The sequence below is a fragment of the Cricetulus griseus genome, chromosome 7 (assembly GCF_003668045.3).
Source record: "Cricetulus griseus strain 17A/GY chromosome 7, alternate assembly CriGri-PICRH-1.0, whole genome shotgun sequence".
Taxonomy (NCBI): Eukaryota; Metazoa; Chordata; class Mammalia; order Rodentia; family Cricetidae; genus Cricetulus; species Cricetulus griseus.
Window position 1 is genome coordinate 85,186,512 of NC_048600.1, and position 72,089 is coordinate 85,258,600.

A 72,089-nucleotide genomic window follows, 5' to 3' on the forward strand; every position below is an offset into this window, starting at 1 on the left:
ACTTAAGTCCAAATGGATCAAAGATCTCAACATAAATTCATCCACACTGAACCTCCTAGAAGAGAAGGTAGGTGTTACCCTCAAACAAATTGGTATAGGAGACTACTTTCTGAACATAACACCAGTAGTACAAACATTGAGATGGACAATTAATAAATGGGACCTCTTGAAACTGAGAAGCTTCTGTAAGGCAAAGGACACAGTCAGCAAGACAAAGCATCAGCCCACAGAATGGGAAAAGATATTCACCAACCCCACATCTGACAGAGGGCTGATCACCAAAATATACAATGAACTCAAGAAGCTAGCAACCAAAACACCAAACAATGCAATTAAAAAAATGGAGTGCCGAACTAAATAGAGAATTCTCAATAGAGGAATCTAAAATGGCTGAAAGACGCTTGAGAAACTGCTCAACATCCTTAGCCATCAAGGAAATGCAGCTCAAAACAACTTTGAGATACCATCTTACTCCTGCCAGAATGGCTAAAATCAATAACACCAATGACAGTCTATGCTGGAGAGGATGTGGAGAAAGAGGAACACTCCTCCATTGTTGGTGAGAGTGCAAACTTGTACAACCACTTTGGAAACTAATAAGGCTGTTTCTCAGGAAAATGAGAATCAGTCTACCTCAAGATCCAGGAATTCCTCTCTTGGGCATATCACCAAAGAATGCACATTCATACAATAAGGACAGATGTTCAACTATGTTCATCGCAGCATTATTTGTAATAGCCAGAACCTGGAAGCAACCTAGATGCCCTTCATCTGAATAATGGATAGAGAAAATGTGGTACATTTACACAATGGAGTACTACTCAGCAGAAAAAAACAATGAAATCTTGAAATTCGCAGGCAAATGGATGGAACTAGAAGAATCCACCCTAAGTGAGGTAACCAGTCAAAAAGATAAACATGGTATGTACTCACTCATCTATGAATTTTAGACATACAGCAAAAGATTACCAGTCTACAATCCACACTGCCAGAGGACCTAGGAAACAAGAGGGACCCCAGGAGAAGATTGCATAGTACCTGGAAGAAGGGGAGGGAGACAAGAACCCCTGAGCCAAGTGGGAGCATGGGGATGGGGTTTGGGGGAGGAGGTGGGAAGGAAAGAAGGGGCGGGTGGAGTAGAACAAGAGGTCTGAGACAGGGGAGGAATAGAGGAGGGCAAGAAAGGAGATGCCTTGATAGAGGGAGACTGTACAGGTATGGAGATAGGTCTGGCACAGGGGGAATGTTAGGGGATACACAGGGATGACCCCTACTAAGAATCCAGGCAGTGGTGGAGAAGATGTTATTGATGCCCTTCCCCTATAATGAGATTGTTGTCTACCTTGGTAACCATTCCTAGAGCCTTCATCCCATAGCTGTTTGAAGCAGAAACAGGCACCCACAGCTAAGCACTGAACCATAGTACTGGAATCCAGTTGTGGAGAGGGAGGAGGGATGAGTAAAGGAGCCAAGACAGTGTTGTAGAAAGCCACAGAAACAGTTGACCTGACCTACTGAGAGCATGAGACCCTAGTCATAAAGCTGGGGAAATAGCATTGGACCAAACCAAGCCCCCTGAATGTGGGTACTAGATAGAAGGCCAAGACAGTCTATGGGACCTGTGGACAAGACCTTTAAGTCTTTGAAGAAAGAAATTGAAGAAGACATCAGAAAGACATGGAAAGATCTCCTATGTTCATGGATAGATAGGATTAACATAGTAAAAACGTCAATCTTCCCAAAAGCAATCTACAGATTCAGTGCAATTCCCCATCAAAATCCCAACTCAATTCTTCACAGACCTCAAAAGAAGAATACTCGACTTCTTATGGAAAAAAAAAACCCAGGATAGCTAAAACAATCCTGTACAATGAAGGAACATCTGGAAGCATCACCATCCCTGACTTCAATCTATACTATATAGAGAACTATAGTAATGAAAACAGTTTGGTATTGACGTAAAGACAGACAGGTGGATCAATGAAATTGAATCAAAGACCCTGACATAAACCCACACACCTACGAACACCTGATTTTTGACAAAGAAGCCAGAATTTTATAATAGGGAAAAAAAAAGCATCTTCAACAAATGGTGCTGGCATAACTGGATATCAATAGGCAGAAGAATGCAAATAGATCCATATCTATTGCCCTATACAAAATGAAGTCCAAGGAGATCAAAGACCTCAACATAAACCCAGGTACTCTGAACCTGATAGAAGTCACCTTGAATGCATTGGCACAGGAAACTACTTCCTGAATATAACACCAGTAGACAGACACTGAGTGACAAATAATAAATGCTTCCTTCTGAAACTGAAACACTTCTGTAAGGCAAAGTACACTCTCAGTAAGACAAAACTGCAGTCTATGGAATGAGCAAAGATCTTCACCAATCCTACATCTGACAGAGGGCTGAGCTCCAAAATATATATAAAGAACTCAAGAAACTAGACATCCAAGTACTTAATAATCAAATTAAAAATGGGGTACAGATCTAAACAGAGAATTCTCAAAAGAAGAATCTCAAATAGCTGGAATACACTTAAAGAATTGTTGAGCATCCTTATCATGAGAGAAATGCAAATTAAAATGACTCTGAGATATCATCTGACACCTGTCAGAATGACTAAGATCAAAAACACTGATTAGGAAACAAGGAAGAGCCTAAGAAAGACATACATACCCCCCAAAAACAAAGGGGGAAAAGGACAAGATCTCCTGAGCAAATTGGGGGCTTGGGGGAGGGGAGGAAGGGAGGAGAAAGAGAAGGGGAGAAGGGAAGTGGAGAGAACATGAGGAGTCAGGAAGGCTGAACAGAGGAGAGCAAGGAAAGAGATACCTTAATAGAGAGAGCCATTATGAGCTTAAGTACAACTAGGGAAATTTCCAGGAATCTACAAGAATGACCCCAACTAAGAATCTACGCAGCAGTGGAGAGGCTACCTTAAATGCCCTTCCCCTATAATGAGATTGATGACTACCCTAAAAATCATCACAGAGCCTTCATCCAGTAGCTGATGGAAGCAGAAGCAGATATTCACAGCTAAGCACTGAGTCAAATTCCTAGAATCCAGTTGCAGAGAGGGAGGAGTGATGAGCAAAGGGGTTAAGACCATGCTGGAAAACCCACAGAAACTGCTGACCTGAGCAAGTGAGAGCTCATGGACTCCAGACTGACAGCTGGGGAACCTGCATAAGACCAAACCAGGCCTGGTGAAAGTGGGAGTCAGTTGGGGGGCTTGGGCAGTCTATGGGGCTACTGGCAGTGGAACCAGTATTTATCCCTAGTGCATGAATGGACTTTGGGAGCCCATTCCCTATGGAGGGATACTCTCTCAGCCCAGATACATGGAGGAGGGCCTAGGTCCTGCCCCAAATGATGTGACAGACTTTGATGATCCCCATGGGAGGCCTCACCCTCCCTGAGGAGTGGATGGGGGTGGGATGGTGAGATGGTAGAGGGAATGGGAGGGCAGGAGGGAGAGGGAACTGGTATTGGTATGTGAAGTAAGATTGCTTTTAATTTAATTAAAAAATAAAAACACTGATTACAACTTATATTGGAGAATATGTGGAGTAAGGGGAACACTCCTCCACTGATGGTGGGAGTGCAAACTTGTATAACCACTTTGGAAATCAATATGACAATTTCTCAGAATGATGGGTGTCAATCTATCTCAAAACCTAGCTATACCAATCTTGGGCATATACCCAAAGGATGCTTGATCATACCACAAGGACACTGGCTCAGCTGTGTTCATAGCAGCATTATTTGTAACAGCCATAGCCTGGGAGGAACCTAGATGCACTCAACTGAAGAATGTACAAGAAAAATGCGGTACCTTTGCACAATGGATTACTAGTCAGCAGTAGTAAACAAACAACAGTGACCTCATGAAATTTGCAGACAAATGGATGGAATTTGAAAAAATCATCCCGAGTGAAGTAATTCAGACCCAGAAAGACAAGCATGGTATGTACTCACTCATAAGTGGATATTTAAAGTACAGGATAACAAATTTACACTCCACATCCCCAGAGATGCTAGGTAACAAAGATGGCTCAAAGAGGGATACATGGTTTTCCTTGGGAAGGGGAAATAGAAGTGATCTCCTGGGTAAACTGGGGTGGGAGGGTAATGGGAACTTGAGGGAGCAGGTTGGGCAGGCTACCAACAGAAGGCAGGTTGGTCTGTAAAATAAATAAAAATATTAATTAAATAAAATGTTTTAAAAAGGGAAAAAAGAAACTGTTATCTTCATCAATTTGATGAGAACACTCAGAATGAAGTGAAATCTCTCCTCTTCATGGGTGATCTCATTGACAATACCTCCCAACACTCTCCTTTCCGTTTTTTGCTCCACCTCTGTGTCATCTATCCTGGTCTCAGGGCCAGGCATCTGTAGTCTGAACCACTGCAATGTCTTCCAAGAGGTTCCTCCATTTGTGTGCTGCTATACTGCAGCCAGTTTTCCACTTAGTAGCTATTCTTAAAGTATGAGTCCAGCCAGACGGTGATGGTGGACAACCTTAATCCCAGTGCTCAGGGAGGCAGAGGCAGGTGGATCTCTGAGAGTTCACAGCCAGCTGGTCTACAGAGTGAGTTCCAGGATAGCTGTAGCTATACAGAGAACCCTGTCTTGAAAAACAAACCAAAAAGCAAAAACAAACAAAAAAACTGAATCGAATTTAGATTTTCTCTGCTGAAGGCCTTTAATGTCTTTCCATTTATTTACAACTAGAGACAAAGTACCACTCTTTACATGGTCTAAAGGACTTTGCTGTGGCCCCTGGCCTCTTCTAATCTTCTTGCACCACTCTCTGCTCACAGCCTGGTGGCCAGTGGCTCTCAAACCCGGTGTATTTAAACATCATCTGGGTAGTGTATTAACACATATTCCATTGAAAGAAGTTAGCACCACCTGAGTGACTCTTCTGATTCAACAACTATGGAGTGAGCCCAATAAGCTGCATTTATAGGGTGCTTCTGGGTAATTCTTCCTCTGTGGATTCATGAGAAGCACTATTGCACACACTGGGTTTCTTGTTCCTCAGAGGAGCTGAACTCCCTCTTACATCACAGCCTCTACCTCTACCTGAAATGAATGTTCATCTCTAAGTTTTGTCATGCTGGGTATTGGGAGCCCAGAAGTATGTTGCAGTTCTGTTTATATTGATCTAGTTCTAAGACTGGGGACTAATTTGGTAAGGTGGGGAGATGAAGTTGTCGAGATTGTTTACTTTTGAAAATCTGTTAATTTCAAAGGATTTCTTGTTATAATTTGTTATCCTCAGGTGGTGGATTGAAAGAGAATGGCCCCCAAGAAGCTTATATATTTGAATGCTTTATCCCCAGTTGCTGAAACTGTTTTGGGAATTAGCAGCTGTGGCCTTGTTGAAGTAGGTGTGCCACTGTGTGGGGGCTTTGAAGTTTCAAGAGCCCATGACATTTCCCAGTTAGCTCTCTCTCTCTCTCTCTCTCTCTCTCTCTCTCTCTCTCTCTCTCTCTCTCTCTCATGTTTCTGTATCAAATGTAAGCTTTCAGCTACTGCCCTAGTTCACACCTGTCTGCTGCCATGCTTCCCATCATGATGGCCATGGTCTCTAACTTTCTGTAGCTGTATTAAAGTATTTTTTAATAAGTTACCTTGACCATGGTGTCTTATAATGGCAATATAAAAGTAAGTAAAACACCCTATCTTTGTTCATGCCCCAGTTTTCAGGGACTTGGGGCTTCCTGCCATATTGCTGTTTATTGTTTGGTTGATACATAGATTTCATTAGGGATATTTGAATCATGTAAATAAATAAAACTCAGACACTTGCACCGGAGATAAGAAGCATCATTACAATTTGTAGAGTGAAATACAAGATGACTCAAACTCAGAAACACCCAATTAAATCAGTCACGTAAAGACCCCCTGCTTTCTAAGAGGCTCTATGAGCATGGGCTACTAACTACACTGTGTCCCCAACAGGAGGACCCTTATCAAATGTAGGAGTGCCATCTAGTGGTAGAAAGGCAGGATAGAAAAGACAAAAACAAATCAAAACAAAACAAAACAAAACAGAAAATTAATGTAATGTTTTCCTAGTTTCTACTTTATTGATTTCAGTCCTCAGTTTGATTATTTCCTGGAGTCTACTCCTCCATGGCGACTTTTCTTCTTCTTGTTCTAGAGCTTTCAGTTGCGCTGTTAATTCTCTAGTGTGACTATTCTCCAGTTTCTTCATGTGGGCACTTGGTGCTATGAACTTTCCTCTAAGCACTGCTTTCAAAGTGTCCCATAAGTTGGGGTATGTTGTGTCTTCATTTTCATTAAATTCTAGGAAGTCTTTAATTTCTTTCTTTACTTCTTCCTTGACCCAGGAATGGTGCAATTGGGCATTATTCAATTTCCATGAGTTTGTAGGTTTTCTGCAATTTGTGTTGTTGTTGAATTCTTTTTTTGCAGATTTTTTTATTTGAATTAGAAACAAGATTCTTGTACATGACAATCCCAGTTCCCTCTCCCTCCCATCCTCCCCTTCCCGCCCCCAACTAAAACCCTACCTATCACATATCCTTTCTGCTCCCCCTGGTTGGTGAAGCCTTCCATAGGGTGTCATCAGAGTCTATCGTATCCTTTGGGATAGGGCCTAGGCTCACCCCCTTGTGTTTTGGCTCAGAGAATATTCTTCTATGTGGAATGGGCTTCCAAAGTCCACACCTATGCTAGGGATAAGTACTGAACTACTACAGGAGGTCCTGTAGATTTCTGAGGTTTCCTCACTGAAACCCATGTTGTTGTTGAATTATAACTTTAAAGCATGGTGGTCTGATAAGATACAGGGGGTTATTCCAATTTTTTGTATATGTGTAGGTTTGCTACATTGCCAAGTATGTGGTCAATTTTAGAGAAGGTTCCATGTGGCACTGAAAGAAGGTATATTCTTTTGTGTTCAGATGGAATGTTCTATAGATGTCTGTTAAACCCAATTGGGTCATAATTTCTGTTAGTTCTTTTGTTTCTTTGTTAAGTTTCTGTCTGGAGGTCCTGTCTAATGGTGAGAGCATGGTGTTGAAATTTCCTACTATAAGTGTGTGAGGTTTTATGTGTGATTTGCCTTTGTATTTGGGGCATAGATGTTCAGGACTGAGACTTCATCTTGAAGGACTTTTCCTGTGATGAGTATGAAATGCCCTTCTTCATCTCTTTTGATTGATTTTAGTTTGAAGTCTACTTTGTTAGATATTAGGATTGCTACACCAGATTGTTTTTTGTGTCCATCTGATTGGAAAGATAGTATGCTGGGATATTCTCCAGTAAGCCAAAGACCACATGGAAATACTTAGATGAACAGAAATGTGTTAATAATTAAGAGAGAGTTAGCCAGTAAGCAGTCTAAGCCATCAGCCAAACAGTTTATAATTAATATAAGCCTCTCTGTGTTTTTTTTGGGCCTAAATAGCCCCAGGATCAAGCAGGAAAGGAACTCCATCTACAGAGAAGAAAGGGTTTATTTGCTTTCACTTCCACATTTTATTTCATCACTGAAGGACATGAACTCAAGCAGGGGAGGAACCTGAGGCAGGAGCTGATGCAGAGGCCATGGAAGAGTGCTACTTACTGGTTGTTCTCCATAGTTTGCTCAGCCTTCTTTCTTATGAAACACAGGGCACCAGCCCGGGGATGGCTCTACACACAATGGGCTGGGTCCTTCTACATCAATTGTGCCTGTAGCACAATCTTATGGAGACATTTTTCTCAATCGATGTTCCTTCCTCTCTGATGAGTATAGCTTGTGTCAGTGGACTTAAAACCAGCCAGCACATGCATGATTCTTACTTAAGAAGTTCACACCTATACATGGAAGCATATTATCCTTTCACCAGGTGCCTCTTTTGCATTGGCCTCCTATTTAAATCTAATCAAACTCTGATTCACACTGACTCATCTTAAAGCTGTTTTCTGAGAAGCAGTCAAGAATCTTGATTTCACCTGAACTGGCTTCTGAAAAGAACTCACTGGGTTGTTGCAGGTAGCTATGTCTCCAGCTCTGATCCTACAACTACAGATGGTAGGAAATTTGCTTTAATAGATTCATGTCTAAGAACACATTTATGGCTGGGTATGGGCATTCCTGTAATCCCATCACTTGGGAAGCAGAGACAGGAAGGTTAGTAGTTCAAGTCTAGCTTGGGCTACCTAGTGAGTTCTAGGCCTACATTTGGAACACAGTGAGAGTTTATCTCAAAAATCCCAAGACCTGAGGGTGAATGCATCTTAGAGATAAGAGTGCCATGACCAAAGTTCTGAGTGATTCTACATATTATCTGTTTCTGTCTCTGTCTCTCTGTCTCTTTGTCTGTCTCTCTGTCTCTCTGTCTCTCTGTCTCTGTCTCTCTCTCTGTCTCTGTCTCTCTCTCTTCTCCTCACTGCTTCCTTCTTGGTGGTGTTCACACCAGTGACTCCCTTTGTCTCTGAATGATTTGTTTTCCTGAAACCTCTTAATTAACCATCTCAAGTGTTGGTTTTAGTTGTCTGTCATTGCTGGGGAGGACCTGCACCAGTTATACATCCCATATCAGAGGGTAAGCAATGAGGATTTAGAAAAGGCACTAAGACTTTTTGGCCATATTACAGAAAAAGGTTTATAAAGAGTGATACCATGGCTAAGTACCTATTAAGTCCATCATTAAATTTACTCTCATCAGTTCTATAGGTTATAGTTAGCTTATTAAAATACTAAGCAATATTAGTTAGGAGTGGCACTTACTGGAATTTTGACTGGAAACAGTTGAAAAATCTGCAGGAAAAATGAAGAAGAAAGCACTAAGAGTTAAGCACATCTAATATGTATAATAGATTTGCATCAGTAAACAAAATCATCTGTTCTTTTGGCATTGATCAAAAACAATTGATGAAAACCAGTTCTTCTGTAATTTGCATCAGATTAATCAGAAAGTTGTATTTAAGAGTATTGCTATTCTTGAGAAGTTGTGGTACCTGATACTGCCCCCCCATTCACATATAACAATGGGGATCTAACTCATCCATGGATATTTATTTGCCACCTGTTTGTTATGATACAGATATTTAAACTTGTTATTCATTTATGGTTTGCATATATAATATTAATAAATCATTTGCATGTGTGCACATAGTAGACTCTTCAAAAGAGTACTTGCTAGAATTCTTTTAATTCAAATCAAGGAAAATTACCACTTGTTAGAAAGTACATGATTTTGTAATTATAAAGTATTTGTAGTAACAAATTGTAAAAGCAAGTAGTGCTATTATGGAAGTTCCATGTGTATTTTTTCCTTTTGTTCTTAGATATTTAATCTCCTATCAAAGCTCCATGCCAATGTCAACTAGAGGCATAACCAGCAGAATATACGTTTAGGAATAAAATGGGATTTAATAGATTTATTTTTAGAATTGGCTTACATATTGGAGGCTGAGACTTGCAGGATGAAGAGCCAGAAAAATCAGTTGTTCAGTGTGAGAAGCTGGAAGATCCAGAACAGAATGCTATGATGCAGTCCTGTCTGAGGTTGAAGTCCTGGAAGCTCTCTGGAGAGTCACTGGTGTGATGCACATAGAAGAGCTGAAGAAGCTGGACTCTGAGATCTGTGGACAATGGCAATAGTAATAGCAAAAGATACACCCACTCAAGGACTATGATTGCAAGCGGTTTCCTAGGATACACTCAAAAAGTGTCTCTCCCAATCAGACTGCTGACTTACATGCCAGTGATTTCTGGAAACACCCTCCCAGACACATCTCAAATGTACCTTAGTAATACCTTACTCATATTTCTCTCCAATCATGTAGCAATTGAGCTTTGTTAGACATGAAAGGAAAAAAATCTGAATGGAGTACTGTTTTACTATAGATACTCATAGATAATGCATTTCAGACAATCAGATATTTGATAACTAGTCACTCACAGCAGAGAAAGCTGGAATATGAGGGCTATTCAGCACCTCATAGAACAAAGTGACATCCTTACATTTATAGATTTTAGGGCAGAGGATTATCTGAGATTAGAAAGGAACTCTGAATTTAGCAAATTAGTACAGAATAGTATATAGTGCCTTAACTAGGAATGTTCATCCTATCCTTCACCTCACCCTGGGATGCTGCATGCTAGAAACCTAGCATCTTAGAGAAACAGTGCTTGGTTGATCCCTCTAGCTTTTTGAGGAATCTTCACACTGATGACACTAGTAGCTGCACTCCCACCAGCAGTGAATAAGTGTTCCTTTCTTGTCCTTTCATGGTTCATCTTTTGGGAATTCTCTGCTTAGTTCCAGGCTTTATTTTTAGAATTGTGTTGTTTGTGTTCATGATGTCTAATTTTGGGGTATTTTTTTGTGGGTTTTAGAAGGGTTTATTTTTAGTTCATTATATAAGGGGGTGATGGTTGTTGTCTTGGGGATTGCCAAGTTCATTGGCTAGCATGAATTGAGTATCTGGGAAGATATTAGACCAAGTCTTGAGGATAGCAAAAGTTATCACTTTATTCCTTTAGGATGGGAAAGGCTGGCATGGAAGCCTACCCACAGTGACACATCCCTTCCAACAAGGACACACCACCTAGTCATTTCTCAATACTGTTCCACTGACTGGAAGAAGCTCCCCTTTCCTTGATAATTTATTAATTTGAATCCTCTCTCTCCTTCTTTTGGTTAATTTGTCTGGAAGTTTGTTAGACCCGCTGTTCCTTTTAAAGAACCAACTTCATTGCATTGCTTTTAAAATTATTTTCTAATCAATTCATTTCAGCCCTGATTTATATTATCTGTTCCATCTACTTTTCTTGGGCATTATCCATTCCTATTTTCCCAAGGCCCTCAGATTCAACACTAAGTTATGAATTCTGAATTTATTTTTATTTTAAAATTTTAATATACTTACGCCATTATTCCCCCTTCCTTTTCTTTCTCCAATTGCCTTTGTTGTTTCATTATTTCAATCCCTCCAGTCTTAGTTAGGTTTTTGTTGCTGTGATAAACCACCATGAATAAATACAATTGGGAGGAAAGGATTTATTTCTTCTTAGAACTCTAAAGTCACATTCCATCACTGAGAAAAGTCAGGGCAGGAACCTGGAGACAGGAATTGAAGCAGAGGACATGGAAGAACACTGCTTCCTGGCTTGCTTTCTTACACCATCCAATACACCTGGCTAGGGAGTAGCACCATTTACAATGATCTTGGCCCTCCCCATCAACCAGTAATTAATAAAATGCCATATAGACTTGCCTACAGGCCAATCTTACAGAGAAATTTTCTTAATTAAGATTCACTCTTAACAGATTCATCTAGATTTGTGTCAGACAAAACAAAAAACTAACCATCACACCTTCCATGTCCTCCATTCCACCTCCTTTCAAATGAATATCCTCTTTTTCTTTGATTATTATTGTTTTTCTTTGGTGTAATTTTTTGAGACTAGGTATGTATCCCTGGCTGTCCTAGAACTCACTATGTAGACCAGGCTAGTCTGAGCTCTCAAGGATCTACCTCTCTGCCTCCCAAGTGCTGGGATTAAAGGTGTTCTCATATCAGCAACTTAACAGCACACCTGAAATCTCCAGAACAAAAAGAAGTAATCACACCCAAGAGGACTAGATGACAAGAAATAATCAAGCTGAGGACTGAAATCAATGGAATAGAAACAAATAGAACAATGTAAAGAATCAATGAAATGAAGAGTTGGTTCTTTGAGAAAGTCAAGATAGAGAAATCCTTGTCCAAACTAACTAAAAATCAGAGAGTCTATTCAAATATAATAAAAGCAGAGGCATAACAACGGACACTGATGAAATTCAGAGAATCCTAAGGACATACTTTAAAAGACTGTGCTCTATCAAATTGGAAAATATAAATGTAATAGATAATTTTCTTGATAGGTACCATTTACCAAAGTTAAAATCAAGGTTGGGTAAACAGTTTAAACAGACCCAAGACCTCCTAGTGAAATAGAAACAGTCATTGGAAGTCTCCCTACCAAAAAAGCCCAGGGACAGATGATTTTAGCACAGAATTACACCAGGCTTACAAAAAAGTTAAACCCAGCACTCTTCAAATTACCCCACAAAATAAGAACAGAAGGACCATTTCCAGATTCAATTTATGAGGCCACAGTCACCAAGTTATCCACACAAGGATTCAACAAAGAAAGAATTACAGACCAATTTCCCTAATGAACATTGATGCAAAAATAATCAAATACTTGCAAACTGAATCCAAGATCACATCTAAAAGGACATCCACCACAATCAAGTAAGCTTCATTCCAGAAATGTTAGGATGGTTCAACATATAAAAATCAATAATTGTAATCCACCACATAAACAAAATGAAAGAACAAATCCACATGATCATTTCATTAGATGTTGAAAAGCCTTTGACAAAATTTAACACCCCTTCATGATAAAAGTACTGGAGAGATCAGAGCTATAAGGGACATATCTAAACATAATAAAGGCAATTTACAGTGAGCATGGAGCCAACATGAACTTAAATGGAGAGAAATTCAAACCAATTATACTAAAATCTGGAACAAGACAAGGCTATCTACTTTCTCCATATCTATTCAATACAGTACTTGAAGTTTTAATTAGAGCAATAAAACTACTGAAGGAGACCAAGCAGATACAAATTGGAAAGGAAGAAGTCAAAAGTATCATTATTTGCTGATGATATATACAAGTGACCCTAAAATATATACTAGAGAACTCCTACAGCTGGTAAACACTTTCAGAAAAATGGCTGGATGCAAGATTAACTAAAAAAAAAACTACAGTATCCCTCCCATATATAAATGACAGACAGACTGATGAAGAAATCAGTGAAGCAACACCATTCACAATAGACTCAGATAACTTGGGGTAACTCCAACCAAGCAAGTGAAAGACTTGTATGATAAAAACTTCTAGTCTTTGAAGAAAGAAATTGAAGATGATATCAGAAGATGGAAAGATCTCCCATGCTCATGGATTGGTAAAATTAACATAGTAAAAATGGCCATCCTACCAAAAGCAATATACAGATTCAACACAATCCCCATCAAAATTCCAACGCAATTCTTTACAGACCTTAAAAGTTCAATACTCTACTTCATATGGAAAATAAAAACCCAGGATAACTAAAACAATCCTGAACAATTAAAAAACTGCTGGAAGTATCACCATCCCCGATTTCAAGTTGTTCTACAGAGCTATGGTAATAAAAACTGCATGGAATTGGCATAAAAACAGACAGGCTAATCAATGGAATCAAATTGAAGACCCCCAACATAAATTCACACACCTATAGACACCTGTTCTTTTTTTATAAAGAAATACACACTGAAAAAAGTGAAAGCTTCAACAAAGGGTGTCAGTCAAACTAGATGTAAGCATGTAGAAGAATACAAATAGATCTATGTTTCACCCTGCACAAAACTCAAGTCCAAGAGGCTCAAAGATCTCAACATAAAACCAGACACACTGAGCCTTATAGAAGAGAAAGTGGGAAATAGCCTTGAATGCATTGGCACAGGAGACAACTTTCTGAATAGAACATCTGTAATCAGACACTAAAATCAACAATTAATAAATGGGACCTCTTGAAAATGAAAAACTTCTGTAAAGTAAAGGACACCATAAAGAGGAAAAAAGAGGCAGCCTATGGAATGGGAAAAGATTTTTTTTTTTACCAATTCCACATCAGAAAGAGGTCTAATATTCAAAATATATAAAAAGCTCAAGAAACTAGATATTAAAAAACAAATAATCTGCTGGGCATTGGTGGCACATGCCTTTAATCCCAGCACTTGTGAGGCAGAGGCAGGCAGATCTCTGTGAGTTCAAGGCCAGCCTGGTCTCCAGAGCAAGTGCCAGGATAGGCTCCAAACCCTGTCTCAAAAAACCAAAAAAAAAATAATTTAAAATTGGGTACAGATCTAAACAGATAGAGGAATCTCAAATGACTGAGAAACACTTAAAGAAGTGTTCAACATCCTTAGTCATCAGGACAATGCAAATCAAAAATACTTTGAGATTCCATCTTATACCTGTCAGAATGGCTAAGATAAATCACCCAAGTGACAGCTCATGCTGGTGAGTATGTGGAGTAATGGGAACACTCCTCCATTGTAGGGGACACCCTAACCACACCTGCTCGGGGCTGATTACAGGTGTGCCTGGCCACACCTAACTCCTCACCTTTTTAATAATAAATAAAGGTGGGGATATAAGGGGGGAAATGACCACTGTTCTGTTTTCAACAAAATGGTTTTCAATTTTGTTATTTGTTTTTTTTTTTGTATTACCTTACCAAAACAAAATACCAATTTCGAGTCAGTTATGGAAATTAGGATATTTATTAGGGAGTACCCTACTTACTCAGAACAGCCCAGCCAGCTGACAGGGAGCAAGGTAAGTAGAACAAGTCGAAGAAGAAGGGGTAGAAGTGGCTCCCATATGCGTGCCTCTCACTCTTAAACCTCCCTCACATCATCCTGAGCACGCCCTATCAGGTGTGGCCAGGCACACCTGTAACCAGCCCCAAGCAGGCATGGTTAGGTTGTCCCCTACATTCCATTGCTGGTGAATGTGCAAACTTATAAAGCCACTTTGGAAATCAATATGGCAGCTCCTCAGAAAATTGGGAGTAGATTACCTCAAGACCAAGTTATGCCATTCTTGGGCATATGCCCTAAGGATGCTCCACCATACCACAAGGACACTTGTTCAACCATGTTCATTTCAGCTTTATTTATAATAGCTAGAAACTAGAAACAATCTAGATGTCCCTCAACTGAAGAATGGATAAAGAAATTGTGGTACATTTATACAGTGGAGTATTACTCATGGGTTAAAATAAAATGGAATCATGAATTTGCAGGCAAATGGAAGCAACTAGAAAAAAATCGTCATGAATGAGGTAACCCAGACTCAGAAAGACAAATATGGTATATATTCACTTATGTGTGGGCATTAGCTCTTAAGTAAATGATAATCAAGTTACAACTTACCCATTGATAGGTAGGTAGAGAGGAGGGCTATGGGGGGGCATGGGTATCCCTTGGAAGGGGAAATAGATTCTGAGGGTAGACTGTGATGGGTGGAGATAGGAGGGGGTGGTGATGGGGTCAGGTGTGGTGGAGCAATGGAGGGAGAGAGTGCTGGGAGAGAGAGCTGCAATTGCAGGGCATTTGGGGGAGGGGTGAAAACCTATTGTAGTGAAAACTTCCTGGAATCTTTGAGGGGACTCAGGTTACTCTACTAATAATAGAGGAGGATGTGGAATCTGAACTGACCATCTTTTGTAGCCAGGGAAGGCTTCCAGTTGACTTGTTGGCAGAAGAGATCCCTAAAAACCCAGGCTAATGGTAGAACAGAAGGATACCTTTTGTAAACTGGCATTGGTGCTCTATGCTGAGGACAACCTTTGCTCATCTCATTGAGTGTAGGGAGGTCGAGATGCTGTGGGCTTGAAGTCTTCACCTCTATGTTCTCATCTCTTTGGCACAGGAAGGTAGTCTGCAGCCTATCGAAAAAGAAATATGGACACCAACCCAGACACAAAACCCTCCACTTAGAATTTGTCCTGCCTTCAAGATGTGCTGGGGCAAAGGTGGTTCAGAACTTGTGGAAGTAACCAACCGAGGTGTTGTTTAACTCGAGGCCCATTCCACTAGAGAGAACCATGCGTGACACTGCCTGGATAGCCAGAAACCAGAGACTGGATAACTCAGAGACCTAGGGTAGAGCCCAACATGACTGGTCAAGAAAGAAAGTGAAGGTGGAGTTTCTGTCCCACCTGATCCAGCAGCCCCTTAGTCCCAGAAAAAAAACACTTAAGCTTATATTAATTATAAACTGTTAGGCTGCTGGCTCAGGCTTATTATTGGCTTGCTCTCTCTAAATTATTATTAACCCATTTCTTTCTCTCTCTCTCTCTCTCTCTCTCTCTCTCTCTCTCTCTCCCTCCTTCCCTTCCTCCCTCCCTCCCTCCCTCCTTTCCTTCCTTCCTTCCTTCCTTCCTTCCTTCTTTCCTTCCTTCCTTCCTTCCTTTTTGGTTTTGTTTTTCGAGACAGGGTTTCTCTTTATTGCTTTGGAGCCTGTCCTGGAACTTGCGCTGTAGACCTGGCTGGCCTCGAACTCACAGAGATCTGCCTGCCTCTGCCTCTCGAGTGCTGAGATTAAAGGTGTGTGCCACCAACACCCAGCTTATTAACCCATTTTTTTAAACTGTCTAGTGCCAAGAGGCTGTGGCTTACCCATATCACTCCGGCATGTTATTCCTTTGGCAGCTACATGGTATCTCTCTTGTGACTCCCTCTTTTCATTCCTCTTCCTAGACTTCTAGTCTGCTAGCCCCACCTATATATCCTGCCTGCCCATTGGCCAAAACAACTTTATTATCAACCAATAAGGGAAACATATATTCACAGTCTACAGAGGGACATCCCCCATAAAGAAAGAAAGAATGAATGAAGGAAAGAGACAGAGAGAGACAGAGAGGTCTCTATCAAGTCTCTCTGCTTGGAGATTGGGGAACCCCAAAGAAGGGGAAAGAAAGATTGTGGGAGTCAGATGGAAAGAGGACACAAGAATAACATGGCCAACCAAATTAACTAAGTAGGGCTCACATGGGTTTGCAGAGACTGAAATGGCAAGCATGGGGCCTACATGGGTCTGTATTAGGTCTTCTGCATATAGACTGCTAGCTGTTGATTTTGTGGGACTCCTAACAATGGGAATAGGTATATCTTTGACTCTTTTGCCTACTTTTGAGACTCTTTCCCTTCTATTGAGTTGCCTTGTCCAGCCTCCATATGAGGGCTTTTGCCTTGCCTTATTGTGTCTTGTTTTTGTCCTGTTTGGCTGTGGTCTCCTGGAGGTCTGCTATTTTATAAAGAGGAAACAGAGAGATAGTAGATCTGGAGGAGAGGGGAGGAGTGGGAAATAGGAGGAGTAGAGGGAGGGGAAACTGGTTAAGATGTATTGTATAAGAGAAGAATTTATTTTTAATAAATAAAATCTAAAAAAGCTGAGTTTGTGTGTATGCATGCACATGTGTGTGTGATATGAAGAACAAATATATAATCAATAGATCTTAAATCTTTCTTCCATGATTTCTCCATATTCCTGATAGCTGACAAAGGCAATTTCAGGTTTATATAAACTCATTTTTTTATAACTGACTTCCTAACAAAGAATTGGAATTTAAATAGCACTCAGCATTTAATAAAAAGTCAAAGAGAAGTAAGTTCAATTGTACAATTATGAAATCTTTTTTCTTTGAAAACTGATGTCAATGAGAGTTTTTGAAACCTTAACACTGAGTGATCTGCAATGTTTGCAGCATGTTTTCAATTGCTTTAACAATATTTGCTTTCCTTTTTACCTGGAAATAGACAAACTCTGTTTATTAGACTAATCCCTCAAATAGCATACTCATCATGTTGTCCTTTTTCATTGCTCTACCTGCTTTTGGATTGGAACCAGGATGGCCTGCAGACATATCAACTCAAACAGAGCCTTCACATTTCTGTTGTTTAGTTTCTTGAATGCTTGAGGTTTGTAAGTGCACCCTGGCTATATTTGACTTTTCACACTCCTGACAGTTTAAGTGGTTGTGTGGAATAGTCACCATTAGCTGGTCTAAACAAAAGGCTGCTCTTGCACAGTCATGTTCACTGAGGCAAACTTCTGTAAGTTCTTCTTCAACAAATTATTTCAGATACTCATTTAGCATTTAAATGGCCTCCACATTTTTTCTCTTAGACTTTCCGAATGGCAATCTTATGCTTTCTGGTGGCATTGTTAATTGGATCTTCTTGCTAAACGTGAGCACACAGTTGTATAGTATCATCATCTCTTTCCATAGTTTCTGATATCATGTCTGGTAATCATTTGAGTCTGTGACTGCTAGGAAACTATCTTCTTAATTTACCAAAAGATAAAACAAAGCTAAACCGTCCCAACCACAGTCCAGGACTGGCACCATTTCCTGCTCATATATGATCTACTTATTACTCCAAGCTTAGAAATGCTAAATTATTCCACAACTACAAAATTTGTTCATTATTTCATGAGTTTTCTTTTCTCCATGTTCTCATTTTATCTCACATTTCTTTCTAAAATCACATTATAATACTCTGTGACCTTCACTGTCTTCCTGGTGTTTTGGAGACTGGCTTCTTGAGTTCTTTGTAAATTTTGGATATCAGTCCAGTGTCGGATGTAGGGTTGGTGAATATATTTTCCCAATCAGTGGGCTGCCATTTTGTCTTGTTGACTGTGTCCTTTGCCTTACAGAAGCTTCTCAGTTTCAGGAGGTCCCATTTATTAATTGTTGATCTCAGTGTCTGTGCTACTGGTGTTCTGTTCAAGAAGTGGTCTCCTGTACCTGATGGGGGAAGTATTTCTGTGTATGTTTATCTTTTTGATTGTTAAATAAAGTTCTGTTTGGCCAATGAAACAGCAAGTTAGCCGGGACTAGGAGTCAAAGAGGATTCTGGGAAATGTAGTAGAGAAGTGGTGATCCAGGCTAGAAGTGACATAGCAAGGAGACTCATATAGAGCAGGGAGAAACAGGAAGGGTCCCTTTCCCCTTCGCCTCCTCCAGCAGCAGGATGTGAGCCACCGGCAAGAGAGGGCACCAGCAAAAGGCATCCTCTACAAGATAAGTCTTATCAAATATATAGGTTTATGATAATTAAGACTGTGCTAACAGATGAGGAATCCTAGTCATTGGCCAAGCAGCATTTGAACCTAATACAAGTCTCTCTGTGCATTAATTTGGGCCCTAACTCGGGCCGGCAGCTGGCACAGAGCACACATGTGGTGGTGGGGCTCGGGCAGCTTTGGTGGAAAGATTTATCATAACATGCACCAATTCATTGAAGGGTATTTCCTACTTTCTCTTCTAATAAGTTCAGTATGGCTGGGTTTATGTTGAGGTCTTTGATCCATTTGGACTAAAGTTTTGTGCATGGCAATACACATGGATCTATCTGCAGTCTTCTACATGCCAACATCCAGTTATGCCAGCACTATTTGTTGAAGATGCTTTCTTTAATCCATTGTATAGCTTTAGCTTCTTTGCCAAAAATCAGGTGTTTATAGATGTGTGGGTTAATATCAGGGTTTTCAACTCGATTCCATTGGTCTACCTTTCTATTTTTGTGCCTATACCAAGCTGTTATCAGGACTATAGCTCTATAATACAGTTTGAAATCAGGGATGGTGATGCCTCCAGAATTTCTGTTATTGTACAGGGTTGTTTTGGCTATCCTGGGTCTTAGACAAACCTCTAGCCAAACTAACCAAAAGGCAGAGAGAGAGAGCATGCTAATTAACAAAATCAGAAACAAAAAGGGGGATATAACAACGGACACTGAGGAAATTCATAGAATCTTCAGGTCATACTTTGAAAACCTATACTCCACAAAATTTGAAAATCTAAAGGAAATGGACAGTTTTCTGGATAAATATCACTTACCAAAATTAAACCAAGATCAGATAAACAGTTTAAATCGACCTATAACCCCTAATGAAATAGAAGCAGTCATCAAAAGCCTCCCAACCAAAAAAAGCCCAGGGCCAGATGGCTTCACTGCAGAATTCTACCAGAAATTCAAACAAGAACTAATTCCAGTACTCCTCAAACTGTTCTGCACAATACAAGCAGATGGGATATTGCCAAACTATTTCTACGAGGCTACAATCACTTTGATACCCAAGCCACACAAAGATATGACTAAAAAAGAGAACTACAGACCGATATCCCTCATGAACACTGATGCTAAAATACTCAATAAAATATTGGCCAACCGAATACAAGAACATATCAGAAAAATCATCCATCATGATCAAGTAGGCTTCATCCCAGGGATGCAAGGATGGTTCAACATATGAAAATCCATCAATGTAATCCACCATATAAACAAACTGAAAAAGAAAAACCACATGATCATCTCACTAGATGCTGAAAAAGCCTTTGACAAAATCCAACATCCCTTCATGATAAAGATCTTTGAGAGAATAGGAATAACAGGAACATATCTAAACATGATAAATGCAATATAAACCAAACCAATAGCCAACATCAAACTAAATGGAGAGAAACTCAAAGCATTTCCTCTAAAATCAGGAACAAGACAAGGCTCTCCACTCTCTCCATATCTCTTCAATATTGTACTTGAAGTTCTAGCTAGAACAATAAGACAAAAAAAGGGGATCAAAGGGATACAAAGTGGAAAGGAAGAAGTCAAACTTTCACTATTTGCAGATGACATGATAGTCTACATTAGTGACCCGAAAAACTCTACCAGGGAACTCCTACGGCTGATAAACACCTTCAGCAAGGTAGCAGGATACAAAATTAACTCAAAAAAATCAGTAGCCCTACTATACACAGATGATAAATCCAATGAGAAAGAAATCAGGGAAACATCACCTTTCACAATATCCACAAGCAACATAAAATATCTTGGGGTAACACTAACCAAAAAAGTGAAAGACCTGTACAATAAGAACTTTGAGACTTTAAAGAAAGAAATTAAAGAAGATACCAGAAAATGGAAAGATCTCCCATGCTCTTGGATAGGTAGAATTAACATAGTAAAAATGGCAATCCTGCCAAAAGCAATCTACAGATTCAATGCAATCCCCATCAAAATCCCAACACAGTTTTTCACAGACATTGAAAGAACTCAACTTTATATGGGAAAATAAACAACCAAGGATAGCCAAAACAACTCTTTACAATAAAGGATCTTCTGGAGGCATCACCATCCCTGACTTCAAGCTCTACTATAGAGCCATAGTTCTGAAAACAGCTTGGTATTTGGCACAAAAATAGACAGATAGACCAATGGAATCGAATTGAAAACCCTGATACTAACCCACATGCCTACGAACACCTTATTTTTGACAAAGGTGCTAAATCTATACAATGGAAAAAAGATAACATCTTCAACAAATGGTGCTGGTACAATTGGATTCAGACATGCAGAAAATTGCAGATAGATCCATACCTGTCATCATGCACAATACTTAAGTGCAAATGGATAAAAGCTCTCACCATAAATCCAACCACATTGAATCTTCTAGAAGAGAAAGTGGGAATTACCCTTGAACAAATTGGCACAGGAGACAGCTTCCTGAACATTATGCCAGTAGCACAAACATTGAGGTCTACAATTAATAAATGGGACCTCCTGAAATTGAGAAGCTTCTGCAAGGCAAAGGAAACAGTCAGTAGGACAAAATGACCACCCACAGAATGGTCCCACAGATCCCACATCTGACAGAGGACTAATTTCCAAAATATATAATGAGCTCAAGAAGCTAGCCACCAAAACACCAAACAATGAAATTAAAAAGTGGGGTGCAGAACTAAATAGAGAATTCTCAACAGAGGAATCTGAAATGGCTGAAAGACACTTAAGAAAGTGCTCAAAATCCTTGGCCATCAGAGAAATGCAACTCAAAACAACTCTGAGATACCACCTCACACCTGTCAGAATGGCTAAAATCAAAAATACCAATGACAATCTATGCTGGAGAAGATGTGGAGAAAAAGGAATGCTCCTCCATTGCTGGTTACGATAAATCTTTCTGCCAAAAGCTGCCTGAGCCCCACTGCCACGTGTGAGCTTTACCCCAGCTGCCCACCCGAGTTAGGCCCAAATGAATACACAGAAACTTGTATCAATGCTGCTTGGCCAATGACTAGGATTCCTCATCTTCTAGCTCAGTCTTAACTATCATAAATCTATGTATGTTATAAGACTTATCTTTTCCGATGCCTTATTGGTATCCCTCCTTGCCAGTGGATCACATCGTGGCGCTAGAGCAGGAGCTGAGGGGAAAAGCTTCCGGTTTCTCCTTCTTTAAATCTGAGTCTCCTTGCTATATCACTTCCTGCCTGGATCATCACTTATCTACTACATTTCTCAGAATCCTCTTTGACTCATAGCCCTGCCTAACTTGCCGTTTCATTGGCCAAACAGTATTTTATTTAACAATCAATAAGATAAACATACACAGAAGTACTTCCCCCATCATCTCTTTTCTGTCTAAAATAAAAGGATAACTTATCTTTTATAATAACTGAAGAAAACTATAGCCATAACTATCTGTCATCAACTCTATCAAAGACCACAGAAGGATAATATATAAACTCTAGAATTGACAGAGACATCCGCTACCTGGACAGTCACCCAAAGTTCCTCTGTAACGTTGGGGCATCCATCTTCAGCCCATAGGCCACAGTGTGTCTGGCACACTTCTCCATTTTAACAGGAACCCTTCTGTACTTTGACTTCAATCAAGTACAGGATTTCAAGTGAGATCTTCTATCAAGAGAATCCCATCTAACATGGACTGGATACAATCCATTCAAAACTTTTACTACACTAACATTTTCTTCCTACAGGACGCCACATGACTATCATCGTCCCATTTCAGCAGGAAGTAACTTGGATGCTACGTCCCCTTTCCCCATTGTTGTCACTTAGGATAGTGTATATACCTAGTTAGGGATAGCTTCCTATTGTTTATGGTTGGGATTGGAAGGAGGTGTTCAGGCTTGGACACCTCTTTCAGATGACTTTAGGGTTTAGTTAAAATAATTAGGATGTGACATAAGCAGATTGTTGTATCTTCTTATATTACCTTTATGATTGTTAATTTTGGATAGTTTACACTGTTAAGTTTTAATCCTCTTTTAGACTAAAAGGGGAATTGTAGGGGAAGCTGTAGCCACGCCTACTTAGGGGTTGGCTACAGGTGTGCCTGACCATGCTTACGAGGGTGTGGTCAGGATGACGTGTAGAGGACACTTTCAGGGGACTGGGTTCTCGATTTCGGTTTCACTTTTGTATTTGCTGGACAGACTGCTGCCGCACCGGCTGGCTAGGTTGCTCTGTAAGTAAGGCTTTTCCCTATTAAATACCCTTATATTTCTACCTGACTCCGTATTGGCAATTTCCCACTATACCGGTGGGAGTGCGAACTTGTAAGACCACTCTGGAAATCAGTATGGTGGTTGCTCAGAAAAATGGGAATCAGTCTACCTCAAGATCCAGCCATTCCTCTCTTGGGTATATACCCAAATACTGCATGTTCATACAACAAGGACATATGTTCAACCATGTTCATAGCAGCATTGTTTGTAAGAGCCAGAACCTGGAAGCAACCTAGAGGCCCCTCACCTGAAGAATGGATAGAGAAAATGTGGTACATTTACACAATGGAGTACTACTCGGCACAAAGAAGCAACGGAATCTTGAAATTTGCAGGCAAGTGGATGGAACTAGAAGAAACCATCCTGAGTGAGGTAACCCAGTCACAAAAAGACAAACATGGTATGTACTCACTGATATATGAATTTTAGACATAGAGCAAAGGATTACCAGCCTATAATCCTCTTCACCAAAGAAACTAGGAAACATGAAGGACTCTAAGGGATAAATGGACCCCAGGAATGGGAAGTGGCATGAACTCCTGAGCTAATTGGGAGCATGAGGGTAGGGGAGAGGGAGCTGCCACAATAAGAGTAAGAGAAGAGGAGTAGAGGAGAGGAAATGGAGGAGCAGAAATATTGAGTTGGGGGAAGAATAGAGGAGAGAGAGCAGGATGAGAGATACCATATCAGAGGGAGCCACTATAGGTCCGAGAAGAGATCTGGAACCAGGGAGATCTCCAGAGACCTACAAGGATGGCATGATCTGACAATCCAGGCAATGGTGGAGAGGATAACCTAAAAGTCCTTCCCCTAAAATGAGATTGATGACTACTCTTTATGCCATCCTAGAGCCCTCATCCAGTGGCTGATGGAAGCAGAGACAGACATCCACAGATATACACTGAGCTGAAATCTGGAATTTAGTTGAAGAGAGGGAGGAATGAAGAACAAAGGGATCTGCACCAGGTTGGAGAAACCCACAGGAACAATTGGCCTGAACAAGGGAGAGCACATTGACCCCAGATGCTGTCTGGGAGGCCAGTACAAGACTGATCCAGACCCCTGAACATCGATGTCAATAAGGAGGCCTCTGCACTCCAAGGAGCCTCTGGTGGTGGAATAGTATTTTTCCCTGGTGCAAGAATGGACTTTGAGAGCCCATCTCACGTGAAGGGATACACTCTGTCCCTGAACACATGGGGAAGGGCCCAGGCCCAGCACAGGAAGATTTGGTGGACACTGCAGAGCCCCCTTTGAGGGCCCTACCCTTCCTGGGGAGTGGTGGGTGGATGGGGTGGGGAGTAGTTGGGGGTGGGGGAGGAGGGATGGGGGTGAGGGAAGGAAGAGGGAGAAGGGACTTACATGTGAAACAAGCTTATTCCCTAACTTGAACTAATAAATAAAAAAATTCGAAAATAAAAAAATAAAGTTGAGAATTAGTTTTTCAAGGTCTGTGAAGAATTGTGCTGGGATTTTGATGGGGATTGCATTGAATCTGTAGATTGCTTTGGGCAAGATTGCCATTTTTACTATGTTGATCCTACCTATCCAAGAACATGGGAGATCCTTCCATTTTCTGCTATCTTCTTATTTCTTTCTTTAAAGACTCAAAATTCTTATGATACAGGTCTTTCACTTTTTTGGTTAGTGTTACCCCAAGGCATTTTATGTTGTTTGTGGCAATTGTAAAGGGTGATGTTTCTCTGATTTCTTTCTCAGCACATTTATCATCCATATATAGTAGGGCTATTGATTTTTTTGAGTTAATCTTGTATCCTGCCCCTTTGTTGAAGGTGTTTATCAGCTGTAGGAATTCCCTGGTTGAGTTTTTCGGGTCTTTTATGTAGACTATCATATCATTTGCAAACAGTGAAATCTTGACTTCTTCCTTTCCACTTTGTATCTCCCTGAGCTCCTTTTGTTGTGTTATTGCTCTAGCTAGAACTTCAAGGACAATATTGAAGAGACATGGAGAGAGTGGACAGCCTTGTCTTGTTCCTGATTTTAGAGGAATAGCCTTGAGTTTCTCTCCATTCAGTTTGATGTTGGCTGTTGGCTTGCTGTTTTTATTATGTTCAGGTATGTCCTGTTATTCCTGTTCTCTCCATGACATTTATCATGAAGGAGTGTAGCATTCTGTCAAAGGCTTTCTCAGCATCTAGTGAGATGATCATGTAGTTTTTCTACTTCAGTTGGTTTATACAGTGGATTACATTGATAGATTTTCGAGTGTTGAACAAACCCTGAATCTCGGGAATGAAGCCTACTTGATCATGGTGGATGATTTTTCTTGGAAATGGTTTTCCAGTATTTTATTGGGTATTTTTGCATCAATGTTCAAGAGGGATATTGGTCTGTAGTTCTCTTTCTTAGTTGTGTCTTTGTGTGGCTTGGGTACCAAGGTAATTGTAGCCTCGTAAAAAGAGTTTGGCAACGAACCTTCTGCTTCTATTGTGTGGAACAATTTGAGTAGTATTGGTATTAGCTCTTCTTTGAATTTCTGGTAGAATTCTGCACTGTAGCCATCTAGCCCTGGACTTTTTTTTTGGTTGGGAGACTTTTGATGACTGCTTCTATCTTCCTAGACGTAATAGGTCTGTTTAAGTTGCTTATCTGTTCTTGATTCAATTTTGGTAAGTGATATCTGTCCAGAAAATTGTCCATTTTATTTAAATTTCCCAATTTTGTGGATTACAAGTTTTCAAAGTATGACCTGATGATTCTCTGGATTTCCTCAGTGTCCGTTGTTATGTCCCCTTTTCATTTCTGATTTTGTTAATTTGCATGTTCTCTCTCTGCCTTTTGGTTAGTTTGGATAAAGGTTTGTCAATCTTGTTGATTTTCTTGAAGAACCAACTCTTTGTTACATTGATTCTTTGAATTGTTTTCTTTGTTTCAACTTTATTGATTTCTGCCCTCAGTTTGATTATTTCCTGGCATCTCCTCCTCTGGGGTGAATTCACTTCCATTAGTTCTAGAGCTTTCAGCTGTGATGTCAACTCTCTGGTGTGACTATTCTCTAGTTTCTTCATGTGAGCACTTAGAGCTGTGAACTTTCCTTTTAGTAGTGCTTTCAAAGTGTCCCATAAGTTTGGGTATGTTGTGTCTTAATTTTCATTGAATTCTAGGAAGTCTTTAATTTCTTTATTTCTTCCTTGATCCAGGAATGGTGCAATTGCGTGTTGTTCAATTTCCATTAGTTGGTTAGTTTTCTGCAATTTGTGTTGTTTTTGAATTCTAACTTTAAGGCATGGTGGTCTAAGAAGACACAGGGGGTTATTCCAATTTTTTGTGCCTGTTGAGGTTTGCTATTTTGCTGAATATGTGGTCAATTTTAGACAAGGTTCCATGTGATGCTGAAAAGAAGGTATATTCTTTTGTGTTTGGATGGAATGTTCTATAGATGTCTGTTAATCCCAGTTGGGTCATAACTTCTGTTAGTTCCTTTGTCGGTTTGATAAGTTTCTGTCTGGTGGTTCTGCCCATTGGTGAGAGTGGGGTGTTGAAGTCTCCCACTATAACTGTGTGAGGTCTTATTTGTGATTTGAGTTTTAATGATGTTTCTTTATACCAATGTTGGTGCCTTTGTATTTGGGGCATGGATGTTTAGAATTGAGAATTCTTCATGATGGATTTTTCCTGTGATGAATATGAAATGACCTTCTTCGTATCTTTTGATTGATTTTAGTTTGAAGTCTAATTTTTTAGATACTAGGATAGCTACCCCAGCTCATTTCTTGGGTACATTTGATTGGAATATCTTATCCCAACCCTTTTCTCTGAGGTAATGTCTGTCTTTTAATTTGAGGTGTGTTTCTTGTATGCAGCAGAAGGATGGATTCTGTCTTTGTATCCATTCTGTTAACCTGTGTCTTTTTATAGGCGAGTTAAGACCATTAATATTGAGGGAAATTAAGGACTATCGAGTGCTTATTCTTGTTTGTTTTTGATTTGTTGATGGTAGTGGTATTGTATGTGGATTTACTCTGCTTTTTCTTTTGGGTTTTTGTAAAGTGGGATTATCTATTGCCTATGCTTTTGTGAGTGTATTTAATTTCCTTAGGTTGGAGTTTTCCTTCCAGTACTTTTTGTAGGGCTGGATTAGTGGTTACATATTGTTTAAATCTTGTTTTGTCGTGGAATATCTTGCTTTCTCCATCTATATTGATTGAAAGCTTTGCTGGGTATAGTAGTCTGGACTGACATCCCTGTTCTCTTAGAGTTGGTAGAGTATCCAGGTCCTTCTGGCTTTCAGAGTTTCCATTGAGAAGTCCAGTGTAATTCTGACAGGTTTGCCTTTATATGGTACTTGGCCTTTTTCCTTTACTGCTCTTAATATTCTTTCTTTATTCTGTATGTTTGGTGTTTTTATTATTATTATTATTATTATTATTATTATTATTATTATTATTTGTTTTTTTGAGACAGGGTTTCTCTGTGTAGCTTTGGAGCCTACCCTGGCACTCACTCTGGAGACCAGGCTCCCTCAAACTCACAGAGATATGCCTGCCTCTGCCTCCTGAGTGGGTGTTTTAATTATGTGACAAGGGGACTTTCTTTTGTGGTCCACTCTATTTGGTGTTCTGTAGGCTTATTGTACTTTCATTGGCATGTCTTTATTTAGGTTGGGAAAGTTTTCTTCTATGATTTTGTTGAATATGTTTTCTGTACCTTTGACTTGGTTTTCTTCACCTTCTTTTCTACCTATTATTCTTAGGTTTGGTCTTTTCGTGGTGTCCCATGTTTCCTGGATATTTTGTGTTAAGGATTTGTTGGACTTAAGATTTTTCTTTGCTTGATGAATTTATTTCCTCTAGTTTATCTTCAGCATCTGAGATTCTGTCTTCCATCTCTTGTATTCTGTTGGTTATGCTTGCATCTGTGGTTCCTGATTGTTTACTCAGCTTTTCCACTTCCAGCGTTCCCTCAGTTTGTGTTTTCTTTATTGTCTCTGTTTCAGTTTTCAGGTCCTGAACTGTTTCCTTCAGTTGTTTATTTGTATTTTCTTGATTTCTTGCATCTTTTGGTTTGTCTTTTCTTCCATTTCTCTGAAGGATTTTCTGATTTCCTCTTTTAGGGTCTCTATCGTCTGCATGAAGTTGTTTTTAAGCTTGCTCTCTTCTGCTTCATCTTTGTTGGGATGTTCAGGTCTTGCTGGTGTAGAGTCCCTAGACTCTGGTGGTGTCATATTGGTTTTCCTGTTGTTGGATGTGTTCCTATATTGTCATCTTCCCATCTCTTCTTTCAGGGGGTGTAGGTGGTATCTCTTCCTTTCCTGGAGTGTATGGGTCTAAGGTTCTCTTCGGGTGGGTGCAATTGGCCCCGATACTCTGATGGGTCTCAAGATGGGTATAGGCGGGTCTGAGGCACTTGCTCTCCAGGTGGGTGAGAGCAGGACTAGGGAAGAGATGTCAGCAGACTCTGGGTTGCTTGGTCCTCAGGGGCCCAGTCGACCTTCCTGAAGATCCCAGGGCAGGAGTTCCCAGAGTGGGCAGGCGGAAGTTGGGCCCAAGTCATGGGCCAAAGCAGCTCACCTCTGCACTCTGCACTCTGCACTCTGCACTGTGTGGGGGTGGGAATAGCCTAGCAATCTCAGCAGAGTCTGGGTAGCTTGGTCCTCAAGGGCCCAGTCACCGGCCTGTAGACTCCAGGGCAGGAGTTCCCAGAGTGGGCAAATGGAACTTGGCAAATTATTTTCTTTTTTCTTGTATTTTTTGTTTGGTTTTGGTAGTGAGGTAATATTGATTTCATAAAAGCAATTTGAAATTTTTTCTTCATTTTGTACTTTATGGAATAATTTCAGTTACTTTTCTATCACCAGCAAAGTGGAACAATAGCAGCTTCTCCCTTAGGGAGAGTGAAATTAAAGTAGAACATTTAAGTGAAACCTTGGCCTCAAGACTTATGCGGAGTGGGGTATTTCACAAATGTGAGACCAGCTTTAGTACTCTTGGGAAAGTAGAGGTGAGGTGCTCTGTAGCAATGAAATCCCCAGCTGTGTCCCAGCTGAGCTCCAGTGCAATGGACTGGGCTTTGTCTCACACACATCTCACAGGAAGATTTCTAAAATGATGTCCAGGGCTTTCCAGGTCCTTTGTGCACCGCCTGCTCATCTGACCACTAAGGGTCTGAGATCCTCTATGCAGTGAATTTCAAAAGTGTGAGCAAGAGGCCACCCAGTCCCAGGAGCTTCTCAATTGCTCAGTTCTTGGTTGACACCCAGTGGATGTTCCCAGGCCACAGATATTGGCTCCATGTTGGGGGGACTGAGAGACTCTTGGTCTGAAAAACTACACTCATGGCAACAAGAATTAGAAGAGCTTGGTTAAAGAGCAAGGAGGTGGTCTTCTGTGGGAAGGGGGAGGAAAGAAAAGATTAGCTACTGATCCATCTTATTCCAGACAGCGTGAACTCTTACAGGGGTCCTGTGAGATGGCTTAGTGTTTGGTATTGTCAACTTGACAGGGTCTAGAACCACCTATGCGGCAGGACTTTGGGCACACCTGTGAGGAGTGATCTAGGTTAGGTTAACTGAGACTCTGGGCTCACCTGTGAGGGATGATCTAGGTTAGGTTAATTGAAAGGGGAAGACCCACCTCAACTGTGGGTGGCAGCATTCCATGGGATGGGACTGGACCAAATGAGAAGGAGAAAGTGAGCTGAATACTAGCACTCATCTCTCTGCTTCCTCTCCATGTAGACAAGACGGGGACCAGATGTTTTAAATTCTTGCCACCCTGATTTTCACCTCTAGCCTGCCCAGCCCACTGACTCTTCATCTCAACAAATGATTCTTCAGGTCCCAAACACTGGTTCTTTTAAAAATTATTATTATTATTATTATTATTATTATTATTATTATTATTATTATTATTATTATTCCTGGCCTTTTATTATCTCAATCCAATCTTTCAGTCCCCATAGATACCATTATTTATTTATTCATGCAAGTGGACATTTGTTATATGTCTGCCTATGTGTGCATTGAAGTCAGAGGACAACCTGAGGTGTTCTCACTCAGGTGATGCCCGCCTTGCTTTGGAGATAGTGACTCTCACTTGGACCTGGGGCTTAATGATTAGACTAAGCTGGCTGCCAGTGAGCCCTGAGATTTTCCTGTCTCCATCTCCCTGGTGCTTCAGGTGCTAGGGATGGAACTTGGGTCCTTGCACTTGTCTGGCAAACATTTTAGTGATCGAGTTCTTCACACTGCCTCGTTATATTTCATTTTAAAGTTACTGATTAATTGATTGATTGATTGATTGATTGGATGTGTGGGTACCAGAGTGTGCCTGTGGAGGTCAGAGGATTACTTTCAGGAGCTGCTTCACCTTCCACCTTGCTGAGGTCTCCATTTCCCATCTCCCACAGGAGTGCTGGGATTACAAATGCATACTACACTACCCAGCTTTTAATGTGGGTTCTGGGGATTGGACTCAGGTCATTCTGCGTGTGTTGCAAATGCTCTCACCTGCCAAGCCATTTCCCTGCATGCCTGCACTATTTTTTCAAAAAGATTTGAAACATGAACCTTCTCACTGTGCCGGAAGAGATCGCTGGTCCAGCCAGCTTCCCATGTTTCTGCTCCAGCTTCCCACCCCTCCCTGCTGTTGCTGCTCTGTCTATGATAAATCTTATGGTCAGAACCAGTTCAGGTCACCATAGTCCAAGCTCACTATTATTTCCCTATTCTTTTTCATTCAATGAAATCCCTACCAGAGACTCACTCCCCTCACACTCCCCCCCCCCGCCTCATTCCATCATTCCATCCTACTTCATTTTCTTCACTATGCCTTGATCCTGTTGTTCACCCAATCCTTGATCACACCAAGAACACATCAGTTCAGGGCCCTTGCACTGGCTCTGCCATTCTCTGGGAATGACTACCCAGATAGTCAGAGTCTTGCTTGGCGGCCCTCTTACAAAGCAGCGCTTCTAGAACTTTACCTTATTTTATTTTTTCTGCATGACTTTTTTGTTTGTGTTATTTCTACATTCAAATATCACACAAGCTCTTAGAAGGCAAGACCTAGCCTGTTTTGCTGGTCGTCACGTTCCTGGTGGTTGAGACAGTGCACACAGCGTCAACACTGAGATGCTTTCAGATCTTTTACATTTCATCCTTCTACGCAGATGTGCAATGGGGCCGCTAGATGGCATTCGAGTACTTTCTGTGTATTGATAATGTATCTGGTCTCTGTCAAAGTTAGTGTCCTGGTTTCTCTCCTTTGTTTGGTGCTGGGTATGGGAACCAGAGACTTGTGCATACCACAGAAGTAGATCACTGAGCCATACCCAGGCTTTGGTAGCTTGAATAGTTAGCCACAAGCAATCCTATGAATTCCTTCACAACCTTCTGATTTGGTTAGTGTTGACACAAGCAATTGTGTTTTGTTTCTGGCAATGTTGTGTTCTAGATATATCAGTTGGGACTGTATCCCAAAACTCTGTATTTTGATTTGTTGTGGGTTTTTCTATAATGGAATGCATCTGTTGCAAAGAGAATTTTTTTTGATGAAGAATGAGGACTACATGTTTAAGAACAAATATTTAAAATATAGTTAAGGATTATGCTGGTGTAATAAAGTGGCAGTTATATATTCTCCTCCAAGTTTCATGGTTTCATTAGCCCTGGTTGTTGTCTAGGTTTCCAGTACTAGGAGTAATCTCCCTTGTTGAGTGGGTCTTTGCGGTTATTGATCTTGTCTAAAGTTGGAGACAAGATCAATACCTTGGTCACCCCCAAGGTATTTGTGCCACTATTGCATCCTGAAGGTTATCGTGCCATGCTGGTCATTGCTGTGGTTCATAGGCAATAGAGCTGGGTAGGGCTGTTGGTTGCTTCTCTCCTTTGGAAGCTTGTGTGGCATCTTCTGGTACCATGAAAGTTAGTCCTTAGGGAGGAGGCTTTCAGGTCACTTCCAGCTTCAGATCACTTGTGTTCTGCTATTCCCTTACTTATTGCACCCTGCTCCCAACACGCACAATGGTTCCTTTTTGCTTTCCCTGTTTCTGCAGTCACTCCAGGTTATGTACTCACATCAGCAGATTTGGAGCTAGGAGCATCAGATGAGAGAATGAGAGAGAACATTCGACATTTGTCTTTCTGGATCTGGGTTACCTCACTCAACACGGTCTTTTCTATGCCCATCCATTTATCTGTTGGGAGGAAGACCAATCCAAGGCTTTCTCAGAGGCCCTGATGAAAGGACAAAGGGAGCACTAATTCTGTGTCCTTGCTTAGTGGGGCGGATATAGCAAGGTCTGGCGTGAGGCTGGGACCAAGACCTCAAAGGCTTTCAGGTTTCAGCTCATGGGAACCTGACTCCCCCCATCCCCGCAAAGAGACTGGAGCTATCAGCCCCAAGGCCACTTCATGCTGTCTATAATGCACTTGTGATACCCTGTGCACTCTTTGTGTGGTATCGCTTGATTAGCTTCCTGCTGGCTTTATCACATTGTATGATAAGTTTTCTACTGACTCTGTCCCATTTCCCCTCCAAAGTGTATCTAAGATGCTGCTTCATTTCTCAGTAAACTTGCTTGGCATAAGCCACTTCCTGACCCCAAACTTTGCCATCTTCTTCCTTTTCTCATCCCCTGGTCCATCCCTTTCAAGAACCTGTGACTGAAGAATGACATGCTGGGATGAAAGAGAACCCAATTCAATGTGATCTTTTCTAGCTCCATTCATTTACCTGAAATAAAGGTCATGATTTCATTTTCTTTACTTTCTTTACTGAATAGTATTCCACAGTGTATATGCACCACAGTTTCATTATCTATTTTTCAGCTGTTTTGTCTGCATGCATGTATTTCTGTATTCCACATGTGACTAGTGCCTATGGAGGCAGGAAGAAGTCATTGGATCCCCTGGAACTGGAGATACAGACTGTTATGAGCCACCATGTTGGTGCTGGGAACTGGCCCTGGGTCCTCTGGAAGAGAAATGAGTGTGTTTAACTGCTGAGACATTTCTCCAGACCCTTTTACATGATTTTTTTTCTTTTTTGTTTTTTTGAGACAGGGTTTCTCTGTGTAGCTTTGGAGCCTATCCTGACACTCGCTCTGGAGACCAGGCTGGCCTCGAACTCACAGAGATCTGCCTGCCTCTGCCTCCCAAGTGCTGGGATTAAAGGAACGCACCACCAACATCTGACTGTGATTTTTTTCTTTCAGATTTTTTATTTGAATTAGAAACAGGATTGTTTTACATGACAATACCAGTTCCCTCCTCCCTCCTGTCCTCCCCTACCACCCCCCACAACTAAAAATCCTACCCATCACATATCCTTTCTGCTCCCCCTGGATGGTGAGGTCTTCCATAGGGTGTCATCAGAGTCTATCGTATCTTTTGGGACCTTTTATGTGATTTTTAAGTCTCATCTTTTATATAACTTACATAACTTATGCAAATCTTTGCAGTTTCATTAGACTTCTACCTTTTGCCATATAAAAAAATTCCTTGTTAGAAAGATCTCTATTCTGTTACCTTTTTAACATTGTATCCTCTTACTTACTGTCCCTTATTATCACAAGATATAGTAACATTAACAGAAGCAAGGCGTGTTATAGAAAGCAACCTTAGCTGCCCATAGAACACCCAGAAAGCAGCACTGAACTAGTGAAAAACGAAAGCCAGCTATAGTAGCACAGGACTGCATCCTAGCCCCATAGTAGCTGAGAGAGAAGGATTTCGGAGAGTTTAAGGCTACCTAGGCCTAGAGATTGAGACCTAGTATCACCTCTTCTCTAAACAACAATAACAAAAAGATGAAACACAGAAACACCAACAAAAAACCAATATAGGGTACTGATGTAGAGAGTTGGCACCCCCAGACACTTCAGCAGCCAGCTTTCTCCAGGTTGTAGAGTCCAGGGTCTTATCTGGGCCATTCTTAGCCCTCTAGTGAATGAATCTCTGATGGTCACTAGGACATCTATCTGATGCCCCAGAATAAATAGTTGGCTGCTCTGGTTGCTACCTTTTGTGTAGACTATCTTCAGGGACACGGATAAGTTTTCATACTTGTTGGTACCCAGTATGGCCTTATAGATATGTCAAAGAGTTCTCAGAGTTACCATGCCCACATGGCAGGTACCTTGTTGATGTCCATCTGGAGGCTGATGGTGTGGTGTTTACACGAATACAGTATGTGGTTTTGTGGGTCTTAGAAGTGTCATCTGGTATCATAGGCTGTCATGCCAGGCTTACAGGCTCATTTGTTGATGCCTACTTGTAGCTTGATGACAGACTAGCCAACCTCCACAGTGGTGTCATCGATGTTTTGATGCTGTTAATCTATGCAGATAACTCCAATCTCCATGCTGTACTGAATTCCTTTGAATTGGCCTTGTTACTAGCCTTGAACAGCTCCATTGGGTTAATGCCTTGGTCAAATGGTCTTGAGGATGTTAGAGAGGTTTTCTGTTCCTGGTTCTATACCAGATCTTAGGAACTGAACTGGGCTGTGGCTGGTAGGTGACTGTACATAGGATACCCCATATTTTAGACTATTCTGGAAGATAGGGCAAGTGGAAGGACCATAAGTACCTCAATATAGCTATGGAACTCAGCTTCCTTCTTGTGGCCATATTTGGAAAGGTGTCTGCAATGGAATCTTTAGCTAAGACATCTAAGTTGCTTCCATTTCCTAGCTATTGTAAATAGAACAACAATAAACATAGATGAGCAGGTATCTCTGGAACCTCTAGAGTAGAGTATAGCATCCTTTGGAAATATACAACCTAGATAATGGGGGCAGATCTGTTTTGAACTTTTTTAAAACGCTGAACATTGATTTCCAAAATTTCTATACCAGTTTGCACTTCCACCAGCGGTGAATAAGCGTTACTTTCCCCCCACATCCACTCTAGGATCTTTGCTCTTTTAATCATGGCCATTCTGACTTGGGTAAGCAGTTTTAATTTGCTTTTTTCTAATGGTTAAAGATGTTGAAAATTTTTCTCAGAAATGTGTGCTTCATCCTTTGGGAAATTTTTGTTTAGTTCCATACTCAATTTTGAAACTGGGTTGTCTATTTTCTTAATGTTTCGTTTTTTGAATTCTTTGTATATTCTATTTACTAATCTTTTGTCAGATGTATAGCTGGTAAAGACTTTTACCCATTCTGTAGACTGCCTTTTCACTGAAATGATCATGTCCTTTGATGTACAGAAGCATTTTAATTCTATGAGGTTCCATTTATTATTAGTCTTAATGTCTGTACTACGAATATCCTGTTCAGAAGGTGCTTTTCAGTGCCAGTGAGTTCAATAATATTCCCTACTTTCTCCTTTATCAGATTCAGGGTATCAGATCTTCTGTTGAGGTCTTTGATCCTTTTAAAGTTTTGTGCATGAGGAGAGATAAGGATTTTGTTTCATTCTTCTATATATAGCTTTTCTGTTTGTCCAGAGTTTAAATGTAGTTATTCCAGAATGGGGTGACAATGCCTTTACTATACAACACAAGCTAAAATATAAAAACTCAAGTGCCAATAACTTTTGGAGTTGTTGGCTAGTGAATTCCCATAGATGCCCCCACCAGGCTTTATAGGATATTGTCAATGTTACATTCCAGACCTTGACAGTAAGTCTCTATTGTTAAAGATATATATATATATATATATATATATATATAATATATATATATATATTTGAGTCTTAGAACATGAAGAAATCAGGCCAGTACTAACATAAAGGCTTCATGGCTATTGGTTAGCTTTCATAGTGATTGTAAGTGCTACATATGCTATCAGAAAAGGAAAGAAATAATTAGTCTTAAACAGCTGTAAATTCTGAGAGCAACCATGACTGGCCTGAAAAGATAGGCCTACTGGTGCAATAGTGGAACAAATGCCAAGGGAGTAACCAACCACTTTCTGGCTAGATTTAATTCCCACTCCACAAGATGAAATTTATATCTGGCTCTGTTATTGAGGTCAAGAATCTATGGTTACACTAGTCATAAGTCCCAGGGAAGGACTTGCCATTGTTATTATGCTATATTCTTAAACTAGCTCCTAATGACATGTCATTGCAGCTATAGATTTGTGTATCTCTTAACCTGCATCAGAGGAGATTCTTTATGCAGTGTATTGCAGATAACGCAGAATCCACTTCTGGTCAAGGTACAGAGAATATGAGACTGTGGGATGCTCAGACATAAATGGGACACTTATATTGCATCCCTTCCTCCCAAGGCTCAGGGACCATTGCAGAAGAGGAGCCAGAAAGATTTTAAGAGCCAGAGGTGGTAGATGACTACAGGGGAACAATTTTCTGGACACAGGAGAGAAGTTACAAATATTAACTCACAAAGATTGTGACAGCATGCACAAGACAGACAAAATCCCAACATGGAAAAGTTCACATGCCTGGATGAGAAGCCATTGATGACTGATAGGTCCTGGCTGAGGGGGAGGGTCAGTTTTCTCTAAGGATAGGGGCTCTAGTAGGTAAACCACCCTCCAGTGGAAGGCCGCACATCAAAGAGAATATAGGAAGCACAGATTGGGCTTTAGGGGTTTTAATAACAAAAAGAAGACAAAAAGTTGGGTGGGTAGGGGAGGAGGCATGGACCTGGGAGGTGTTGAGGGAGGAGGGAGACCATGATCAAAATATATTGCATGTGTTCATGAAATTCTCAAAAAATAAAAACATTTTTTCCAGTTCTTTGAGAATTTTGAACAATGTACTCTTCTCCTAGATAAGCCCCATGTTTCCCTCACAACTTCATATCCTCATGTCCCACTGAATTTAATTAGTGTGGCCCATATGTTAATGAGTGTGGCCCATCCCCTGGATTATGGCCAACCTATTAGGGACCATAACCCTACAGAAAACTGTTTATCCCTTTCCTAGCAGCCACTAACTTTCAATAGTCACTCAGTAGGGATGATGATTATGATCCCTCTGGAATGTTGATTGTCTTGGTCTTGTGAAGGTTCTGTGTAAGTAACCAGAGCCACTGTGAGTCCATTGACACGATAGTCCTGTCATGTTCAGATGACATAGTTGGCCTCACGCATTCAAAACTTCTGGTTTAAAGTTGGGAGTAAAATATAAATGTCCCATTGATGGTGTGTGTGTGTGTGTGTGTGTGTGTGTGTGTGTGTGTGTGTGTGTGTTTGTTATTGTCTTCTGGGAACTCTGTAGTTAAACATTTGACTCTTAACAATGTACTTGCAAAGTTCAATTTCATTCACACAGGTTATGAACTGTTTCTCTTATCTCCTCCCTATTCATTTTTATTTTGCTTCGTACATGCTGACGTGTGTTCTAATTTAATATAATTTCATTTTTACCTTCCATCTTGGTACGCATGTAAATATTGCATTGGGTCTCCTTAGAACAAGATGGGCAGTGGGTGCATAGAATGATTGAATTGGGTTTTTGTCACATTTATTTACTGATTGACTGTATGCTCAGGGGTGCATGTCACAGCATGTGCAGGAGTCAGTTAGGTTCTTTTCTTCCACCATAAGGTCCCCAAGGCTGACTTTAGGTCCTCAAGCTTGGTGGCACATCCTTTACCTGCTCTGAAGTTTTTTAAAGTAGTCTTTAGAGGGGCAGATGACTAACATCTGTAGAGTTGGATTTGTTCCCTGACCAGACCCCGGGTAGAGGCAGCTCACTTAAACTTCCCAACATTTTCCCAAAACTTGGCAAGTCACTCCAGCCTTACAGATGAGAACTGGTTCTGCAGGCCTCTGAAGACCAGCCTTATGCATAGTGCTACCTCCTGTGTGCTCAGCACTGTGCTGCCAGAACGATCAGCCTCAAACTGGCTTATTCTGTCACTCCTTCATCCACTTCCAAAGACAACTAGGAAACAGGTAACACAAGAATCTCAAGCTTGCTCAGTATCACACCGAGGATGTCTGAGTCCCTCAAGACTCACCTGTGTCCATTGCACTCAGTGGTCTGTCCCTATCCCCTCCATCCGGAGGCTTTTGAGGTAGAAAACAAAGAGATATGCATCCAGCTCTGTGCATGCCCATCCAAGCAAAGGGGCTTTAACTTCAGCAGGAGGGACTGGGATTAGAGCCAAAGTGGGACTTCTGCCCAGTAAGAGGTGCTAAGTGGAGACTGAGTCAGGGGAGGTGAGTGTGGAATTCCCTCAGAGGAGCCTTTCAGAGCAGGCCAAATCTCTAGATGTCTGAGGCTTAGTGTGGAGAATTAATGAGGCCCCTGGGAAAGTTCTGCTAAGCCTTCTTAGAAAAGGACAAATCCATGGTGTCAAATGGTCATTAAGCTCCGTTACACCCAGCTCTCTTTTTACTTGACAAATTTTGTCTTGGGCCACCAGGTGGTGATAATTCAATAGGAATAAGTTCTCTAGTCATGAGTAAATGCATTAATAGAGGGCTGGAAGGCTCTGGGGCTGAGAGCCAGAGACCTTACTTGGATTTCAGAGGCCCAACCAGTCTTGTGGACTGACTGGTTGAGGAGTGACTTGGAGGCTGAGGTCTCTGTTTCTGTCTATGTCTTGGCCACATCAGGATAGGGCCTTGCTACCCAGTGCTTATTGGGTGGTGAGATACCTTTCTCTTGGAGGTGTGGATGTGTGAAGTCAGTGATGGCTACTGAGTTCTGGTCTGTCTGGCCAGATGATTTATTTGGGGCAGGGGCCATACATCTGGCTAGTGAGCAGCACCTAATGCTAGTATTAGCCTTATACAGCAGAAGCTTGATGCCTATTTGTTGAATGAAGTGGAGGCTTCCTGGAGCTCTCCAGAGTTCGTACCTTGTTCCAGGAGCTGTCTGTGGTTCTTACTGTCATAGACCTGTATAGGAGTGTTCATGGCTGTGCTGGCTAGTTTTATGCCAACTTGGCACAAACTAGAGTCATCTGGGAAGATGGAAGCTCAACTGAGACAATGCCTCCACTGGTCTGTGGGTTAGCCACTTTCTTAATTAGTTCTTGGTGTTGGAGGGCCCAGCCCATTGTGGGTGGTCCTGGGTTGTGTAAGAAAGAAGGCTGTGAAAGTCTTGGGGATGGTCCAGTGAGCAGTATTCTTCAATGGTTTCTCTTTCTGTTCCTACCTATAGATTCTTGCCTTGATTTTCTGTTCTGACTTTTCTCCATGATGAACTGTAATCTGCAAAGTGAAACACACCCTCTCCTCCCTAAGTTTCTTTTGGTCATCACAGCACTAGAAACCTCAACTAAGACATTGGTTCTTTGTTGCTTCTTATAATTTCAGTTTCTCTTGTCGTTCAGTCTTAGGAGCTGGGGAGAGAATGTATGAGTTGGGAACACAAGGTGGAGCTAGAGGAGTGAATACAAGATTAAAGCAAGATTGGAGTACATTTGTCAAAAGGACTCTGTGGGGATGTTGGTTTCTGCTGACTGGCCCAGGAACAAGTAGATAAAGAGACAAAATATCAGTGGCATGCATGTATATGAACCAGGGGGTAGAGACAGGGAGTGGCTTGGGGCAAATGGCTCACCTTATATTGCTCTGGTATGCTCAGGAAGACCCCATGCCTGTGCCCATAATTCATCTGAGCTAAGTAACATCAGGCAGGGTGTAGGATGTCAAAGGTATGTCTCTTTCTTTTTATACAAACCCCAAGCACCCATTCCCAGGGTCCAGATATAGCACTGGTTTCCACACCATGGAGGTGGTACAGTGAGACACAAAAGCCAGTGCAAGTTCATGAGCAAGGTGTCCTGTGTCTCTCCCTCATTGTTCCCCCCTCCAGGATCTGTTTGTGAGGCAGGTGCTTCCTACACTCTTCTTCAAGTTTCTACTCCTAGCATGTCCAGCTCTCCCACCACATAGGCAGCCAGAAAGATCTTTCTGGAATGCAAACCCATCATGTCACTTTCTACAAACTCCTTCCACTGCTGTGTGGGACTCAAGGTCTTCTAACACAATCCCACATTTTGAACCTGGCTTATATCCCCTTCCCATGTGCTCTACTCTACATTTGTCTCATAGTGTCCTCAGAACCATCATGTAGTCACTCACTTAGTGCATGTGATGTCACTGTTCCTTCTACTCAGAATTCCATTCTCCTGATACACCATCTAAGATCCAGAAAAATGTGTTACCTCTTGCTGACAGCATCTCCCATTTTCCCAAAGGCAATTCCTTCTTTGTCCTCAAATAAATGATTTACTTCCTGCAGCAGAGGGCTGTGTGCTTATCTGCCTTCCCTGCACCCCATAACACAGATTCCTGAGAACAAGAATTATATCTTATTTCTCTCAATGTTCCCTTCCCCCTGTTGCCTAGTAGAGTGTCTGGCACATATTCTGGTACACAAAAAGTATCTGGAAAACTGTAAAATTCATTGAGCCCTCAGGATGGACATAGGAACCTTTCCTGTGGGGATAGACCCTTCAGTCCAGAGGATCAGTGGCTGGACAAGGACACAAGAAAAAATTCTAACACACCAAAGAGAACAGAGAAGGCATGAGACCTTCTGGCATCTGGTTGTCCACCAGTTGCTAGACTGTTCATCAGTGTTGTTTGTAAATCACCTGCTATCTTGCTCCAGCATGCTGCCCACCAGTTTCTGTCTCATTTTGGCAGAAGATTTGAGAGGAATGGTGGAGAAAGGAGAATCCATGGCAGCTACCCTTTTCTGTCTCTGCTTTGGGGCAAGAGAGCATTTTCTGGACATGCTGCTACACCTCCATAGCTGCTCTGGGTCTTTCTGGACAGTCCCTCCTTCCTGTGTCTTATTTTTGCTGGAGAATGTCACTTAGACTGACAGCCCTGGCTTCTGGATGTTGGTCATTCATCACCTCGTGTTCTGCAGCAGTGCGAAGGATCCTGGCTTCCTGCGCCAGTTAATTTGGGATTGCATCACTATCCTTCGTTTTGTGTCTCAGGTTTTCCTAATTGGATGTGGCCCATCCCCTTTCTGAAGTTCCCTGTGGTTGAATATTATGGTGGTTTTGGTTTTGCTGACTAGCCCTTGAGCATTGCAGCTTTCTTTCTAAAATACAGTTGGCTTTTAATTGACATATAACAATTCTGTATATTTATAAGTTATTTCAGTATTGTTGTTTGTACCAGCCAAGACCTCAGTACCAGGACACCTGAATCAACCTCTGCCCTGTTCTACCCACAGAGACCCACAGCACTGACCATAGTGTCCTTGCAAAGCAGCCATTATTAGCTCTTTGTGAGCCAGTGTTGCTCCCTGCTGAGAAGTCTGAAGGTTTCTATTGGGTCATTTTGGTGACTCCTTGGTGAAATGAACCCTTTCACATCATTTGGTTCTTATGGAGGAGGATCTTGAATCCTAGAAAGATGGGTGGGGGCTTGGTGCAGGAACACACTTCACACATGTCTGCTACTTGCAGGATGCTAATTACCTTCTGGACCCTGGTGCTTGGAAGAGGAATGTTTAAAACACATTCAGAGTGTGGCAAACTTCAGCAATTCATTATGCCAAGATCTTGTGCCAATAGGAAATAAAAAGCCCTTCCTGAGAGACCTGGCTGAACTCAGCAATCGATCTCTGTGCGATTGTTAAGGGGAATGAATTGTCCTGTGGCCATTCCTGCTTTGGACTGTGATAGTCACCTCAGACCATTCCAATGAGTCAGATTAGGGCTGGGTGCACCAAGGCCAACCTGACGGTGGCTCTAGGTCCTTCACAGCATGGCAGGATGGTGAAAAGATGCTTCTTGGACTCTGAAGAATAATTGTAAGGGGAGCGAGGGCAGAGAGGTGCTGGATACGCCACTCTGATGAAGCAATGGGACCAGGTACAAGCTTCTCCCTGGAGTGGAGAAATGAAAATACCAGAATCTTTGGTTTGACAAATATAAAAAGGTCATTTCTACAGAGGTCATTGATGAACTAACACTTGAGGAGAGATGGAACTCAAGCAGAACAGTGACGCTTAGTTTATAGCAGGAGCACTGGGCTTCCTGTACCAATAACTCATGGGTCAGGTGTGCAGGGAGACAGGGATGAAGACGGGGCTCTTCTGGGACTCTGGCTGTGGAGACTGGTCACAAAGTAGTTGCTTATGGATCTATGTGATAACTGCTCTGATGTGTGAGCATGACCTGCAGATGATTTAAAGAGGAGCGCCTAAGAAAGTCAAGCTAGAAGGAGAAGGATCTGTATAGAGAGTTTTGAAGGATGGAGAGGGTCTAAGAAGAACAGGAGGAGGCAATGGAGAGAAGGCAGCATAGGTATCTGGAGGGAACCTTCAAAGGCCTGAAGTCAGATGGGCAGAAGAGGGCTGCTGTGAGTTGATGGTGAGTCCAAGGGAGGTTAGAGGCATACGTGGTAGAAGACGGTGTCCTGAAAGGCATCATGGGAGACAGGAAGTCTAAAGTGGGGAGCTGATAGCACAGCATGGTAGAGGTCAATTCAGTCAGAATTATGATTAAGAAAGATTTTCCTGGCTACAGTGGGTAATTATGATCATATAGGGGTATAACTGAGGTGAGACGGGAGTTATTGTGACATTTCTCTTGGCAACTGCTTCCTGCCATCTCACAAAATCAAGCTGTAACAGTTAGATAGATAGAAGGGGACTAACCCAGCCAAAGCAAGGATCCTTGGGGGCTCTCATAAATTTTACTCTGTCACAAAAAGATGGGCTTTGGGGAGCTGCACTGGAGAGACAGAAGAACAGAGAAGTTAGCTGGCCAGGCTTGGAGATATGACTTCCAGGCTCATACATGGAGTGCTTTGTCCTCCGCAATGCACTGCAGACTGACCCAGTGTGACTCTGTGGGAGGAGGGCCTTGCAGGTGGAGGCAGAGGGTTAATGGCTGCTGCTGAGTTGTGAGAGAGAGCATTTTGCAGGAATGTATGGAAAGGAGGCATCTCTATACAGCTAAATTCCTTTATTAACTTAATGAGTCTGGCTGCTTTCCTGGAAATGCAAGTGCTGTTTGGCACCATCGCCGCCTCAGAAAGGGTGTCATTAAACTGAGGATCTGGAGGAACGCACAATAGTGATAAACGAAGCTGCTGGGGAGACTGCACAGCCACACGCAGACTTTGCAAGATCTTCGGAATAGAGAATGCTCTTGCTATGAGACCTGAACCCAGTTACTGGAACTGGAGGTGTAGAAAGTAATGAAAGTAATTGTCAAGGTAATTCCATCCAAACAGGCAATGTTTGGTGCTGCCAAGGTCACTAGTGTTGAAGTCACTTAAAAGTTGAAGGACAGACTTCCAAGATATAAAACATGCTCTTCTCAGATTTCTCTGCCCTGATGTACCTTCAAGTCTGTTTATTTTGTCGGGGGGGGGGCGTGGTTTCAAGCTGAAGATCAGAAAAGCAAAGCAGCCAAACCAGTAGCTCTTACCTCCTACTAAGCTGAGATGGCAATGCTGCCTGTCTCCACGAATCCTCAGAGACAATTCTCTCCATGAATCCTCTCAAAGGCTCTCGTTGTCTGTCTGGAAACTAACTCTTACATGAGACCCTTTGCTTCTTCCCTTTATACCTCACTAGTGCTGGGATTAAAGGTGTGTTCTCTGTTTCTCTTTTATACTGATTCACTCTCATGTAGGCCTGGGTGGCCTTGAACTCACAGAGATCCATCTGCCTGTCTCCTGAGTCCTAGGATTAAAGGTGTGTACCCCTACTGCCTGGCTCTATGGCTGTGGTTAGCTTTGCATTTTGATCTCCAATGGTTTATTAAATCATAAATAATTCCTAAAAGGTGTGGTGGTCAGTGGCTTTATTAGGTCATAAAAATATATCACCATAATTCCCCTTTTTTGTCTAATACAAAAGAAGAAGGCTACAACTATATAAAAACTATATACAAGTACAATAAGTGTATGCAAGTATATACAGGCAATAAGTACATCAACAATATCTAGTCCATTTGCATTTGACAAATTCAGGGAAAACATTCCATTATCTATTCTATCTTGGTGAGGCTAAAGTCTTGCACCTAATCAAGTCTGTTTTCTACTCCTTTGGAGTGCTGGGAATTGGACCCCAGACCTTGTATTATGCTGGGAAAGAATTCTACAGCGCTACACCTACAATCTTGAGGCTGGGTTTTAAAGGACAAGAACTAAATGTCATGGCTTTGGTTTTTAAGTGTGTGTGTGTGTGTGTGTGTGTGTGTGTGTGTGTGTGTGTGTGTGTGTGTATGCATGAAGTGTGCTCACTTGTGAGTGTATGAAGGCCAGAGGATGACTTTAGGTGCCTATCTTTGTTTCTCTCCGTCTTATTTTTGAGGCAGGGTCTCTCACTGAGTCTGGAACTCATTGTTTTGGCTAGCTGAGTAGGAAGTTGTCAGGATTCCTCTGTTTATGCTTCCCTAGTATTGGGATTGTAGGTGCATGCTGCCATGGCCAGTGTGTGTGTGTGTGTGTGTGTGTGTGTATGTGTGTGTGTGTGTGTGTGTGTGTGTGTGTGTGTGTGTGTGTATGCGCATGCATGCATCAAAGAATAAGTATTTCGTAAACCATCGGTATTGTACATTGTGTTTTATATAATTTTATGACAGAACTCTAAAGAAAGTTTATATGTTTTAGGGTACCTCCACCATATTTGATTATATATTTACTAATTTTTCCAAAATATAATGTCAATCATATTCTTACTAATGATAAAAAGGAAGCCTGTTTATTCAGCAGTATCCAGTATTGGATTTATTTGTTGTATTATACCTGTTGGTATTTAAAAAAAAAAGTCAGCTAAATTTGCTCCTAATAATGATGTTCATGCCAAATAAATTAGGTCCCTTCTTCACACTAAAGATATGCACACACAAAATAAAAAATAGACAAACATCCAAAGAAAAGATGACAGAAGAATCAAAATCCAGATAGCACAGTTTTAACTGAAATGGGCATGTGGGAATCCAATTCAAGAATCTGCTGACCCTGATGATAACCCCTTATTTTCTTTCCATTTTAGAGATGAGAAAACCGAGGCATAGAGGTATTCAGACGTTTCTCCCAAGGGAGAAAGCTTGAAATTGGAGGATCTATTGGAATTCTGGGTTTATATTGTTATGGGGCACCTTCTGTCTCTGAGTTGAATTTCATTTTGAGAATTGGGTGTGGACATCTCACATCAATAAAACCTTCGCTGGTAATGTCAACTAAAAGGCTTCCTTTGAATCCACGGGATGCTAGGTTCCCCAGGAGCTTCTGCTGCAGAAGGAATGGGACCAAGTGGCTGTAAAACCTCTCTTTTTCCTGGCCCCCTGCTCTGGGTAGGACATTCTCTGAGTCCTCACAGTAACTCACCAAGTTGGAAAAGGGGGTCCAGAGAGGGCAGGAGCTTGTAAGGCCACTCAGCTGGTAGGCTGTGGACACAGGACTGAAGTCAGATTATTGTATGTGTTCCCTTATACATCTCTCTTGCCAGCTAGGAAAGTGTGTGTAGGGGATTCACATGAAATCAGGTTTGCGCTCAGCCCAGCTGGGAAGCATCCGTGGCTCCCCCACTCACTCTTGGCTCCCATCCCAGGCAACACTTCCACATGGTTGGGTGCTCTGATAAAAGTTTTATTTTTCAATTACATGCTCATTGTAACAAATCCAACAACACAAAGGCAGATAAAGTAGGCAGAGAAAGGGCTCCCACCTCCAAGTCTCAGTCCTAGCTCTCAGTTTTGGCTGTGTTCAATGCTGCTAGAGCAGCAGGCTCAGAGACCAGCATTTCCAGGCCCCATTCTGTGGCTTACTGATGCTACAACCTGGGAACTATTGCTTCACTTACTGGGAGCCTCAGTTTCCTCATCTGCAAAATGGGGATTAAGATACTTATCTCACCAGTTTGCTGCTCGGTTTAAATATTTAGATGTGTGTCTGGAAAGGAACAAGCATTTGATAAACCATTAGCTATTTTTATTATGTGTGGTGTACAAACCTAAAATGAGTATTAACACTCTCCACACTGTGCCAGAGCCTCCTTTTTACTTTACAATATGTTGACATCTCTTTCCAAGTCTGTACATATGGTGCTTCTTAAACAGCAGTGTAGAATTGTGTTGGTAGGATAGACCACAAGTTACTCATTCTGATGCACATATTTAAATTATTTCCACTTTCAATTATTCATTACATTTTTATTGTTTAAAACAACTTTTGTTCCTTTTATTAATAATTTATTTAACTTTATTTTATGTGCATTGGTGTCAAGCTGTCAGATCCCAGGAACTGGAGTTACAGACAGTTGTGAGTTGCTATGTGGGTGCTGGGAAATGAGCCCAGGTCCTTTGAAAGAGTAGCCTGTGCTCTTAACTGCTGAGCTATCTCTCCAGCTCCTCTTTTTATTATGTATATTTGTATGTGTCCCTCAGAGGCTGGAAGAGGGCATCAGATCTCTGAGCTGGAATTACATACAGTTGGGAGCTGCCATGTGGGTGCTAGGACTCAAACCTGGGTTCTCTGCAAAAGCAACCAATGCTTTTAACCCCTGAGCCACTTCTTCAGGCACTTAAAACAATTTTTAAATTTAAATATATTTGACCATATTCTTCCCCTCCCCCAAGTCCTTCCAGGTCCCACCCTCTTCCCTCCCCACCCAACTTTAAGTTCTTTCCCAAAGAACAATCAAAATCCCAATATACCATTAAAAACCATTAAAAGTGGATGGAGAGATGGCTCAGCAGTTAAGAGCACTGGCTTCTCTTCCAGAGGACCCATGTTCAATTCCCAGCACCCACATGGCACCACACAACATCTGTAGCTCCAGTACCAGGGGATATGATGCCCTCTTATGGCCTCCAAGGACACCAAGCAACCAAGTGGTGCACATATGCACATGCAGACAAAACATTCATACCCATAAAACATAAAATCACATTAAAATTCTAAATAAAAAGATCACAAACAGTAGTATACTTTGTGATTTACATAATTTTATTAGTAGAACAAGATTGTGAAGGAAAGTTAAAGGATTTAGAATACAGACATAAAATTTTATTGTATATTGTATAAAATCTTACCAAAATATGGTGCCAATCGTCTCATTGATGAATTAAATAAGGAAGACTGCTTCCACAATCCTATCCAACACTGGATTTACTAATTTGCCCCTATTATATTAAAGAAATGCCCACTCAGTTTGTTCATAATTCAGGCAGTCATACAAAAGTAAGTCAAGTAACTGCTTCACAACTACAAATATGTGTGCATACAAAATCAAAGACACAAACATTCAAAGATAAAGGTGACAAAGGAATCATCATCTGTCTGAATAACACAACTTTTAACTCAAATGGGCATGCAGAAGCCGAATTCAAGCACCTCATGACCTTATGATATCCACAAAATTTCATCCCGTTTTAAAGATGAGAAAACTGAGATATAGAGGGATAAAGAGGTTTGCCATAGTCAGACAGCTGGTAAGTGTTAGAATTGAGAAGCAAACCCCATATCATCCAGACATCAGCATCTGACCTGTGTGGTCAGCCATGCTCCATCCATGAAGCAGTTCATCTCTGTGCTGGATCTGAAGAAGCTTTGAAATATGGCAGCTCTTCTAGCCTGGGACACAGATTTCCAAGAGGCTCATCTCTGCCACACTTTCTGCAAACTTTAGGCAATTCTCCCATCTGCAATGCAAAGGGGATATGTGGAGATAGGAAGATATCTGGGCTAGCAGAAAACACTCTTGTTCCTCTTTGCTCCTGAGGATGGAGAGAGCAGGATGCAGGCGACAGGACAATTCCTCCTCATACTGCATTAACGTCCCTGTACATTTATTTCAAATAGCCCATAACTCCTGCTTTCATTTCTGCACGTGCCTATCAGTGTAGTAAATCCTGAGCACTCTGCCTTTTTTTCCTTGTAACAAAATAGAATCAGAGTTTCTTGTGTTCAAAAGCTAAGTGTCCATAAATCAGAACCTCTTGAATCGGAAGATGTATGTGGATCCATGAAGACACGGCTTTGAATTATTTATCAAGAAGGGGTGCTACATGGAAACTGGGGTTCATCCAGCTCTGTGGCAAAATGGATGGCTTCTTAATACGCATTTGCAATTAAGAGGGGACCTTATGTGACTTTAATGGACTACTCATTGTCTGGTACTTTCTCACCCTTCCATTCTCCTTATGTCACAAGCTGCAGTCACTTACTTGTATTCAGAGATCCCTCAAGCATCTTCATGGGCTAGCTAGAGCTGCCTATCTTGCAAAAAGTCAAGCAATTGGAAATAGTGTGTTATTGAGTGTGATAGCTAATACTGATTGTCAACTTCACAGGATGTAGAACCATCTAGGAGACACACCTCTTTGCACGTTCATTGAGGGTGGTTCTAGACTGGGCTGATTAAGATTGGAAGACCTACCTTAAATGCGGGTGACAACATTCAGTGAACTAGTCCCACAAATGAATACAAAGAAGACTAAAGCTGAGCATCAGTGTTCACAGTTCCGATTCCTGACTGCAGGTGCAGTGTGACCAGCTGCTATACACTCTTGCTTCTGGGTCACTTCTGCTAATGGTGGACTGCATCCTTGGATTGTGAGCCAAATCAGCTCTTTCTTCCTTAAATCATGTTTGTCATGTATTTTGTCTTGGCAATAAGAAAATTAACTAATATAAAAAGTAGATTCTGAGAGCGTGGTTTGATTTTGCAATAAATTTGACCATGTGGTTCTTAGCCCCTGGGGACTGATTTGCTAGAGGTATGTGGAAGGGTTTGAAACTTTAGGCTTAAAAATCCCTAGAATTCTGCAATCAGAATTTGATGGTCCATTATGGTCGGAGTTTGACAGTCCAAAATGCTAGAATTGTGGACAGTGGAGGTTCATGAGCTTTCAGAGTGATACAAAGAAATAGGATAGAGGCCATTCCTATTATATTGTCCTCGTCTCTGTCTGTCTGTCTGTCTGTCTGTCTGTCTGTCTGTCTGTATTTCTCTTCTCTGTGTGTGTGTTTATGTACATGTGCATGTGCATGTGCACACATATGAGGGGGATGTGTGTACTTGTAAGCCAGAGGTCAACTTTGGAAGTAGATGGCTCCCCAGGAACCATCTACTATTTTATTATTTATAAAAGGCTTCTCATTGGCTTGATGCTCACCAAGTAGGCTAGACTCCTTGATGGTGATATATCTTTCTACTTCTTCAGTGCTGGGATGACAAGAACACACAACCATTTCCAAATTTCATTTTTTAATGAGAACTCTAGGAATTGAGATCAGTTTCTCAAGCATGTGTGATGAATACTTTATGCAATGAGCTATCTCCCAGCCCATCATTCATATCATATTTCCAATGAGCTCTCTCCCCAGTCCACCATTCATATCATATTCTAGAGAAGAATATGGCTACATTCTGCTTGTGGCCTGATAGATAAAGTAAGGGTGAATTGAAAAGTCATGGACTACTTTGTTTGGTGGAGGAAATGTCAAGGCTATGGAATGGCTTCTGTCCACTGCTCTCTACAGTGAGGAAGATCAGCAGTGAAGCAGAAAGACACTAAAATGGACAAAGTAAAAGGCAAGTTAAATAGAGTGAGTTTAAAGTTATAAGTAAAGCAGGTCCATAAGCATCTGCAACTGTTGGTGAGACTCCTGATATTAAAGACAGACCCAATTCTGCTTACACCAGGGGAACAGAAAGGGTGTCTCTGCAGCAAGACCCAACTATAGAATGCTCCATCCTGTGAAAATGAAAAGGAAAAAATGGAGAATGATGCTCAAGGAGTTCCTGCCCCAAAGAAACTGTATAGGTTCACATAGGCCACTGCAGCTTTGGTCCAAGGCATCCAGGCTACACCTGCCACTTGCAGCAGAACTTGGGGTCATTGTCCATGTAGCTGTGGTCTTGGAAGGTAGGGACTGTGGAGTCTGACTTCAAGGTTCCCGAGAATTGTTGGGGCCAAACAATGTGTGGTAAGGGAAGAATCCTTGCAAGGAGGCTCTGAGGGACCACTGTGTGGATCTATGAAGGCCACACCTAAGTTGCATGGTGACCTGAGGATGTTGGACATGCCAAGGGTATCTACTAAGGAAATATTCAGGCAGAAGAACTGGACAGACAGGGCTGCTTATGCCCTTTTGATGTCCTATGGTTCCATCACAAGTCCCAGATACCCAGCATGGAACTGCAGGATTTGGTGTTCTTTCTGTTGGAAGTCATCTTGCTTTGATCTGAGCCTTCCTCAGTATGACCTCTTCCTTTTAGACTAAGAGTGTTTTTTTTTCTGTTCCATTGCATATTGGAAGTGAATAACTTTTTTTATATTACAGGGGCTTATATTTAAAATGTTGCCCAAGTTTTAGAAATGACTGTAATTAAACATTTTTTAGAAGTCTTGCAACATCTAAAGACTAGGCAGACATTTGAGATTGAACTGAATGCAATTTTATATTATGAGATGATTAGGGGGCATGGCTTAAAGGTGATGTTAGGTGTCAGGTTGACAAGGGATGGACTTAACGATGGTTAATGTTAATTGTTAATTTGAGAGGACCTATAATTACCTAGAAAACTCTTGGGCGTGTCTGTGAGGAAGGTTCTATATTGGTTATTGAAGTGAAAAGATCCATCCTAGATGTGGTGGAATCATCTCATGGGCTGGGATTCCAGGTTTATAAAAGTGAAGGGAGCCAAGCATCAGCAATCATCTCTCTGCTTCCTTAAAATGGACACTGTGTGACTAGTTGTTTCCTGCTTCTGCTCACGATGCTTCCCACCATGATGGGCTGTACTTACAAACTGATCCAAAATAAGTCCTCCCTTTCTTAAGCTGCATGTTTCAAACATTTTGCTATAGAAATGAGAGAAAGTGACGCATCCTGGATGAGGGATTGACTATTTCAGTGCCCAGGGGCCAAGGGGGGGCATGTCTGGCCAGTGCAATGTGTCTGGCTTATAATACTTAATTTTCAGCATAGTATGTGAATGTGGATGACTTGGATGAAGATTTCAGAGGAAGATGCCTTATTGACTTTGTGGGTGACACAGACCTGGGAGTTACAGTGAGCACCTAATAGTTATTCAGCATCCAAAAGGATTTTGGTAGGTTGGCAGGTTTACCAGAAATGAACAAGATGCCAGGACATAAGGATAAATTTAAAGAGTTACTAATAGGCTGTGCATGAATCAATGACTTATCGGGCTGGAGTGATGGGGAGGAAGAGTCACCAGTGAGTGAGGTGTTGAGTGGGCTTCTCCATGTGTTCTGGCTTTCCATATGCCCAGCTTCAGGGAAGCTTGTCTTACAAGACTTAGGAACACAGACTTTTGTTCATCAATCCTTGGTTGCAATCCTGCCTTCCACTTAGCAGGCTCTCTGTTGCATTTGCTGAATTATGAACATGCATTCTGTGTTTCACTTAGAATATTCTTTGCTCCAAACTAATTCCTTCTTTTTCTGTGGTTTTGGAATTGAACCCAGGGCCTTGCAATGCTAGGCAAGTACTCAACTACTGAGAAACATCACCAGGCTCTTTAAATGATTAGTTTACTGGACTAAACTCAGGAATCAGCAACTTCTAGGGCACTTGTCCTAGCAGCTCATACTACAGAGGATATTGTATTGGTTGACTTTTCATGTAGCCCATGCTGGCCTCAAACTTGCTATGTAGCTAAGGATGGCTTCAAACATCTGATCCTCCTGCCCCCACTTCTCAAGTACTAAAATTATGAGTGTGCTACCACATCTAGTAATGTCATGCTAGGGACTGTACTAAAGGTTTATGTGAGTGCTAGGCAAGCACTCTACCAAGAGAACTACATCTATGCACACTGCTCTTAATTATAGTATTTCTTATACCATGAACACATTATACATCTTTTATTATATTACCCTGTCAGGTGGAAAGCTTGGCAATAACAGGGCTTGGTTTTGATTAATCTCTGACTCATCAATACATCCTGAATTCTTGATGCTCAATATAAGTTCATGGACCTAATGGGTGAGAAGTGCTGGACCATGACTTTAATTTCCAACAAAGCTCAATGGTCTGAGAATTGGAGATGGGACAAACAGTCAAGGACCTTGACTACAGTGGGTGAAATATAGTGAATGAGTTCAAGAGATTCCAGTGTATGGCAGGTGGGACAGAGTTTGAAGGGGGTTAAGTGAAACAGGAGCTGGGATGTTGGTTGGATGAAACAAGTAGGGTCGATTTCCAAGCTCAGAGCATCCTTTGAGCTTGGAGGTAGACTTGGGTCTTCTGACTCTAAACCTAGTCCATTGTGTCTATGTTACAGCCATGCATGAGGCATGGGAGGTGGAGTTCAGGACTATGACAGGGCCCTGGATCTTAGAAAATGTGGCATGGCATGGCATGTCAGATATCTTAGGTGTTGAATAATAAGCCAAGCAGTGGTAGTGCACAACGTTAATCCCAGCACTCAGGAGGCAGAGGTAGGTGGAACTCCGTGAGTTTGAGGCCAGCCTGGTCTACAGAGTAACCTCCCCCCAAAGAAACCTATCAGGAGATAGGTGTAGGCATATATTAAGGAGACCTTAGACTGTAAGTAGCAGAAACCAACACAAAGCAGGATTAAGTCAAAGAGGCAATGCATTGTCTTCCAGTGTTCTAGAAAGAGCAGATTAGATAGGCTGGGCAGAGACAGGGACACAGCTGGGTCTAACTACAATCAGAACCAAGATTTTCTCTTCTTTTAATCTTTTAAAAATTTATGCCTCTTCTCCTTCCTCTCCTCCCACTACTTCTTCCTACATCATCCACCCCCACAATCCACCCCTCCTGGTATTAGCTCAGAAAGATGCAGGCCTCCCAGGGGCTTCAGCAAAGCATGGCATATCAAATTTCTATAAGACCAAACACCTCTCCCTGTATCTGGGCTGGGCAAGAAAATCCAGCATGAAGAATAAATTCCCAAGAGCCTGTCAAAGCACCAGCCCCTGTTCCCATAGACAACTTTCACATATATCCAGAAGGCCTAGTTTGGTTCCATGCAGGTTCCCTGGTTGTCACAGAACCAAGATTTTAATGCCAACAACTCATTCTCTCCTTCCCTCCTTTTTCCCCTCCTTCCCTTCTCCCACCTCTCCCATTCTTCTCTTATCCCATCCCTTGCCTCTTGCACACATTTGTTCCATTCATTGTTCCCATGATGACTGTTTTCTTCCTGTGCATGTCACATGGCAGCCATGGGTGTTTTTTTCAGAGCTTTAGGCACTAAAGAGGATGGCTCCAAGGAAGAAGCCTGTTGCTCAGAGGCTTCGAGGTTCTTACTCCTTGATCACCACATGCCATGAGGTCAGGGAAAAAAGAGCTCATAGAGTGGTAAATAATAGACATTTATGAGAATCCAAACAGCAGTTGTGATGACTATGGCTAAGGACAGGTACAGCTGACTCACTCTGGGAATTCATAGGCTCACCTGCTGGAAAGTCTGAGTGTGAAATGATGCCAATGCCAGGTCAACCCAGTGGCTCTAGTGCATTTTTGAAGGTCCCTCCTCACCCTGTCTCTGTCTTCAGGAGTACTTACTTTGTGAAATCAAGACCAAGCTTCAGTTTGCAGCTACCTATCCATGTGGAAAATCTGAGAGGAAGAAGAAACCTTCTAGAAGGTTTTTCATAATTACTAAAAGGTTTTATTACCTGATTCTCCCATAGAACCTTACTCTTCGTTTCCCTGGCTTGAACTGGGCCACATTTTTTTTCAAACAAATATGTAGCCAGGAGAGTCTACATAGATGGGTTTAGTTCTGCTCATGAGTGAGCCTGTAGCCAGGAGACTGGGATTGCCCTTTTAGAATTATTATACTTCTGAATTTCTTGAGTACTAGCTAGTGGGAGCTAATAGTTAGCTTATCCTATGTAACGAAATACCTAAAAAATCAGGAGCCAAAATTATAATCTATCTACTTAGAATTTTCTGGGTTAGTAGTCTTGACTGTGTTTGACAAATGCTTCTTCTATTCAACTTGGATCTCCTCTGCATCTGTGGGCAGTGGATGGGTTAGTGAGAGTTGAACTCAGCCTGTGCTGAGTGGCTTCGGTAACTAATACCCTCTCCTCATGATTGTCATTTTCCAGTAGGCTACCCTGGGCTCATGAAATTAACTTGAGGTTCCAAGACCTATAAAAGAGGACAGGTCTAGTGCATAAACAATTTTCAAGTATCTTCCTACCTTCCTGATTTACACTTGTCACTGTCCTCACATTAGAGCAAGACCAGCATCAGGTGGGAGTAAGATAACTCAAGGGGGCACACATGAGAGAAAGGGAAAACATAGGGTCCATAAATGTGCCTCATCAAAGAGAACCATGATGCTGGGAGAAAGCAAGTTTTGACCATAGGACAAAAAGGGAAGGAATGTTCTAGAAAAAGTAAGGGTGAAAGAGAGAGATTATACAACACTGGGACGAGTGGGTGAAACATTTGGATGCAGCAAAAATTTGGGGACAACAAGGCATAATTTCATGAGGCAAGGGGTCAGGAGAGCACAGGAGTTTGCATTTGAACTTGAAAGAAGACCAACTTAACACCTGAGCAGTGCCAGGCTCAGAATTAAATATGGGGCATGTATTGTTTCACTTAATTCTTGAGTTTGCAGATGAGGAAACAGGCTTGAAGGAGTTCAGCAGCTTCCTTAAGGAAGTCTAACTTCAGACTCATGGTTTCTGACTTTCAGGTCTGAAGAAAGTGGCAGTTGATTGAAGAAAGAGGAGGAAACTGGTGGATCAAGAGTACTGATGTCACCTTTGTGTTGGGCAGAGTGGGCCTGGATGTGAAAAACTTCAGTCCAGAGAACTAAGACCCATGTCCAAGTTCTCAGAGTTCATGAGTGCAGAGCCCAGGCTCCTGAGTACTGTGACAACAGGCAAAGGGCTGTCTGTGGAGACCTGCACGAGGGCTTTACGATTCCCCCATAGAAAGTATGTGAGGGCTTAGAACCACTCACCAAAGGTTTAACTGTGTATTTTAATTCATCTTCAAAGTACCTGGGGATAGATTTTAGAGTTGAAGAAACTGAGGATAATCAATTATCTTGTAAGTGCTTATTTGATCACACACACACACACAGACACACACAGACACACAGACACACAGACACACACACACACACACACACACACACACACACGTAACCAGGATACAGGCAAACTTGGTAAGGTCTGATCTCAAAGCCCACTATTGTTTTTTAAATTAATTTTTATTTAAATTAAAAAATATTATTTTATATACCAACTCCAGTTCCCTCTTCCTCCTCTCCTCCCATTACCTCAACCATCCTCCATTCCACCTCCATCTAATCCTCAGGGAGGGTGAGGCCTCCCATGAGGGATCATCAAAGTCTGTCACATCATTTGGGGTGGGACCTAAGCCCTTCCCTGTGTACCTAGGCTGAGAGAGTATCCCTCCATAAGGAATGGGCTCCAAAAGTCCACTCATGCACTAGGGATAAATACTGGCTCCACTGCCAGAAGCCCCATAGACTTCCCAAAGCCCCCAACTGACACCCACGTTCAGGGTTCCTGGTTCACTCTTGTTCGGGTTCCCCAGTTGTCATTCTAGGGTCTGTGAGTTACCATTTGCTCAGGTCAGCTGTTTCTGTGGGTTTATCCAGCATGGTCTTGAATCCTTTTCTCATCACTCCTTCCTCTCTACAACTGGATTCCAGGAGTTTGGCTCAGTGTCAAAGTCCGCTTTTATCTACTATGCAGCTAACACCAAGCTTATTAGCATTGGACAATCAGTGCTTGTCACATGTGCTGTCCATCACTGTGTTATCCAGTCCCATGAGGGGGCACGGATGAAATAGGCCCTTAGGTCTGTGCAAAATCAGTGTCTGTGGGACACAACGTAAGCCCTGATCTGGAGGAGGACTGGGGATTACCAGTTGCTTCTCAGGGTTGAAATTTTGGGACAGCCCAGCAAGAGATGAGGCAACTTCCCTAAGGCCTCAGAGGACATCAGAGTAGAGTTCAAGTGGGAAGACAATTCTGTGTATCTGCAATTAATTTACCATGGAATCATGGTGTGAGGAGGTGGCATGATTGCTGATGACAGCAGGCATTCACCAAATCCACACCACAGGTGTTAGATTAAATTCTTTTCATCATTTATTCTTTCCCCTTTGATCTCCAAATCTCAGGGAAATGGGTGAGAAACAAGTGCATGCCATATGATGCTGAGACCCTGAGACCTTTGGTTGTTACACAGCAATAGCTAGCTGATATACTCATTGGCATCTGAAGTGGTAGGCCTCCATGACAAAACCCTGAAATATGTGGCAGTTGCTTTGAGAGTGGCTGGCAGGTGGTGAAGAAAGTCTCACAGAAGCCTGGCAAAATGACACATTATGCAATGGCAAAACATTTGGTAGACTGTCACTTGCAATAACCCAGAAGGTAAAAAATGTGCCCGAGGCATTTGTCAAGTTAGATGAAGGGATTCTGTGGCAGGATGTTGAAAGTGGGAGCTGGCTGCTGCTAATCACATTTGAAGGAGGTAGGCTTAGGCAGGAATTGGCTAGTTTGCAAGCAGAATTCCAAGGGACTGTAGATGGCTCTGGAATTGTAGAGTGAACAAACAAAACATTTTCTCATTACACAGGAGCCGTGGCCTCTATGTAGCCTTGAAGTGAGACTGGGGCTTTGACTGTAAGATTTTCTGGGTTGCTGTGCAGTGGCAGCTAGCTGAGCGCTGCTTTGCTGGTCATTGAACATGCTTCATCTCATTGGACCCTTGTAGTAGCCTCAGAATACAGATGCTGCCATTTCCATTTCAGTGATGGAGAAACTAAGGCTGACAGAGGTTTTGAAACACAACCAAGGTCATTCAGATCAGAGTAAACCAGAATTAGAGTTGGGATACAATCATAGATCTGACTCCACAATACATACTTCATCCTGGAAAACTGCCCCGCCTACTGAGATCACCCTGTCCTCTACTGCCAAAGTGTGGGCGTAGGGTAGGGCAGGTGGACAGGACCCCAGAGATGTCCACATCCTATGTCTGGAGATGGCAAGGGGGAATTAAGGTTGCTGAGCAGCTGACCTTCACATGGGAATACCTGCATGGGCCCTGTGTAATCACAAACACCTCATAAAGAGAAGGTAGGGGAAGGTCACTTAGGATGAGGATGACATCATTGTTGTGGTGCTGGCACTGGAGGTGGAGGAAGGGGCACGACCTGAGGAGTGTACACAGCTAAGTAGCTAGTTAAGGTGAGGAAACAGATCTTCCCTAGAGAGCCCTGCCTGGGTTTGGATTTCAGCCTGCTAGTGGCGTTCTGACCTCCAGAATTTAACACACACCAACACACACACACACACACACACACACACACACACACACACACACACACTTCTGGCATTTGAATAGACACATATGTTTGTATTGATTTGTGTTTATAGATCTCTGCGGCCATGGCTATGCATACGCAAGGTGTTCTAGAGGAACCCCATACCTTTACACATTGTGTGTGCATACACACATTCATGGGGGCTTCTGGGCTAAAGTCAGAACCTGTCTGTTCCATCTCCATGGCCCCTTCCTGATAGGGGCTCTGGGCAGAGAGGTAGCACAGGAGCCCTTAGCAGGAACCATTAATTTGCTCTCTCTTGCCCAGGGCTGGAGTAAAATGAAGCTTGTTTTCCATTTCTACACCAGGAGAAGGAGTGTATTGATTTTTCCTCACTTCTGATTGCTCACATTACAGGCTTGTTTCTAAATTATCGACACTTGGATCATTCATTTCACTGCATAAACATACTTTACAAGTCACTTTAGTCCCTTTGAGACATAGTTCTGGGTGGACCCCAAAGAAGTCCGTGTTGTAGAGCAGTGTTCTCTGCTCAAAGGGCACCCCACTGAGGACCAGTTCAGCTGTGCATGCCCCCTTTAATTTTTCATTTACTAACTTTCTGGTTAGTTTTTGTCAACTTGACACAAACTAGAGTCAGCTAGGAAGAGAACCTCACCCAAGGAACTGCCTTCATCAGATTGGCCTGTAGGCAACCCTATGGGTTTTTTCTCCATTAATGGTTGCTAATAAAGGGAGGTCCACACCACTATGAGCTGTGTCACCCATGGGCATGTGGTTCTGGGTTGCATAGGAAAGCAGGCTGGCCGATCCATGAAGAGCAAGCAAGCCAGCAGAGCTCCCCCATGGCCTCTGCTTCAGTTCCTGCCTCAAGGCTCCTGCCTTGAGTTTCTACTCAGATTTCTTTCAACAGTCAACTGTGATGAGGGCATCTAAACCAAATAAACCCCTTCCTCCCTAAGTTGATTTTGGTCACGGTATTTTATCACAGACACAGAAAGCCAAGTAGGATGCTTAACCATTAATTTGTTCAAAAGTAGTGCTGAGGGCTAGCAATCTACAGATTGTGGTCACTGAGAGTGTGGCTGAGGGCACCAGCAGGTCCCTTATAGAACCAATTACCTTAGAACATGTTGTACTAGCTATGTGGAAGACCCCCACAATCCTTCTCAGTACTTACTGAGTAAAGAAATTCAAAATATAGGGGAGAGGAGGATGAGGGAACAGGTGGCAAGGAGGAGGGAGAAGAGGAGGAGGAGGCAAAGACGTGACTGACCAGATCCTCCTCCTGTGCTGTCATTCTCACCAGGTAAGGGCCTATGGAATAATCTCCAAGCCTTCTTTAATCAAGCAAGGCCAACCCAGCCACTCAGGAGTCCACAGGCTTATGGGAGCTGCCTGACACCTAAGGGATGGTGAGAAACTGGACAACTTTTGGCTTGGACCTCAAAGATGCTGCCCATCTCTGCAGGCAATCCACCCCTTGATTACATTCCCCATCCTCTCTCCTAGTTCAGCACCTGATCATTTTCTCAATTCTGACTTGGACTTCAATGCAAGTTTCCTGTGGTGTTGTTCCTTTGAGACAGGAATCCAGCCCAAATCCCTGGGTCCGACCTTCTTAAAAGAGATTTCTAATACTCTCCTCTGTCCATCACTTTCATTTCATAGATTTCCAAAGTCCTACAAGAGATTAGCTGGGATGGAAAAAGTGACCACTAACCCCAGCCATGTGGATTGTTTTTCTGGATCCTCTCCTCTGCCCCACGTTGAGTACCCCCAGAAGTATTGGTTGCACTCAAGGTTGATTGTCTTATTTTAAAGTGCTGCAGGCCCCCTTCCTCCTATGGGTGGACTCTGTGGAGAGCTCAAGCCTCCATGCTCTCGCACCACCTTCTGATACCCAGGGTGAGAAGAGGAAAAGGCCAAAAGTCATCCAGCCAGCTTCCTACCATCCACAGGAGCCTTGCCTGTTCAAAGGAGGGTTGGTGATTCTTCCAGAACTTAACTGGTGAGGGCTTGTCTCTTATTATTCCATCCAGCTGGGCCTAGGGAAAACACAGGACATTCTTCTATGGAGCAAAAGCAGCGATGTTGCTCACCTACCCACCAGCCATCCCTCCCTTGTCCTCTGAATAACTCCAACAGTATTCTGTGTGGTAGTGGAGCACTAAAGGGGTAGCTAAGTATAAAAAATGCTAACTAAAGGGCCAAGTGTTTTGGCTCTTCTTGCACTAGGCTTAGCAAATAGGATGGAAACAGACTATTGTTTGTAAAAAGAAAAAAAGAGTGCCTTGACAGGGGAAAAGCAGGGTGGCTTTCCTCTCCTTCCCTCCTGCTTCCTGCTTGCTTTTGGTCTGCAATGCAGACATGATGGCTGGAGCTTCAGTAGTCATCTTGGGCCATGAGACCTGAGGATGAGATCTATGGATGATAGATCTAAGGATGATGGTGCAGAAAAACTATTGTCTTGACTTCTGCTGCCTGTTCTAGGATTTCTTGCACATGAAGGTAAAATAAAGTGTTTCCATTTTATGTTACTGAATGTAATTACTGATGTAAGAGAATGTATACACTTAGCTCTACCCAGAACACCCTTGGTGGCCCATGCTCTAAGAATCTACTGATTTTTAAAAATTCTGTTTCTAAATCTCAACATGTTCTTGCATTTCCAGTTGGGCAATAAGCCTCTACTTAGAACAATGTCTTGCAACATTCTTAATACTGAACCCTTTAGTACAGTTCCTCATATTGTGGTGAGCCCCAACCATAAAATTATTTTTGTTGCTACTTCATAACTGTAATTTTGCTACTGTTATGAATCATAATATAACTATTATTTTGGATATAGAGGTTTGCCAAAGGGGTCGCAACCCACAGGTTGAGAAACAGTGACTTAGATAGTAACAATGCTGTGCTAGGCCATGTTCAGATTAAGGTTTATAGCATCTTGGTAGTTGGAGGTAGTCAGGAAATCAAATGGAGAAAGCCTTGTTATAAAGCAGTAGCTGGAATCAGATCCATCAGGGTCTTCTAGGGACTCCTCCAAGGCAGGTAAAAGTTTAGAATAAAGTAGCAATTAATACAAGCTAAAGGTGCCTGGCAAAGAAGTTAGTCTGTGCAGCACAGAAGAGTCCAGTCCACTCCACAGAGGCTGTGTGTGGTGCATGATATTGACTGTTGACTCCGTTGTGCTGAGAAACACCTAGGCCATCAGCAAAGCACACCAGGGGGTGTGTCAATGGTGCTATTTCCAGAGAAGTGTTAGATCGTGACTGAGTTACGATGGACTCAACATTTGATTAGACTTTTAAAAAGTGAAAGCTTAGTTGGAGGTAGTGTGTAGATGAACTGTGCCTTCGATGGATACACCTTGGCCCCTCCCATTTTGATTGCTCTCATTGCTCTACCCTGTGCTCCCTGCCATAGTTTTCTACCACATCACACACAGGCCCAGAAGCAGCTGACTAACATAACCATGAACCAAAACCTTTGGAACCATGAGCCCAGTGTGAAACCTTCTCTTACACTGGTTTCTCATCATTTTGCCATAGTGGTGGAAGTGACTGACACTGTGTGTGTGTGTGTGTGTGTGTGTGTGTGTGTGTGTGTGTGTGTGTGTCTGTGTGCGCGCGCGTGCATGGTCAAGACTGAGCTTTGGCACTTGCTTTCTTGTATGGGCTATTAAGGACAGTGTGCACTCTGACTATTGGTGCCCTCTCTGTCATATTTTTTTTAAGATTTATTTTTTTATTTATCATGTATACAGTGCATGCCAGAAGAGGGCACCAGATCACATTACAGATGGTTGTGAGCCACCATGTGGTTGCTGGAAATTAAACTCAGAACCTTTGGAAGAGCAGCAGTCAGTGCTCTTAACCCCTGAGCCATCTCTCCAGCCCCCTCCCTGTCATATTAACTATTTTGATAGCACCCAAACACTGTGTCTGTGTCTTTTAAGTATGTCACCATCCCTTGATTCTAACCTCTTCTCCTATCTATCTAATCAGGAGCCAGGGAATCTGCCTGAGTTCAAATCCTGAGTTCATGTAAATGATTTACCCCACACATGTGCAGATCTCAGTAATACTAAAAATGGAAGAAAAGGCCTGAGTGTGTGTGGAGGGACCATAGAGCCTCTCCTGTCAGGGATGAAGACTCAAACCATTCCCCTCTTCCTCTCCCAGTGCTGAGGATTGAATCTATGGCCTCATACATGCTAGATACATTCTCTGCCACCGATTCATTTTCCACATCCCTTTTTGCTTATTATTTCAGGGTATTACTAAGCAGTGTGGGCTGGCTTTAAGATTACTGTGTAGCCCAGGCAAACCTAAAACTCACAGTCCTTCTGTCTCAGTTCCCTGAGTAGCTGGCTTACAGCACCACTAGGTTGGGCTAAAGCTCAGGCTCTGTGTTGTTTCTTTTAATTTTCTCATTGGTTATCTTCTGATTACTTGGTAATTATCAACTTCTACTATCACAGCAACCACCTCTTTCCCTCATCTCAAAACAACAGAGATGTCATCAATGTCCCTCCTTCTGAAGTCAGCCTCCACTTGGCCCATGCAAGTGCCCATCTATGGTCTTTGCTACTTAATTGTCTCCCTCAGTGGTTAAGCTGAGTAAACCCACTGAGGCATAGCAAGACTCCCACCACTTGTGGTTCTTGGTTTTCATTCTAACATCACCATGATTGGCCAGAGCATCAATTATTTCATTCATGAAGGTAAACAGGGGACAAGGTAAACAAGGGACCACAGACATTTCTGGAAAATCTGAACTAATCAAGAGAAAGAGTGAAGGCAGTGAAAATGCCACTTCAGAGGAAATAGATTGCTGGAGGACTGGTGAGAACTTCTAAAACCCTGTCCACCCCAAAACATTCACCCTGGCTTCAAACAAGTCCCTAGGGGTCCTGCCCAGTCTTCTCACTCCTGCATGACCATGAAGAATTGACATTTCTTCATGTGACACTGAGGTATCTGGAATCTATACCACAGTATCCAGAATATAGCCACTGGTCACTTGTTATTTATACTTAACTTCATATTAACCTAAATGAAACAAAATGAAAGAGTTGATTGTTCTGTTACCCCTGCCTCCTTTTGTGTAGAGCAGAAGAAGGACATCATATCCCAGGAGAAAATTCTCTTGGGCGGTGTTGAGCAATTGCATCAAATTTCAGCCAGAACTTGCGAATTAGCATCATTACAAAGATTTACACGCACGCATGCGCGCGCGCACACACACACACACACACACACACCAATCACCTCCTCTTAAAATTATTTGTTCTTATATATTTTTAAATTGAAGGGTAATTTATATCGGGTAGAAAGCACAAATCTTAAGAGTACAGGTTGATGCAGTTTTAATGTGGGTGTACCAACGTGACTACCACTCAAATCGATATGGGGAACATTTCCATCACTCCAGAAACTTCCCTTGTAGCCCTTGCCAAATGACCTACAATTCCTGCTCTGAAATGTGAAGCCTCATCTGCCTGTTCTCCAGCTCACAAACGGGATCTGACAGTACGTTCCCTTAACACCTGGTTCTTTTTCTCAGCAATGCTTGACAGGCTCCCCTGCTCCACATGTGCTTGTCTTACTTTATTGCTAGCCAGGGCAATGTTTACCCATCCCCCACTGAAGAATGTCTGGGTTGCCCCTAGGTTTTACCTATAATGAAGGAAGTTGCTGAATACTGTTTTAATGTCTTTCTCTGGTAAACCCCATGGTGTTTTCTGGCTTGGTCACTAACAGACTGCAACAATGACCTGTGCTAGAGGTTTCTGGTAAGAGTTGTGAAGGAATGTTTGCAGCTAAGCCCCTGCCTTCTGATACAGACAAGGAGGATAGTGAATGTACAATTTGTCTGTGAGGAAGACAGAGATTCACATGGAACAGTTTCACTGAAGGCCCTCAGATGGCCTGTGGTGTTGGTTTGTTTTGGGTGACACGATGTGCTTTGTAAGGGATTTTTTTAAGATATATTTTTTTTTAGTATATCTGTGTGTGCATATGTGTTTTGGTATGTGCATATATGTGTGTACACATGAGTACAGGTGCCTGGGGAGGGCAGAGCAGGGCAGGTGTGAACCTTCCATTGTGTGTGCTGGGAGAGAAGACTTGGAGCTTCTGGAAGATCAGTGTGGACTCTTGACCCCTGAGTCATTTTTGCAACTTCTGCTTTGTGGGGCTTTCATGTGAGAACATGGTCAAAGTGTAGGGAGCCTATGTTCCCAGAAGGCCCTGGGGATGCACAGCTTGTTAATGTATGTCAGTGATGCTCCCATTGAAAGCAAAGGGTCTGCTCTATTACCCATCTGTCTTGATGTTTTCTACTTCCTAACAATGCCCTCTTTGGGGGTCCTACATGAATTAGAAGGGCACACTGTCTTCTTTCTGAACTATCACCGGTAGGTGATGGGATAGGTGATGTCCCAGAAGTAGACATCATTTTTCTATGTGGTTATCTCAGCTGCCTTCATGGCCCTGACTTGTGGGGGGAACGTCAGCTTCCCTTGATTGTGGATCCTATAGCCTTTAGGCTCCAGGTAGTTTCTGAGTCTGTCTAGACTCAGTTTCCTTGTGTCAGGCTGTAGAGCCCTGGCAATAGCTCCTACCAGTGACTCCAGGGTTTCACCTCTCAGCCTCCAACTTAGGTCAGGTCTGTCCCTCCTCCTATGGAATACAACAGTCTCCATGATGATCCACATTAGGACAATATTTCTAAGCAATAGATGGGCTCTCATTTTCTTTATTGAAATGCTCCAGTGGCTTCCTGCTGTCCAAAGGAGAAAAACAAACTCTTGGATATAGTACAGAGATCATTGTGACCAGGGCAGGGTTGAACTCCAATGCCTTATCTTCCTCTCTCACACCTTCCTCACCCAGATTTCCTCAGGCAGACGGCTCTCATCTTCCTTAGCTCTTTCTTTGCCTTGGCAGAGTACAGCAAGTAAGGCACAGGTATCAAAAATGTCAGTAACAAAATCGATGATATTTTAAATCTCTTCTGAAAAGTAAACATCAGATGCTGGAACGATGGCTCAGTCAGGAAAGGGCTTGTCATGCAAGCATGAGGACACAAGATTGGCTCCCTGGTGGCCATGTAAAAAGATAACAGCACCACTCATTTGTATCCCAGCCAGTCCTGCCCAATCAGTGACCTCAGATTCAGTGAGAGACACTGTATCAAAAAAATAAGGTGAAAAACAATTAAGAAAGATGGCTGACATTGATCTTTGGCCTCCAGCTGCATGTCCATTCACGTGATCATGTTGTTGGGTGCACATGTGTGCATCACGCACAAGGACATACACACAAATAAAAATTCAGTGCCCTCAAATTCACAGTGGCCAGGTGTGGTGGCACATGCCTCGAAATTATCTGGTACTTGAGAGGCTGAGGTAGGTTGATGTCTGTTAGTACAAGGACAGCCTGGTCTACATAATTGATTTCAGGGTAATCAGGGCTACACTGTGATAACATATCTCAAAAAAAGAGAAAGAAAAAAAGAAAGAAAGAAAGAGAGAGAGAAAGAAAGAAAAAGAAAAAAAAACACAGCAAAGAAAATACCAGAATTTCACATAAATACAGGCTATGACAGGGCAGTTCTAAGCTACATTGGAAGCTAAAGGGAAAGGAAATGCACATTTTAATATATGTGCCTTTTGTGTGTTTTTAAGGAGCTAATTTAAATATTGAAAAGCAGACATACGAACATTCCTAATGTTAAGTTTCAGTATCTTATTTTTACCCAAACCAGAACTTGTTTTAATTTCACTTTGTTGGCTTTAATCGGAACAAACCCATCAGTCATGTTCTCAGAATCCAGTTCTGCAAATGAGCAATCCTCCTGTGCAGCTTCACTGTGGGTCCTGATGATGATGATACAATGGTGCCCTCTTTACTCAGAGTCCCTTTCTCCTGCCTGGGAGGGTGGGCAGGGACCTCTGAACCCAGGATTCCTGGGCTCTCCCTCCTAGTTCTCACCAGTTAATTGACTTAGGCCAATCCTTTAGCTTCACTCTATGTGCCTCAGTTTCTCCATCTGCAGAAAAAGGATCCCAAGGGAAGCTTTTGATTCAGAGGGTTTTGAGGCTTAACTGAGATTGCCCATGTAAAGACCCTGGAAAATGTGAGACCCTGAGTCCATTCTTCAAAGATTACAAAATGAGTCACTGTCATCCCTACCCTTCAAACCACACCTAAGTATCAGAAGCCTTCATGGCTGTGTTCAAGAAGTTGTCTCTTTCCTTTTCATGAGACACCCTGGACCCCTGTCTTACCCCAACCTCAATGTCTCTTGACCATACTTCAGTGTCCCAGTGTGCTTGTCATCTGTCTCTTTTAGTGCAATGAGTCACTCAAAAGTGGCAGCCTGGGCACCTCTGGGAAAGCCATGATTGGACTTGATGTGCTGTCACAGGTTCCCTGACTACTCTTAGAGCCCTGCTTTAGGACTGTTCTGTTATGAAGGAGAGAAAAGATGAAGTTTCTGTCCCAGTGAGGACACATTCTAGGTAAGTGGTTGACTTACATGAAGATAAACATCATAAAATTACAGGCCGGTCTATGGAATGTAAAAAATAAATTACAAGCCATTCTGGAATTCAGTCCTGGAAATGGTTATTCAGGAGGATGCTCTAGGTCTGCTATTGTACAAATCCCTCCATGTTTCCTGGAAACTAGAACAATCTAGTCCAGGGAGTCATGGTGCCTATGAAGGTGACCCCCTGGGATCTGAACAACATCTCAGGCCATACATGGGGGACCTTGAGATAAAGGTAATCACCCACCTTGAGTACCCTCATAGCCTGTAACGGAGTATCCACTGGATCTATTTGGGGGTTTGCTCATGACTCTTCATCTGAGGCTCACTTACCACCTCTTCTATTTGAAAGCAGAAAATCCCTCTAGACCAAAGATCTACTGCCTTCTTCCTTCCTCCTCAAAGAAATGTTCTGACATATGCAGGTATATAGGTATACATACAATCAGTTGCTGCATAATGACAGTTTTAGTCAATGACTGCATATATAGTGGTTCCATGGATTACTATAGAGTTGACAAATTCACGAATAGGCACAATAATGTCATAAAGTGATGTCTTTCTGGTGATGCTGGTATAAATGAATCTACAATGTGGACAGTATCATGTAAACACAACACACTGAATTATGCACAGGACTGTGATACTTGATAGTAGGTGGTTAGTCATTGTATTATATATTGACTGTGTGGTGTTTGTTTCATTATTTTACAATTTATTCCTTCTACTTAAGAAACAGCCTGCCCTGCTATACTGGAAGCACCCTGCAAGTCTTGTGTTTACTGATTCTCATGATTGGATCAAATGGGCACACTAAACTGAGTGATTGACATTGGCCCTCTGAGTTTGAATAAAGACACCATGTTTGTGCCATGATGGAAGTGACTAGTAACAGACTCTCTGAATCAATACCACCACCCTTAAGTGATAAGTGACTGTGTATGTGCTTGTTTCTACAAAGCCAGTTTGATACAGTCAGGAGAGGGGCTAGCTAGACACATTACCAGGAGGCACAGGCCCTTATTCTCCTGCACAAACCAAAGGTTCTGTCCATGGCAGAATTTCATCTTTTTTCCCCACAGAGAAGTTTTTGTTCTACCCTTAAGGTCCTTTGTCCATCAGGCCTATTCAGGATACCAAGGACAATTTCCTTTATTCAAAACCAATTGATTTTGTTTTGTTTTTTAATTTATTTATTAGTTCAAGTTAGGGAACACGCTTGTTTCACATGTAAGTCCCTTCTCCCTCTCCCTCCCCTCATCCCCACCCCTCCTTCCCCACCCCCAATCTACCCCCCACTCCATCCATCCACCATTCCCCAGGCAGGGTAGGGCCCTCAATGGGGGGCTCTGTAAAGTCTACCAAATCTTCCTGTGCTGGGCCTGGGCCCTTCCCCATGTGTCCAGGGCCAGAGTGTATCCCTTCATGTGGGATGGGCTCTCAAAGTCCCTTCTTACACCAGGGAAAAATGTTAATCCACTTCCAGAGGCTCCCTGGAGTGCAGAGGCCTCCTTATTGAAAACCAATTGATTATAAGTGCTAATCACTTCCACAAAATATCCTCAGAGCAACACCTAGGATGGTGTTTGGTTAAATAACAGGGCACTACAGCCTTGCCAGTTTGGCACAAAAATTAGCCATTGTATATCCTAAATTAGTTTACCGGCTCTGTGAAGGAAAAAGAATCTAATTAAGCCTCTTTATGCCTAGAAAACAAAAAGGCACTTGTTGCACAAGCCTGGTGACCTGGGTTCAATCCCCAGAACCCACGTAAAGGGAGAAAGAGAAAACTGACTCTACAGGTTGTCCTCTGAGACACACACACACACACACACACACACACACACAAACACATACACACTAATAATAATAATAATAATAATAAACAAATAAAAGAAAAATGAAAAAGAACTCATATATATTCAAAGTAATTTCCACTTATTTCCTCTCAATAGTTCCCTCAATTAATACCCTCTCCCAAACTGACATGAACATTTTCATCTCTTGTTTGGGGACAAGGGCTTCTAGGTGGCAGATAAAGGGTGCATGGGTAAAAATAAAAGATGAGTCTATTTCTTCACTATCATGTGTATCAGAGAGCAACTTCCCATAGAGCCCCATTCCTGGAACTTCTTTAGTGAGTGATATCTCCTTCTGATACACTCACACAATAGTTCATGTCTCCTCCCTTACTGTTCCCTCTCCACTCACCTACCTATCCACTTTAAATCACTATTCATCCATCCACTCACCCATCCACCTATCTGCACCTGTACTGTCCTTCTACTTTCTTTTGGATAACCATATATCTGCTTTCTATGCATTCATCCATCTATCCATCCAGTCACTATCCTATCTATTCAAACACTCTTCCATTCATCCACCCACCCATCTCTTGATCCCATAGACATCTACAGATATTTACTAAATGGTTACCATGATGCAGCCACCATGCTTGATACCAAAGATTCAATTAAGAGAAACAGAAACAGTTTCTGCCTTAAGACATCTCACTGTCCAGAAGGTAGCTATCAATGCAGACAGCTGCAAGATTGCAAATGAGATGACTCTTCTAAAAGAAAGGTTATGATGCCATGAAGCCTACACTGGAAGACTCAAGTTGGGGGGTCAGGGAAGACTTGGCTTTAGCTGAGGTGCATAGGATGAGAGTGGACTGAGAGAAAGCAGAGAGGGGGACCTATGAGTTCATGGACAGGGGGAACAGTGGTGTGGAGAGCAGATCAGCCCAGGGGAGGCTGTGGCACGTTTAGGGCTATCTTGGGAATCCGTAGTATTTTTTCTCAAAACAATCAAAGCATTTTAAGGAGTGGAATGAATGGTGGAATATGTCTCTTGCAAAGGTAGATTGAAGGGGGAAAAGATACGGAGAGGAGACCACACAGAGGCTGGGATAATTAGCTGTTCTTGAATGTTTTGTTAAAAATATGGTGTCAATTTTTTGGAATCAATATTTTCTCATGTAAATAATGGCTTGTTTTTTGTATTGAGAGATATTTAATGTATTTTGAATTTTGAGTGTTAAAATTGGGAGATGCAAGGTGGGTAACAGTACATGGGAGATGCTCTGTGGGGATGCTATGTCTGGCTTTGTATATATTCCTGGAGGAAAGACTGTCAGATTAATTTCTTCAGAGCCCTAAATCCAGTGCAGGCCTTGCAGACACCTGATGACTTTGAGATAACCAAGTAATGAAAGAAAGGGGAGGCTTCCTGTCTATTCCCTACCCTTTTTATGAAGGGGGCTGAGTTTTGCAGACAGCATTTCCTTCTACTTCCATGGCTCCTAGTAGGGCTAAGCCGAAAGTAGGTGCTGGTGGAAGATGAGGGAGACAGAAGTGAGAAGCTAAACATTGCCCTCTCCTTGCTGCTATGCATGGAGTCTCCAGTAGGTGCTATTCCTGCTTTGCAGTTTTGGTTCTCTAGGTTGCTCCTGGTCATTCTTCCTCTCTCTGTCTTCATAGACTGGGGTAGTAGCACCTTTCTGTTGTTGCTTAATAGGGTTGCCTGGTTATCCTGTTCTGTTTCTCTCAGCTGTCCTGTCACCCATGGAACCAGAGGAGCAGTCCCCTATGTTCAGGTGCCTCAAGAAGAAGGCTTATTCTTCCTTACTGATGAATACAGCTTTTCCTCCCCAGAATTCCTGGGTAATTCCCCATCCACACACTGACTGCTGTTAGAAACTCCATTAGGACAAACATAGAACTTACTATTTGCACTGAAATAAAGATGCTGTCATTCTTCTGGGAAGTAAAGGGTAGGTAAGCATGTTGGGGGAGAGAATAGATGAGATTGGGAAGAGGAAGTATTCCTAACAGTAACTCCCAGTGACTGGACTGCCACTGTGCATTGAAGGCCTTGCAGACATTCACTGTTCTTAAGAGAAGTCCCATTGCCCTCACTTTACAGATGAGTGAGCAGAGACTAGTAAGTGAAATTGAATCTCTGGCATGGTCCCCTCCAGAGCACATGACATTCTGTGCATCATAGCCAGAGAGGTGCCATCACAAGCAAATGGATTTTTTTTTTTTTTAGTTACGTATATGTATTAGGCATCATGGTACATGCTTGTAATCCCAGTACTGAGGCTGAGGCAAAAGGATTGCCATTTTGACATGATCTTAGCCAGGACTTATCTCAAAAAAACGTAATGTGCACATATTTAACAATTTGCATATAAACATATTAATAATTAGTAAGCTTAATAATATTTAAAAACCTATCCAACCAGGACTTGCTACTCAGCAGTGGAAATGTTGTATCCTTAATGTCTAAATAAGCTCAATGATGTCTGTGATATTCCACTCTGAGATTAGAGGCAAGATGTCAGAGATTGCACAACCAAGGGTCTGTGTGACATCCATGAACACTCAGATATCACACTCATTGTCACTTTAACAGTGGCACAGAGCTACATTTTAGGGGACTTGTCACAGTAAGATCCTGTGCCCGATTGTCCAGGAGACCTTGTCTTTCTTACAGGTCACAGAGCAAACACTGTGAGAAACAAACCAATTACATGAAGAAAGAGGACTGAACAGAGAGCAAAAAGGGTCCTTGTGGTGTGCACGGTAGAGAAGCCAGACAGGAAAAGCCAAGAAAATGAGTCTCAAAGGCCTTTGAAACATTTAACCTTTCCATGGGAGGACTCTGTGAGGAAACCTACCTAGGAGTTTAGTATTTTCAAAAAGCCCTTTGATAAATGTGAAGAGCAGAAAACTATTATTGAGAATAACCTGGACCAAACAGAGGCAGTACCATGGTCCTTTTCAAGGAGGTGGGGAGACGGCTCAGTGGTTAAAGCTTGAGTTTGGCACATAAAGGCCAATCACCTGTAATCCTTATGTTGGAGTGATGGAGACAGGAGGATCAGTGAAGTTCACCCACCATTCAGCCCAGATGAGTCTGTGAGCATCAGATATAGTGAGAGACCCTCTCTTAAAAAGTAAGGCAGAAAGCCATAGGTGCCAGCCTCTGGCCTCTACACAGATGGTCATACGTGTGTGCACATCTGCATACACACATGCAGTACATGATTGTGTACCCATATAAACACCACACACACACACACACACACTCCTTAAATGAAATGAATCTGTTTTTGCATGTGATGTGTTCTTGACACTCCTCTGCTGCAGCCTGTTATTCTCTTTGTGGCCAACTAACAGTGTGGCCAGGTGATGTGGTCTGATTTCCAAGGCTGCACCATAAATCTATCATACACGTCTGTCCTGCTACCTAGAGATGCTTGCTCTTGAGCCCCAGCCATCATGACATGACAAATCCCAAAAGAGTCCATGTAAAGAGGACACACATAGATATTCTGGCCAATGGTCCACAGCTGGTCCAGTTAACAGCCAGCTGATCTCAACCACTGGATTCATAAATAATGATACAGCCAGATATTCCCAGCCTCAGCCACTGAGTTCCCCCAATTGGTTGATCTTCCCAGCTGAGTCTCCAAGATTAAGAGAAGAGGCAAGTGTACCTGAAGTGCTTTATCTGAACTCTTGTAACAGAGTAGAGTTTACTTTGGGACCATGACAGTCCTCCAGCTTCAGGCTATGTGAGGCCTGCTTTCTGCTCCAAACTCTGTTCTTGTACAATGGGCACAATATCCCTTAGTGTGCTCCCGTAACCACTATTGTGGATCGAATGTGAAATATCCTAAATGGACTCATGCGCATGAATACTAGGTCCCAAGATAATGATTGTGTTTCAGAAGGTTGTGGGACCTTCAGGAGGTGGAACCTCTGTAGAGTGAGTGGTTTCTTAGGTCCTGCAGCCTTGGCCTACTTCCTGCCCATTCTCTGCTTTTTGACTTGAGTTACAATGTGACAAGTTGATCCAATCACCTAATACCACATTTTCTCCACCATGATGGACTGAACCTTCAATCTGCCAGTCAAAACAAACACTTCCCCTATTTTTCAGAAATTTTGTCATAGTAACTAGTACACTGATGCCCCCCTCCCCCCAACAATAACCACCTTACTTTGGTCAACCAGAGGAACCAGGCTGACCCCAAGGTTTCTCCAGCCACATGAAGCTTGAGCAGTGCTATAACCTTCTGAAGCAGCCTTTTGCATTCTGATAGGGGATCCTTTCTTTTTATGACTGTTCTGCTTCAATGTTTGAGCCCGAGATTACTGACAGCTCTTCAGGATGTAGGGCGTGAAGCTGCCATGAGTTGGGGACCTCTCCCAGTTTAGTCTCAGCCAAAGCAGGGCTCTTCGAGCTGTCTGTCACAGCCACATCCTCATGAGTGTGCAGATAGTAAGTTGGACTGCACAACACCTAGAAGACAGCCCTTGAGAAGTTGTCCCTAGCATCGTGGACAATCCGTCACCAACAGTGTTTG

The 72,089-nt window shown here is 42.2% G+C and overlaps 1 pseudogene; it reads right to left on the minus strand.

Annotated features, from left to right (window-relative positions):
• Window positions 1-17,323: 17,323 nt before the first annotated feature.
• On the minus strand, window positions 17,324-34,083 carry LOC113836749 (annotated as a pseudogene).
• Between the last annotated feature and the right edge of the window lie 38,006 nt (window positions 34,084-72,089).